This window comes from Hydractinia symbiolongicarpus, chromosome 14 (assembly GCF_029227915.1).
Source record: "Hydractinia symbiolongicarpus strain clone_291-10 chromosome 14, HSymV2.1, whole genome shotgun sequence".
Lineage (NCBI taxonomy): Eukaryota > Metazoa > Cnidaria > Hydrozoa > Anthoathecata > Hydractiniidae > Hydractinia > Hydractinia symbiolongicarpus.
The window spans coordinates 14981826-15053914 of NC_079888.1; the positions used below are offsets into that span (position 1 = coordinate 14981826).

General features: G+C 36.4%; 3 protein-coding genes across 3 annotated transcripts; all 3 read right to left on the reverse strand.

Moving 5' to 3' along the window:
• Positions 1–1776: 1776 nt before the first annotated feature.
• On the reverse strand, positions 1777–2838 carry LOC130625317 (uncharacterized). The gene is made up of 2 exons (XM_057440376.1): positions 2468–2838; positions 1777–2341 (listed from the first exon to the last, which is right to left on the reverse strand). The coding sequence occupies exons 1-2, from the start codon at positions 2804–2806 to the stop codon at positions 2132–2134; spliced, it is 549 nt and encodes a 182-aa protein (XP_057296359.1). The 5' UTR covers positions 2807–2838; the 3' UTR covers positions 1777–2131.
• Positions 2839–29772: 26934 nt separating this feature from the next.
• Positions 29773–31007, reverse strand: LOC130625217 (uncharacterized). Its single transcript, XM_057440277.1, has one exon. It carries the CDS (start codon positions 31005–31007, stop codon positions 30411–30413), a length of 597 nt encoding a protein of 198 aa, XP_057296260.1. The 3' UTR covers positions 29773–30410.
• Positions 31008–39309: 8302 nt separating this feature from the next.
• On the reverse strand, positions 39310–39968 carry LOC130626022 (uncharacterized). The gene has a single exon (XM_057441134.1). The coding sequence runs from the start codon at positions 39749–39751 to the stop codon at positions 39485–39487; it is 267 nt and encodes an 88-aa protein (XP_057297117.1). The 5' UTR covers positions 39752–39968; the 3' UTR covers positions 39310–39484.
• Between the last annotated feature and the right edge of the window lie 32121 nt (positions 39969–72089).

Below are 72089 nucleotides of genomic sequence, written 5' to 3' on the forward strand. Positions count from 1 at the left end.
TGTTACATTATTCTGGATTATTTTTAGCAGGTAAAATGTTTTTTAAAACTTTTTGTTAGAGAGATAAATAAAAATTTGTATTTAATTCCCTATCCGCTAATTAGAGAGTACTCCAAGGAGAGAAGTTTATTATATGAAATAAGAAGCCATTCGCTGATAGGAGTGTATTCTGCTTAACTAAATTCTTTTATATTTGGTGGTGCGTTAACTTTTCCGTTAACTAGAGGTGTGCCGTTTTAGAGTGCCCGTTAACTAAAGCGTTGACTGTATAAATACACGCCGAAATGTGATATACAATCGAAGTAAAAATTAGCACAGTGCATACTTCATGTTTGTTTCATTTTTTTAAAAGTAGATTAACTTTTCACCTAGCACTTCAAATGCTAAAAAAAGCTTGGTAGAAAAGTTTGTCAAAGGTTTATTAAGAGAAAGTAGAAAACCTTTCCAAAATTAATAAAGATGAAGATCCAACAACCGTGTGCGTAGACGGAATTGTTAGATCTAATGTCAAACTTGTACCTAACTATGCAGACTAAATATATATTTGGGTCAGTCAAGTAGAGGGATAGCTCCAAACAGTGTGACAGTGTGAATGCCTATCTTGGAGAACACAAAGAAGATACATAATGTTAAAATCAATGTATGCGTAATAATGCCTTTTTTAAAACGGATTTTCAAAATAAGTTTGCTACTTGTATCCAATTTTGTGTAAACGTCTTTATAATTTTTGCTAATTTTAGTAGAGTTCTTATAAAATACAAATAAGTGATTACAATTCACATTTCTCTGTGATGATTTTGATTGGTGTTATCATTCCTAATTAAATATATATGGATGAGTCATGATAACATTGATTTGTTTTCCATATCTGAAATAATTAATGTAAGAGATGTATGCATTTAGTGTTCTTATTTACTCCTTAAGAGCCATTTTCTGTAACAGTCAGGCACTCAGAGGAAGTAAGGTTTCCAAAATTACTAGATTTTTACTTATGTTAAAGTTACTATGGTTTTAGATATTTTTTGAAAATTTTGTTCGATTTCGGTTATCGGTTAAGATTTTATGGCCCATTAAATATTTGCTATTTTTGGGCCTTTTTGGGCCATTTTTAAGGAATTTCTGGGTTCTTTGTTTGAAATTATATAAATTATAAAATTAGTTAGCAGTCACTTTGATTTCATATGGATTCTGTTGTAGTCCATAAGTTCTATGGATCGTGTACCAGTTTTGCAGAATTTTTTTCACATTTAGCTAAAAATTATAGCTCAAAACCACCTCTCGGACCTTTTTTCCTAAAAATTGACCAATTTTCCCTGCTTTTGAGGCCCAAATTTGGTTACACCTTATACAGCAATGTGGGAATCTGAATGGCATTGGGTAAAGTGCTTACTTTTGTACAAAGAAAACATTAAACTAAGCATTGAAATCGTATGTGGTTTCCATCAATGACCTTCAAACTTTCGAAAAAACAGTTTAGGTAACTAGTTCCAGTCCTTTTTTCCAGAATGGGCAACATTTTCAAACTACACAATATTTGAAAATGTTTAATCCAAGGTGAGTACTTCACAAAAAAAGAAAAAAATCCATGTGATCTATAGTCATGCTAGCTAGATATTATTGCTCAAAACAACCTTAAAATTACAAAAAAATGTTACGAAAATGTCATAATTTTGGCATATAGAGCCTTACAAGAAATGCCATATCTTTATTTATAGTTGTTACTAGGAAATGTGTAGCCCCTCTTTTTTTGCAGAAAGAAAAAAACCATCGTATATAAAGGTGGGATAAAGACTATTGCTCAAAACTACCCTAAGTTTACAAAGGAATTGTTACAGACAAGCTCTAACTTTTCCTTCAAGAGCTTTAAAAGAAATCTCCATTCATAGCAAAAGTGTGTAACCTAAGATAAAGTAGAAATAACTTTTTGCATTCAATGATCTATACCTAGGCTATAAGCTATTTCTTTACACTCCTTAAAAACAGTTAGTAAGCTTCAGGTGTTATCACTGCAATAATAACCAAGTCAATACAATATAATTGTTTACTTACAAATTATATTATATTTTGTAAACCATCAAAAAACAACATAAATTTGAAACAACAAAAAAGTAATAAGATAGTGTAAGATAAACTAATTAATAAATCCTGTGCTAGCGTTTTTGAAATCTTCAGAGGTTAACCAAAAATATCTATTATTCTTTGGAGTTGGTGCTGAAATTTTGCAAATAATATCATCAAGATCGTAGAACCCTTGATCTTTTGGATTTGGAAAAATAAATGCATTGTTTCCATCGCCCATGGCATAATGCATACAACTTGCTACAATACCCTCATCATCTGCCTAAAATTAAATCAAAGGTACAATAGGAAAGGTAAAAAAGAAAAGGTAAAAAAAAATTAAAAAAATCATGGTGAATCATTGGATTTTAATCAATGGGCAATTAGCTTATCATCAAAACCACGGTACCTCTACAACTTGAGCCGGAAACCAAGTATTCCCAAAGCGCAAAGCTATCCATTCATCAACTTGATATGTATTTTCAAGTTTAAGAAGTACTTCTTTTGATGTTTGCTGGATGACCTGATTCTGAGCTGTAGCAAGCATTTCATCATCAAAGCCGTTGTCAGTACCTTCAGTCACTGAACTAACATATTCCAAACTTCCATCTCTATATTGCCTGGGCCACCTTGAAAATAACGACTTTACTTGTTGTGGTGTTACATATTCAGTAACAGACAACTTCTTTCTTACTTCTATGGCAGCATCTTCTGGACTGACCTTGTGTCCAGATTCTTCTCCAGCCATGAATAATTTCAAAAGAATATCCTTTTGAGAATCTGTAAATCGAGCAGCGAAATTAAGCTTTAACAGTTTCTTAGATCTTTTATATTTTTGTTTAATTTTTTTCTTGGTACTGGTAGTGAGAGTTGACACAAATTTTCTTTTTATTTGGAATTTTAATGGGCTGCCATGTAAGGCATCCATTGCCGTAACATACAAATTATCAATTGGGCAGGTTGACTCAGCCATAATCATCACATCTGGAGAATATTCTGGATCCTCTATTTCACTGATGTCGTAGTGATCTGTGTCCTCTCCAGAATTTTCTGTTTTGTTTGACGATGCTGTAAGTTAAGAGTTACACTGTAGTTATTGAAATATATATATTATAAATAACTAATCAAAACTAACTTTAATATACAAAGAAATGATAACATACATGTACAGTATTTGTAATGAGATTCACATAGTTTTGAGCCAATTGGTAAGTGAATGCCATCTTCCTCAAGTTTTGCAATCAAGTTTGCTGGTGCAGTCCTTGCAGCTCTAGGTCTTTTGTTACTGTGACCAGGATGTTGACAAACCAATGATGGTCTCCAATGAATACCATATGTTTCTCTATGTTTTTGACATATTTGATTGTCATCTGATAATTCTCTTTTAGATCTGTTTTCTATGAGATGTTTTTCCTTCCAATATTGCAGTTTAATGTTGTCCCAACTAATTTTTAACTTTTTAAAGTGTTGCTCTATATCACTGTCTAACTCTGAAACTTTAACCAATCCACTCTCACCATATCTCCCTTTTCCACAACTACTAATGTCACTAAATACACACTCTTTTTCCTTTCTAGATTCAGTTTCTGTACTCATAATTTGCTCTAATCTAGCTAAATAAAAATAATACTTCATCAGAAAATAACTTAGCCAGCAGCAAACTGAAACATGGGTTGATGCTATTAAACTTCTATATAATGTATCACAATTGCATAAAGCTTCTAATTATACATACATTCAATTATACTATCCATTAAAACACATGCACATCTTTTTTCTGTAAATTCTATTTGCATTCTATTAGACATTCTATTATTATTATCACCAATGCAATGATTTCACATTATCAACAATGCAATGGCTTCGCAGATACTTCAAAATACTTTTTTCTAAAATAGGTAATTTAATTGTTCTCCAAGCTTTATGATCTAAATCTTTTACTGCTAAATCCTTGTTATTAATTGTTTGATTTCGAAGCATCCTATATTTCCTCAGCAGAAGTTCTTTCAAGCAATAGCCTATAGCCTAGGTATAGATCATTAAATGCAAAAAGTTCTTTCTATTTAGGTTACACACTTCTTGTCAACATCTATGAATAAAAATACAACCTTTCTTTTGAAGCTCTAGAAGGAAAAATTAGAGTTTGTCTGTAACAATTCATTTGTAAACTTAGGGTAGTTTTGAGCAATAGCCTTTATCCTACCTTTATATACGATGGTTTTTTCTTTCTGCAAATCAATATAGAAAGAGTTGCGGAGAGGTTGCCAAGGCAAAGGCATTAAGCACGGCAAGGAAAGGGCAAAGGCAGGCAAGGAAACAGGTAGAGGAATCAGGAAGGCAGGGGTGGGTAAGGCATGGTAGGCACAGGCATGGGAGGCACAGGCAAGGACATAGTAGGCAGGCACCAGAAAAGGCATAGGAAGGGTAGGCAAAGAACGGCACGGTCAGTGCTGGCAAGGAAATGGAACGGCAAGGCAGGGGTGCATGACTTTAATAGAAAATATCCACCTTACAACTCAAAGATTGTGTATACTGAATATATCTAAGATAAGTATCATATTAGTCCAGGAGTATAGAAAGTATTGAGGTGCAAATATTTCAAATTCAATATCTCAAAAAAAGTCTCAAATTTATCTCAGGTCAATATACAGTGAATCATGTTAGCAGAATTATGTGCCATTACAAGTATTTAAACAATCGGTCATAACGCCATATGATTTTTTGATAAATCTGAGATTAACTTGATTCCAATGACAACAACATTAAAAAGTCAAGATATGGAAATAATCAGAGAAGTCCACGAGAAAGGCAAAAAAAATTTAAAAAACGCCTTTTTTAGTTTCTTGTGCCTACCAGGTATGTCAACACAAAACTTTTTACCATAAAGTGATAGATCTATTACAAAAAACAAAGCACTTTTGGGCTCTATAAATGAAAGTGATAAATGTATGCAACTCCCCCCCCTCTACAACTCAAAGATTACCTATTATATGAAAGCCTGGTTGTTGTAGGTGCAAGATAATTATGTTTTTCCTAGCCCTGTCCAGGATTCGAACCTGGATTTCTCATTTGCATGAGTGTCATAGCCATTAGACCAGCAGGGCATAAATATATATATATATATATATATATATATATATATATACAAAACTTTACAGGTGAACATTATATACACTTAGGAATTTACAGCACACAGCCTAGTTAATTAACCTTTTGAGAAATGCTGGTTAAGCCACAAGTAACTGTGTTACCTGGCGTGAAACGCTTGGTGGAACAGTTAATACAAATTGAAAACTGTACCACACATTCAGGTGGAGCGCCTTAGTACAGATGTGCAGTATATCGTAAATCGAGTGAAACACACAACATTTAAGGTGTTTCGGGTGTAATTATATTTATCCTTTAGCTTGAATAAAAACACAATTTACATATTGTGCCATGTCATAGCGAAAACAGTCAGCAAACCTTTTTTATTTTTCACAAAATGTTCCCAGTAAAACTTAAAATATATGTACTTTAATCTGTGGTGCGCCATTAGTATAGGTAAAAAAAACCCTTTCAAAAAAACTTTAGCACAACTTCTGTTAAATAGAAACACAGGTAATAGCTTGTCGTTAACACTAGGCTGAGTGATTAGTACAGATATACTGTGGCGCACATATACGTTTCGACATAATATCCCTTTCTGAAAAATATCCTAACTTTGGTTCAAATAAACAGACAGTAAACACCCTGTTGTTATCCTACACAGCTAAAACAGTCATTCAGCAATTTTATTTTGCAGAGAAGTTTTTGTAACATTTAAAAATAAAAACACAGTTTAACACCTGTTATTACACTCCTAAAGCAAAAAAAATCCTGCAATAGTTTATGGGAAAAGTTCTTGTGCAAGATCAAACATTAATCGTGAAATCGGATAGGCGTAATACATTTTTCCAAAAAACTTTACTGCAACTTCGGTTACCCTGCATGACAATAAAAAATTCTTATTTCCAACTGAGCAGAAACTTTAAAATAATAGCAATTAATTAGACTATTGAGAAATTAAATAAGAAATACATGTTTCAATACATGTTGATGATTGCACGAGAACAGCTTGTCAGAATTTAAAAAGCCTCTTAACAGAAAACGTAGACGTTGATGTTAAAGTTAGAATTTAAAACGCCTGGGTAATAACAAATGCAGATGTTGAAAAATTAAATAATAAAACAGGTATGTTGCACATCCATATAGGTTTAATACCATTTCAAACCAGACATAAGCAACATTCAATGTGGCACAGTTTACAAAACGTATAAATCGCGCCAGGTGTTATAGTTACTTGTGACTAAACCAGATTAGCTTAAACTTCTGTTAAATAGAAACACAGGTAACAGCTTGTTGTTAACACAGGGCTGCTGAGTGATTTGTACAGGTAGCTATACTGTTTCGCACATACGTTTCGGCACAATACCCATTTCTAAAAAACTATCCTAACTTCAGTTCAAACAAACAGACAGTTAACAACCTGTTCTTATCCTACGCAGCTAAAACAATTTTATATACTTTGTGGAAAATTTTGTAACATTTAAAAATAAAAATACAGTTTATAACCTGTTTTTACCTTCTCTAAGCAAAAAACCCCCACAATATTTATTGGAAAAAGTTTCTGTTAAAGATTAAAAATTAAACACGGCACTATGATTGAGTGTATTATCTCACTCACTGTGTAGTATATGTAGAGCTATCAATTCAAGTAGCTCTAGCTAGCTATTTAAGTTCTATTATTATTCCAGCTCAGTCAGTAGTTTTATGCTAGCTAGCCTTAGGTGTGAGTGAGAATAAGAAAGGGTTTATTACATACCCTTTCTTTCTTCGCTTTCTTGAACATAACAAGCCCTTCCGTCAGTTGCGATATGGCTTAGATTGAGTTTGAGGCGCTATGTGTCCGAGAAAATGTCATGTGATGTTAGTAAAAGTGATTTATGTATCACGTGGCTAAAAGGTGTAGGCAGATTTAACCTAAACTGGAAACGGCACCATTTACGCTTGGTAGCATATTTAAAAAACAACAAAAACTCCATCGCCGTGCTGAAAACATGTTGTCTCGCTCACTAGAAAAATGTACTTAAGAATGACCATATGAAATCGCTGGGAAACTGGGCCCCAAAACGACGGATTTTTTATATTTTTGATGTATAGGGGGACAGAGCGCGGAAATCGTATAGAAATCCTATATACTCTCCACCGTGCTTACTTTTTCTTTTATATTTGGCTTATTTAATGAGGAAATGGGCTCCGCTACGCTCCGGGCGCTGACGCGCCCTCCGCTACTCTCCGCAAAAAAGAGGGGCTACACATTTCCTAGTAACAACTATAAATAAAGATATGGCATTTCTTGTAAGGCTCTATATGCCAAAATTATGACATTTTCGTAACATTTTTTTGTAATTTTAAGGTTGTTTTGAGCAATGATATCTAGCTGGCATGACTAGATCACATGGATTTTTTTTTTTTTTTTGTGAACCTTTTTGTCACCTTTTTGTCACCTTGGATTAAACATTTTCAAATATTGTGTAGTTTGAAAATGTTGCCCATTCTGGAAAAAAGGACTGGAACTAGTTACCTAAACTGTTTTTTTCGGAAGTTTGAAGGTCATTGATGGAAACCACATACGATTTCAATGCTTAGTTTAATGTTTTCTTTGTACAAAAGTAAGCACTTTACCCAATGCCATTCAGATTCCCACATTGCTGTATAAGGTGTAACCAAATTTGGGCTTCAAAAGCAGGGAAAATTGGTCAATTTTTAGGAAAAAAGGTCCGAGAGGTGGTTTTGAGCTATAATTTTTAGCTAAATGTGAAAAAAATTCTGCAAAACTGGTACACGATCCATAGAACTTATGGACTACAACAGAATCCATATGAAATCAAAGTGACTGCTAACTAATTTTATAATTTATATAATTTCAAACATGGAACCCAGAAATTCCTTAAAAATGGCCCAAAAAGGCCCAGAAATAGCAAATATTTAATGGGCCATAAAATCTTAACCGATAACCGAAATCGAACAAAATTTTCAAAAAATTCCTAAAACCATAGTATCTTTAACATAAGTAAAAATCTAGTAATTTTGGAAACCTCACTTCCTTTCCTTATTGAGTATTGCCTGATTCTTACAGAAAATGGCTCTTAATGTAAATATTTGTAAGGAGAAGGTAAAAAAGTTAATTATGACGTTAATTTCGTTTTTTGTAAAATCTCTGACCTTCATTTTTATTAAAAAGGGAATTTGCAGAGGTTCATTAACACAAAATAAAACGAAAATCTGTTTGTTTTTAGCACATACAGTATAACAATATCAAGCGCTTCTCAATAGTTGGCAGGTAATTATATTATTAGTAGCTTATTGAGTAAATTATTTCTACCATGGAGATGCTTTCTGTTTCTAATAGTTGCAACATGCATTGGAATTTTATTAAAGACAATACAGTGGACGGATGTGATTATCCATGGTGAAATCAGATTTTCACTTAAATTTGTTTAACCGCAGTTAGACACAAAAAATCTAGATAAAAAAGTTGGGAATCCAGAACTTTTTATACTAGAAGAAATGAAATGTATGCTCTTTTTTAATTCGTGTGTATCTTTCTGTAGCTGAGGATATGAAAAATAAAGGGACAAGTCTCTCCAATTTAAAGTGTTCCCGCTATAATAATATTGTGTTACTACTAGCAAGAAATACGCAGGTGGTTTGATATCTTCTTAAATTTTTTAATCAAGGGTAAAAATAACGATGCTCACATAGTGAACAGCGATAAGGACTTTTGATGACCCATGGAAAAGTCCCCGTCGTAATTTTTTACTGAGGGCTTTTTCAAAGGTCATCAAAAATCTACAACATAAATGTTATTACTATTATTACTACTAACTTATTAGATTTTAAAAGTATTTATGATTCAATTATCTTCAATTTAATTGTAACACGTGGCGTAAAACGCCCACAAAATGTAAATTTCACTTTTACAATCAATGCTTTATTGTCGAACTTGGGAATACTTAACGTAGTGAGTCTAATGAGCATATTAAAGTAAAACCGACATGATAACAATTTTTAGAAATGAAAAAAAAAATAAACGAGAAATGAAAGTTAGAAGACGATAAGTGCATAAATACACGGACCAAAAGTAACAATAATAATGTTTAGCAGGCCGTTATTGAATATTAATGGCCATTAAGATCGCAACAATGTGTTCTTGCCAGCCCTTTTAATTAGTAATAATTGAAAATAAATACACGTTAAAAAAATTAGTGACCACTTTTCTTCGGACATCGTTTAAACCAGCAAGCAAGTGAATATATGGATGTATATCGACAATAATACCCCTGACGCTCTGCTTCTTTCAATTACTTCAGGGCAAAAGGCGATTAATGATCCACATAATACGATGCAGGAGATTCATGCGACGCGGGCAAAATTCTACAGATTTTTCCAATGAGCTAAAGTCGAATAGCTACTTTGCACTAAGAATTAATAGAACAAATATTCCCGAGATATGTACAATGATGAATGAAATTTATACAAAAGACGAAACTTTGCACTAAGAATTAATAGAACAAATATTCCCGAGATATGTACAATGATGAATGAAATTTATACAAAAGACGAAACCGTGTATTTATTAATGGACTACTGGCTAGGCCATACTTTAATGATCACAAGCCATGATGGTAGCAGCAAGTAACGATGATGGAGATTTCTTGGAATTTTCTAAAGGGTGAATTCGCGTGGATAATTTTACGGGCTTGCGATTAGTATTTCAGCATGTAATTTCTTATGTTACGGAAATTCTTATTTTTAAGTTGAATCGAAATGCATCCGAAAAAGCTTTAGTTAAATGTAGATTTGTGTGTTTTTCGTGTGTTACTCCTTCAGGTCAGACTAGTAATGTTTACAAACATTGTCCTGCCGACCAGAATGCACTTTATTAGACAGTCACAGGATCATGTCTAATGACAGAGTGGGATTGACGAATGAAATATAAGAAAATACATGTATATACTATCAAATGCTTGTGTATTGCAGGTTGAATGAAAAAAATGGAGAAGCAAGTTTCGGTTGCTTGACATACCTTGGTCAACACTCTATGTACGTAGTTGCGTAAACAAACTACCAAATTTCTACAATGAACGCATAATGAAATTTTGGGTACGAGTTATCAACGAACTCCAAATATTTTTTAAAACGAAGCTGGACACGCACTTTAAATAGTAAGTGTGAATGCATTAAGTGAAAAAAGTAAGGAAAAAATGTTGTAAAAATACCGGATTTTTAAATTTCCCACTTGTGCGAACGACCATAGTATTTGCTGGAGTAAGGTTGTCAGTATAATTTTCTTTGTTTTTTAGCTACAAAACTAACTGCTATAGCAAAAAAATAAATTTTCTTATAGAAAAATCAAATGTGAAGAAACAAATACGTAGGGTGCTGAAATAAGCCTTTAAACACACACAGAAACCATTTTTGTACAAAAAGGACCCTATTCTCATAACAATTATTACTTCCAGTGATCACATCGTGTTACAAATGTCCCCATTGAGGAATAGGTAATTTTATACACGACCTGTTAAGGAAGCAGATTCTGCTTTGTATTCGTTTGTTCGACCTTTAAAACAAATATACTTATTCTAAAATTATAAGAGCATTTTAAAAGAAGAAGTCGTTAAACCGTAGACAATTCAACGGGCACCAGTCCTATGTATCACGGTCTTTAGATTATAACCCGTCTTTATATCCCAAGATATTTTGAGCATAATCTGGAAATGCAAAGAGGTGTAAGAAGGTGGGTGAATATTTTAAAATTAAATTTCCTCAGAATATCATAGATGTAGGGGAGAGGTTAAAAGCTTCGTAAGAAATATATATACAGAACAAGATGACCCTGTATGCTAAACCAAGCAAAGTTTTTTCTACGCTATATTTTACCATACGTAAACGTTGTCAGTGCGAAAATCATTTTTTGTATTAAGACGGAACCTAAGAAGTACTGGAAAGAAGATACTTTGTTTAAAAATGTACTAAACTCCAAGAGCGAAATTTCACAAAATATCCGCCTCTTGTGAATGTACCGTAATGCTTAAAATGAAAAATCCTTTTATTAGAAGCCCTTCGATTTAATGTACCTATAGAAATAAATGTTGAATATCACCAATAAGGATCTTTCTAAAAATTTTCTCGAAATATCGAGAAAAGACAAATAGTCGATACTGTACCAGTTTTGTAATACTTGAAGATGATGTCATCAACCTTTAAAAAATTCCACGTGAATTTGAACATCATAAAATACCGCCCTTACGCAAATTTACTTTTTTTAACTCACGGAGAAATGCACCCGTCACAACAATGAATAAAAACATATTGCATTTGCTGTTTTGTGTGTCCGTATCATGAGGTTTTTTCTGGCACTCTCCACACACAGACAAAATACATATATTAATAATATAGACATTGATGATAGGTAATAAAAGTCTAATCAACGCACACACTTTTAATCACTGCCTCCAATAAAGTCACAAAATGTAAGGGACGTTTAGATAATTTTTATATCTCTAATAGCCGCCAAATTTTTTAACAACGTGTTCACAACTGCTGCGCACAGCTTTTTTAAAATTCTCTAGAGTATTTTATCATTGTTATTTTCATATATGACTCTGTTTACTAAAACTGCTAGTATGATATATATGCTTATAATGTTACACAACTTACAATTGTAAAAAGGCACATAATCTCCTTAATTTTTTGCGTTAATACCCCATTCTATTTAAAAAATATTTCCTGTCTCGTTTGATCAGAAACAGGATATATATACTTTGCACACGAGCGAAACGTCCCAACCTTTAAACTCGAACAATACGTCTTACGTTCTTTGTACAGTTTCTATGCCACATCGATGTATGTGTTGACATTATAAGCGTTTTATCGCTACATTTATAATTGTATTAGCATATAAGTAAATTAAATACCATTTTTCTATAGAAATGTTAATTGAAATCTTTGGAAAGCAATGTTAATTAACTAAATCTGCTATCAATATTATCGAAGGAAAGTTATTTCAACAATGTTTTAAAAAATTGTTACGTCATCTTCTTGTTTACATGTCATAGACAACTTTCCGGTAGCATTTTCTATGGGTGCCCATTTACTGCAAAATGTGTTGGGTTGGGTTGGGTTATTTCTTTTTTTCTGATACTATTTCCTTCCTGCTCTGTGCCTTTTCCTCTTCCATTCAAGAAAGGGAAATACAAAATAGCATTAGAAGAAAGTTGGGGAATTTTATTTCATTTTGCGAATCATATAAAACAAACGAAAAAAACATGATTTACAAGGAAACTTTTAAAGAGGGCAAAGCTCCTAAGAAGTACCAAGTGGGACTAACCAGCGCAAATTTTTAATTATGTTGTGTTTAAGAACTTCTGTTATCGTCTTGGTATTTTGGATGTTAGCACAGGTATGAAATTTAATATTAATCAAAAATCCCTAATGTTGAATTATGTTTCCGTTACTATATGTATAACTTCTTCTCGATTTATATGTGCATATTACCTAATTATAGGAATCCTATCAAACAAAGTTGTGCTGGGCTAGCAACAAACTGCCTCGGTACATTGCAGCTAGTTGCACGACGACCAACGAAATTGACGTTACAATAAAGCCACGATGGAAAAATAATCTTCTAAAGCTGGTGGGAAAGTTTGAAATCAAACTGGAAATCGTAAGGCAAAGTTCTACCGATGGTTTCTCATTAACATTTCCATTTATTTTCACCAAATCGAATGCTAAAAAAATTAAGGCATCATTACAGAGATATATCACTTGTCTGAAGGGTCAATCAATTGGCGATGCCAATTGTTCTCAGCCAATTGTTAAAAACCGAGCAGGGGATGACAAACAAGGCAAAGTTCTGATCGTTTTGAAAAAATATAAAGCAAGATATAGGTTTGATGTTGACCGTCTTGTTGTAAGCTTTGAGAAAAGAGAAAAGCAAGTGCGAATAAAACGATCAGCGACTTCACCAAACAACTATGGTAATGTTACGAAAACTGGAACTGGTAAGAATGGAACAGAAGAAGTGAGCCTTTATAAACAATGCAAAACTGGCACCTCGGCATTTCGCTGCACAGGTATAAAGGCAATCAAATCCGAAGGAAGGGAATCACAAGAAAAAGCAAGAACCAAACGGGTAGCATTTATGCGCGTTAAGATATACGGTGTACAAAAGGAACAGCAAAGACGTTCACTGGATTATTGGAGCGTTCTAAAGGTTGTTAATCTTGTCATCAATGGTTTGGCAACAATATTGTAATGGTGTACTTGTTCATAAAAAGCTTTCTTTTGAGCAACCGACAAAATATATTAAACGTTAATTAACTTTGGATAGGTTTTAGCTTCTTTTATATAGGACTTATTAGGATCATATAGAAGTAATATTGAGTTTACATTGTTAATCAATATAATCTTATGTACTATAATCTTGAGGCACATTTAGTAAGGAGACATGAAAGTTAAGGAAAAGTCCCTTCATAGTCAAGGTAGATTTTCTCGTGAATATTTCACTCTTCTATTCTTTTGTTCTATACAAAGACCACGACTTAATCTTGATTTATAGGCAATAAGAATAAGAGTTTATTAGAGAAGTCCAGGTATTATCTTCATATCAGTTTTTTTTTATTATTAATCGTCACCGTTTTTAATATTGTATTCTTCATTATGAATCACGCTGGTAAAAATGTTACCATTGTGAATATAGTTTAAGACATGTTCTTTTAATTCTATCCATTATTCAAAAGCATTCTTGATTCGCAATCTTCAATCGTGTACAAAAGGCATGGGTCTTGCTTCTACCCACTCCCGTCATTCAATTTTGAAAGGTGAACTTTGTGGCTGACTGAGGTAGCGAAATTGCTGCAGTGATAACTGTTGTACCAACACTAAAAATTAGTGTAGACGGGTGTATTATCTGCAGAAGTTTTATGTTTTTTGTTGATTTTGCTATTTTTTTCGAGTAAGGTTGTCAGACTTGACATAATTCGCGAACGATTGTTGTGTCCATGCTGTCAAAGAGCTATTGGACTGCAAGATTGGTAATAGAAGATCTCCGTCATTGATGGTATTCTTTATTCTTGCACAATAAAAATAATAAACAGATACTCATAAGGACAGTCATAAACAAACTATTCAAAAAGTGAGATTTAAGAAGTTATTCGCACTTATAGACAACCTGTTCATGAATATTTGCTTTTTGATAATGATATTTTTTCTTTTTTGCCACTGCTTTCAAACAAAAGAGACAAAATGGAGTAGCGGTAGCGCATTCTGCTCGTACTCACATAGTATTAGATCCTCACTCCGGCGCACAATTAATGCAGTCTTGTCAGTCATCAACTAAAGGCCAATTTGTGTGTTAAGCAAGCAAGAAAGCAAGTAAGTCAGAGCAATGTTAGACATATGTCTGGCGATAAAGTTAGATTGTTACAGTAAAAGTGGAGGAAGAGCCTGCCATTTGAATGGAACATGCAAAAACCTTTGTACTTAGTTACTTTAGAGTTTGACAGTATTCGTTTTAGTGGTACAAAAAGTTACAATCTGCAAAATGTATCAAAACTATAAAAAAACAGTTTCTTTTAACGAAAAATTAAGAACAACAAGAGGAGCTGTACTTGGTAAAGAATACTATATTGATAGCTTTAGTAAGGCTATTAATAGCTTTATACGATTTTAAAGTCATTGTCGTTGCCTTTTAACAGCTTTGTCCGAGTTCAACATTTGATTACTGATTTCGCATATGCAGTAGTGTGACAACGAGTAGAACAACTGGTAAAAATGAGTAAAATAGCACCACATTGGACGCAGCCAATACATAAAGAAATTTAAAGTGCGATATCATTTTCTCTTTGTTTTATTTTTACAATAAAATGTATACATGACAAAGGTATGATCTTCTTAAAGTTAAAGGCGAGCAAACGCAACATTATATACGCAACGAAATAACGAAATGCATGGATCGTTAGGTTTATAGTTTGCGCACATTTGCTGATCAATTCTCTACACATACCATCAGCTTAATCAGAATCAAACTTTTTACATGCGTAGTGAACATTGATAACGCTCAATAAAATACAAGTTAATGGTTAATTAATTTTCCTTTTTAAGCATATTCCGAGGAAGACTATACGCCCAATCATAAAAAGGTGTGTTTGTAGTAACACTTGATAAAATAAGAAGCAAACCGAAAAAGGTGATCAATTAGGACAATTACGAGGTATTTAGAATTTAAATCTTCATGTTGTTTTTGACTTACTGCACATTTACTGCACACCAGATCATTCTCAGATTTATAAACAAGTTCTTATGTCTAATATAATTATCCTGTTGCTATAAGGTCCAATATATGGGGTACGGTAAAGAAGAGATAAGTACAAATTTTCGATCAACTTTTAACTTCGACTTGAGTTCAAAGCTAAAATAATAACAAAAACGTATAAAATAAGCGTACAAAATAAACGTACAAAATAAACGTACAAAATGGATAAATGTATCAATTCACTGTTGTATCGCGTACAAGTACTGACGCTGGATTCCTCTTGTATTTACCTTTGTTTACAGACTTTGATTTGGCGGACTTCGAATTATAGAATGACTTTGATTTTGAGCGGGCTTGACTTAAAGATAGACTTCGACCTTTTACTATGCCTTCTTTGTTTCAACTAAAGAAAGCACCGCGCGAAGTTTCTAATTACAATCATTCGTATAAAATGCCATACAGGCAAAGTAGACATAAAGCACGGCATTTCCACTCCATTCCTCTACACCCAGAGAGAGCGAATATTCGAATGAATTTAATCAGCAGACTCTTCCAACAAACACAATCGTGCCACTATTCGTTTTCATCTACACCGAACGTATAATTCCGTCGTCACCTGAATGCACATAGGTAATTCGGGCTAGGGGCCAATGTGATTGAGGAACGTTGACAGTTTGAACAATTACTAAGTCTGCAACACGAAAGTTTCGACTGTTTTGTAGCCATTTCTTTCTCCACGTTAATAACGGCAATACTCACGTACCCATCTGCTCCTAAACATGTTTTTTGCGGCTAGCACTGATCGCCACTTTTTGTGGCGAAAGAGAAACAGTAGGATACAGATTACACCAATGATATCGTCCTTTTATTTTTCTTTATTGGATTATAATCGTAGGATCTAACAACATGCAACTTTATTCACGCCATTTGTTTTGGAAAAGCAAAAGTATCTTTTTTCTTAAAAAATAGGTTGGTGTGGACATCTCCTGATATGAAAGTATATAAAAGTATCATATATATAAAGATGGCGCTGCGGTGTACGGACGTGTTCCGCCACCTCTTATTACTTGTTGTTATATTTTCTGTGAAAAGGCCTACTTTTACATCAGCTGGACCTGCAATTTATGATATTTTGGATACAAATACTGGTTTTACTATGGAATCGTTTGATTTCGTGCAAGACTGTTATTACAGTTCATCTTTATGGGTTTATAAACAGAATCATATTTATAAACTTAATCTTGATCTCAGAGAAACGACTTGGTTACTTTTAATACTTGCCGGGGACGTTGAAATCTGTCCGGGTCCTAATTGTGGCGCTTGCTTGAATAATATAAAGCATAACAAACAAAAGGTAACATGTATTGGATGTACTCAATTTTTTCACAACATTTATTTGCACTCAATGCAGACTCAACCACGACGGGGGTCGAACTGAAAATGACACTATTAACTTCTTTTCAGAAAAGCGTGGTTTCAAACTTCTTTATCTGAACGCCAATGGCTTGTTTGGAAAAATTGACCAAATCGGGGACATGTTATTCAGTACTAGAAAAAACATTCACATATTTGGAATAACTGAATCTCATCTAACTGAAATAATTCCGGATTCACTAGTTTCAATTGAAGGATACCGTACTGTAAGGAAAGATCGAAAAACAGGAATTGGTGGTGGTGTTATTGTTTGGCAACGTAGATTTGACTTGAAGAGTGATATCGAATTCATAGTTGTAGAAATCTTTGTAGAAAAGTCCAAATCTTTTATCCTTTGTGTCATGTACCGACCCCCGGATAGTTCATTACATGGTACAAAAAAATTTCGAAACTTGTCTTAACCACTTTTTGACAATTAGCTCAACGGAAGATGAAGAAACTTTACTACTGGGAGATCTTAATATAGATTATAATAAACGCAATGATCATAAACAATTAAAAGACCTATTTGTTATTGTGGATCTTAAGCAACTCATCAAACAGTTCACTAGAGAAACGGAAAGTTCAAAAACGATAATTGATGTAATTTTTACCTCGCATCAAAACAATGTCAAAGAAACAATAGTTCTACCATTAAGGATCAGTGATCATGACTTAATTGGTGTAAACAGAAAAATAAATGTCAATCGCTATGTACCTCGTAGAAATAAAATTCGAGATTATAAAAATTACAACGCAACTCGTTTTAAGGATGATATGAAAAACTCTGATTGGGATTCTATTATCTTTAAAGATACCATGAATGAAAGCTGGGATGCATTTAAATCAAGAATCCTCGAAATCATTAATATTCATGTTCCACTCAAAGAAATATCTATTCGAGGAAAGTCGTGTCCGTGGCTCTCTGGTGAAATTAAAACAAAAATGAGAGAAAGGGATCATATTTTGAAAAAAAGCAAGGAAATATAACAACAGTTTTGACTGGGAAAGCTGTAAAAGAATCCGTAATAAAGTCACCACTCTTATACGTCAAAGTAAAAAGAAATATCACCAAAACATTTTTACTGAAAACGTCAATGATTCTAAAACATTTTGGAATGAGATTAAAAAGGTTTACCCGGTTAAACCAAAAAAAGGTGTTAGTAATGTTATCGATGTTGATGGATGCTTAATAAGTAATAAATCGAGGATAGCTGGTTGTTTCTGTAAATTTTTCTCAAGTATCGGTTCCAAACTTGCGAATACTATTACTTCCATTGGTGATCGGAGATGAATGTCTTATGAGTCGAGCAAGCTTTCCCTTAACAAGAATATGTCAGTGTTCAAATTTAATGCAGTTACTCCTGATTTACTTAAAAAACGACTAAAGAAACTGAAAGTGTCAAAAGATGCCGGTCCGGATGGAATACCGCCTCGTCTCATAAAGGATTGCGCCGATGAAATTGTACTTCCACTATGCTACCTAATTAACTTGAGTCTTCGGTCTCATACGTTTCCATCGGCTGAAAAAGTAGCACGTGTGACTCTAGTATACAAATCGGAAAATTTCCGCACTAAATGTATTCTCGAAGATTATCGAACAAATTGTACATCACCAACTGTGCAATTATCTAGAAGAAAACAACCTTCTTCAGTGCCAACAATTCGGATTTCGTAAACAGCGATCTACGCAACAAGCGGTGTCATTGTTTGTCGAAACTATTCGCAAAAATGCAGATAAAGGAGAATGCACTGGGGCGATTTATCTCGACTTGCGAAAAGCCTTCGACACTGTGAACCACTCGCGGCTTTTACACAAACTCCAACTTCATGGCATCCATGATATCGAGTTGCAGTGGTTCGAAGATTATTTATTCAATCGTACCCAATATGTCACATACGATAACATAAATTCATCACCTTAACAGATTACTTGTGGTGTACCCCAGGGTTCAACCTTGGGTCCATTACTATTCCTTCTACTCGTTAACGACTTACACCAACTACTAAGTTAACTGAAAGTACTTTTGTATGCCGATGACACTGTTGTATTTTACTCATCAAAATCGAGCAAAGAAGTTGAATCAGTTCTTAATAACGAAGTCCAACGTATTGCAGACTGGATGAATGAAAACTGTTTAATAATAAATCTTAAAAAGGGAAAGACTGAGTTTGTTATGTATGGAGCTCATCAAAACCTACGTAAACAGGAAGCATGTACCATCAAGATAAATGCTACGTCCATTAACAAAGAAGATAATTATATCCATCTGGGGGTTAATCTGGACAACCATCTGACACTACAGGAACATCTCAACACAACGTACAAAAAGGCATCTGGAAAGCTCAAATTACTCAAAAGTATTCGATATCTTTTGACAGCTGACATGGTAAAATCGGTTTATAACAATGTTATCCTGCCGAATTTACTTTATTGTTATCCAATAATGCTGTTTTTATCGAGAACCCAGGAAGACAAGTTACAATGTTTACACAATCGAGCGTTTAAAGTTTGTGGTGGTACCCATCAATGTGATTCTATTGCAACGATCAAGAAACAAAGAGCTGCGGTTGAAGTTTTCAAAAGCATCAATGGCATCACTGAAAACCACTTCAATTTCGAGCAAATCAACCACACAATGAATACTCGAAGAAATCAATCAAACATCAAACTTGGCCATCTTAGGACTGAATTCGCAAGAAAATCTTTCGGTCATCAAGGTGGCATGATTTTTAACGAATTACCAACTGTACTGCAGAAAGAATCATCATTGTTTTTATTTAAAAGAAGCATTAGGGTTATTAAATTTTAAATTTTACTTTTGTTCCCACACAGCGTCGCGTCTAATTACCTCTGCGCACTTGGATTTCCTTTCCATCAGTTTTGTTTTTCCTCTTCGTGTCTTTTCCAGTGTGGTATCGGGACTGTCTGTCTCAGCGCATTCGCCTGTTCTGCTATTTTGTATATTTCATTTTTGTCTTCTAAATAATACATTTTTTTATCATTTTTAAAATTTTTAACATTATTTATTATATACTTGTATATACAGGAACCTTATTGATACCAGGATTGTCTTTATGAACCCTGATTAGGACACCTGCAAATAAATATGAATAATAATAATAATAATAATAATAATAATAATAATAATAATAATAATAATAATAATAATAATAATAATAATAATAATAATAATAATAATAATAATAATAATAATAATAATAATAATAATAATAATAATAATAATAATAATAATAATAATAATAATAATAATAATAATAATAATAATAATAATAATAATAATAATAATAATAATAATAATAATAATAATAATAATAATAATAATAATAATAATAATAATAATAATAATAATAATAATAATAATAAGATTAATTTCGTTCTCACAGAAAATTCCAGGGATGAATAATCGGCCTTTGACAATGACCTTTACCGCACGTTTGACTGATTTTATGATCGATTCCCATGTATCTTCCATCCATGGGTTAGCTGCAGGGTAAAGTTTCCATTCAATTTTATAATCGATTAACATCTTTGTCACCTTCGATTGATCTAACTGGGATAGCGGTTCTTTTAGCTCGCGTTCCGCTCCAATAAAATTCGTACCGTTGTCACTTCTGATAATCTAGATATTTCCTCTTCGACTATAGAACCTTCTTAGTGACATTTTGAAGCAATCTGTGGATAGGTCGCCGGCTAATTAGTGCTGCTATGGGATGTTTTGGGTACAAGATAAATTGATGCTTCACATTCTCTGAAAGTTCAGCTCTACTGAGACGTCCACCGACTCGGATTAATTGCTGATTGAAGCAAAACTGAAGTGGCAAGATCCAGCTACTTTTGGACATAACGTTGTTCGTCTTCAAGGATTGATATTCATTAGGGTACGATTCTATCTGAGAGATACGACAAACTTCTAATTCGGTATCTGAGATATTGGATGCTGTTAAGGTTGTAAACGATTCTCTTTATGAACAGTCTCGTTTCCACTTTAACCAATTCGACTTACGTTTGATAATCCATGCTGTATGTGGAATCAATTTTCTCCATGATGAGTAGTGATTCCATTTAGTCACTGGGAAAATTTTGTTGTTAACCAATTGTGTCGTAGCAATGTTAACGGTGTTTTCGGCGATTTCAGGTTTCACTGGACAATCCTTTCGCACTTTTCAAAGGAACTCTAAGCCTTTTATCCAGCGGCATTCTGTAGACAATATTCCAAAGTTGATGTTTCTGGTGCTATCGAAAGCAACGTTCAGCACACCAGGTATGAAGTACCAACTGTTAATTTGTGTATTTTCACGTATTTCGTTGACTCTGTGTGCATAATATACTAACTAAAACAAGAACTTTCATTACGTATATAGCTTAATTCACTTTAAGAATCACTCCAAAGAAAAACGTTATCGACCCTAAAGCTGATTTCGCTCGTTATCACACATTTTATCCTTGAATTTATAACTGCTGCTTGTAATTCCAACCTTGGTATCGTTAAAGAAATTTTCTTTCATTGGCGCGAGACGAGATTTTTCCTTAACGAAACAGCAATTAATTTTATTTTCGTTTTCAGCTCTGAAATACGCTACGATGTGCAGTTCCATGTTGGGATTTTCTGTTCTGTGAAATTTGTACCATCTTGGAATCTGAATGCTATTCATTTGTTTGACATTGGTTTTCCACTTGTTCCATCGTATTAGAAAGTCGTTGGGCAAATCTTCATCCCAATCAATTTTATGTTTCCAAGGATCTTGCACGATCAACTTCTATTCCAGGACGGCAGGAACTACTATTCTGAGGGAATCGAATATTGAGCTCACGAAGCTAAAGAGTCCTCTTGTGGTAGAAGGCAACTCCTTTAAGACCAATTTGATTTGTAGAACGTCAATTTCTGTGTCCCATAGTACACCCAGGGCTCTTTCGAAAGGCAGATTACTCTAATTGAGGTTGACGATTTTCTTTGGTAATTTCAATGGCGGTAAAGCTTTCATGATTTCTCGATTATTTGATAGCCATTTCGTAAGTCGAAAACTTCCTGTTTTAAGTAGCTTAGTGATTTGAGTGGCTATGAAGATCGCTTTTGCAGTAGTCGGTTGAGAATTCAGAAAGTCATCCATGTAAAAATCTTGTTTGAGTGCCTTGATGACTTCGTTTTCAAAGTTGTTCTTTTCGTAGATTGCTATTTTCTTTAACGCCCAGTTGGTACAACAGAGCGAATCTGCCTTCCCAAAAAGGTTGAAATTTTGTAATCTTCTATTTTGTCGATTTTCTTATTCCTCTAAACAAACCTATGAGCGTCTCGATCTGCTGGTCGTACCTGCACTTTGTGAAACATCTGCTCGATGTCCGCTATTAATGCATATTCCGAGGAAGACTATATAGAGGACATCCAAGATCTATATGATCCGCCGGGGAGAGATTTTACGCCTCAGTAACATAAGCATGCTCTCCACAAGACATTTCGAAGTTTTAGAATTCCCGGTATAGGAGGAGCCGATGTCGACATGTATATAGGGATGGTGCGACCAAACGTGAAAACCTTGATTGAGGACCAGGTAAAAGATATGCGATCGGGGAGGTACAATTGTCCCTGTGGAAAACAAACTCGGAGGAGGCCAACGATGAGAATATTGAGATAAAAAAAGTCTTCAAAAGTAATATGGCCTCAGTCTTCCAGGGTAGCAACGTGGACGACGTGCTGGATAGAATGTTTGCTCAGATTAAAACACATGTAGAACATCCAGCACTACCCCAAAGCGGATTCACCATCAGTCAAATCATACACCGCGATGTAGAGGTTCGTCATATATAGCGCTACCCAAGTGGATACCTTCGAAAAAGGCTATCATTAACCCGGTAAATGAAGACGAGAATTGTTTCAAGTGGTATATCAGAGCTTCATTACATCATGAGGAAATTGGGAGGAACCCGAATCGAATATCTCATATACAAGCACCAAGAGTATATAAAAGTTTGAGGACAATAACAAGGACATTGCGGTAAACATCCTATATATAATGGGGAAGAAGACCAACATCCTACGTCGATAGGTGCACAACAGACGTACTAAGTTGGTGACTCTTCCGCTTATCACCGATGATAAAAAGACCCACTACACGGTTGTTAAGAGTCTTTCACGACTCTTAGGCAGTGAGACATCAAAAAACACAAAATCGATGCATTTTTGCCTGAACTGCCTACATGGCTTCAAGACGGTTGAATCGAGGAACAAGCACTAAAGATATTGCAAGGACCACGAGGCCGTTAAAATAACAATGCTAACAAAGGCTAAAAAATGGCTATTCTATAGAGATGGTCAGATGCAGATCAAGGTACCCTTTGCTATATATGCAGATTTCGATAGCTTATTGATATGGGTACATTCTAGAAGTTGATATCGATTACCCCGAGAGGCTACACGACAGGCATAACGGGTTGCCGTTCCTACCCGAACGCAGGACGGTCCACAGGGTAGAGAAACTAGTACCAAATTTAGAGAACAAACCAAAGTACGTGGTATATATCAGAGGCCTTTACGAGGCCTTAAAACCTGTGCTTAAATTGAAGAGAGTACGCGGGGTCATCCAATTCAACCAAAAGCCATGGCTTAGGGGCTATATAGACACAACACAAGCCTGAGAACGGCTGCCAAAAACAAGTTCGAGAAGGACTTCTACAACCTGATGAATTTGAGCGTGTTTGACAAGACGATGGAGAGTATTAGAAATCACCGCAACATTCAGCTGGTCACCAATGAGGACAAGTACATGAAGCTCGTGATGAAGCCTAATTTCAAGAGTGGAAGTCGGTTTAGCAAGCACCGTTGAAAAGGGCAAGACGGAGGTCAAGATGAACAAGCCGTATACATTGGTCAGGCGATACTAGATATGTCAAAAATGGTGATGTATGAGTTTCACTATGATTTCATACAACCCAAATACGGTAGCAAATTGCAACTGTGCTACATGGACACAGACAGCTTTGTATTCCACATACGAAGAGAAGACTTTTACCGTGACATTGCCCAAGACGTCAAGACACACTTCAATACGAGTGCCTATAGTGCGGAAGATAAAAGACTTCTTCCCGTAGGGAAAAAACAAGAAGGTCGTAGGCCTCATGAAGGACGTTAAATGGGAAGATCATGACAGAATTCATCACTCTTAGGGCCAAACTATATGCCTACAAGAGCCTTAAAAAAGAGATCAGTGATCTCAAAACGAAGGGCATGAAGAGATGCGTAACCAAAAAATCCATCACCTTTGATGACTATCGGCGATATCTGGAAGAGGGCGTTGACGTCTACAAGAGCTAGGTGTTGATTCAAAACAAAAACCACCAAATCTACACCCAAAAGGTCAACAAATTAGCCCTTAACAGGGAGGATGATAAAAGGCTTGTACAACACATTCAAATTACGACACTTTCCCGTAGCCGTTACCGCCTGATGTCTACGCGGAAATAAAGGGAGGTGTGTTTGCATATCGCTATACTTTTACCGCATGCACTGATCGCGTTTTGCTTCTTTCGATATAGACGTATAACAAAGAGAATGTCTGATATTGCACGAGTATTTGACAATGGCTCTGCAGAATACGAACAGATAGAGAAACCTATGGATAGACGCCAAGTCCTGAAGGAAGCCCTACGGAAGGGCAAGGGCCATCTCCTACCTGAAAAATGCACAGAAGGGTTTGTCAACAAGGCTCCAGATGAGGCCATCGACAAAGTCCATACCGAGTATGTACAACGTGAGCTTCAAGAGAAAAGGGAGAATACCACAAGGGCGTTGACTACCCATGTTATCAGCCTGTATGCAAATTTGAATGGGAACTTCGTCGACATCGACATTGTAGATGAATTACGTCGAGATATCGAAGAATACCCTATAATCCGACACTCTATGACAGATCTTGGTATCCTGGTGTACTGCACCATTGGAAGGTGTCTTGCCCCAGTCCTGGTGGCAGGACACACGGCGAGACATATGTCTAAGAAAAAGGAGGATGCAGAGACTAACGAGGAAGAGTCTCGGATGGTGGTATAATAAAAGGAGTGGGGAGGGACAAAAACAAGAAGAGAGAGTCATTACAAAACCACCAAAGCATCCGGGACGTGTGGCCCAAGGACACAAGTTGGCTGCACTGATGAAGAAGAGGAAGGAAGAAATAAAGCAACAAGAGGATACTGTAGAGCCTGCAGTCAAAGCCTCTTCTGGGACAAGTTCCGTGCAGTCGGTTCACATCTATGGGGCCGGTACGCTGGCCGTTCTTGTCATAGGTGTCGGGATATGGTGGTATAGGTCCGGAAACAAATCTCAAAACATCACACCTGAGCCCCAGCAGGGAAAACAGGATAAACCCCAGCCAAATATCGAAATACTTAAGATGCATTGGATTTTTTCAAAAAATGACACTAAATAAATGGCAGCAAGCAACGTAAGCCCTAAAGAGAAGGAGATTCTGGACATGTTGTACGAAATAGTCGTAGACCTTAGTTTCACCCTTGCCTATGCCATGGCAGGTAAGGAATGTTTGGGTATAACAAGGTCATCTGCAAGAATGGATACAAATGACGTTCTTAAAATGGTGTTGTATTTTTCTGCAGGTCGGGCGAGCCGTGAGATGGCTGTGAAGAAGGGATGGCTCCCCGCGAGTATCGTGCCAAAACCTAAATAAGCGTCTAGTAAAATTTCTATTTCCCATGGAGGAGATAGAAATCAATATGGAAGGAACCAAGTGCCCAAGACAATTTTAAGGTCAAGGTAAATGGTCAAACTACAAAAACATGAACATGGTGCCTAACTGGAAAGAAAATGTCAAGGGGCAGCACATACGCACCGGCTTCCACCCTCTATATGAGCTCATGACTATCTGTAGAGGTTATATTGAAGCCAGTTTTCCGAGGTTCGTACCTAGGTGCTCTAAAAGCATTTGCGCGTTCACCATAAGATACCGTTTCAGTATGTGGAAACTGGAGGGCAGCCCACGCTCGCCGAGGTTGCCAAGGCAATACACAAGGCTACTACCTGAATAGTAAATAGAGATCAGGGCATGTTCAAAATGCAAACACATTCTAGCCCCCGACAAGTTTATGATTAGGGGCAGTAGTCGAACAAAGAGTTGTATAAATTGCCTAGATAAAGCCAAGGGAAAACGGCGGCGTATCAAATGCAAGGACCATGTTATCGAACCCTAGGTAGACGCTCTTGCAATTGACAAAGAGATTAGAGGGCTTCAACAGGATCAGAATTGTCTACTTCTATATACACTGTTGACATATGACATTATACCTGGTACATTGAACTCATCGGAGAGAGCCAGGAGAAGGCACTACTAATCCAAAGGTACCGCAAGGTACTGCGATGCCTACAGGGAAAATTATCCTATTCTACTCTAGCCATCAAATATAGGACCCCAAATACCAAACTCTGCCCTGCCTGTCGAGAGTCCTTGGGTAATAATCACGGTGGCGTTTTAATATGTTCCTAACGTTCACAACAGAAAATGGAGCAACTACTAAATAAATGGATGTTGTGAAGGAGTCGCATACTTCAATTTTTACTGACCCGACAAGTTGTGGCAAGACACAACGTGTTTTGAATCTACTCAGGAATGAGTATAGGAAGCACTTCCGCAATATAGTGATACTTTGCCCTACCCTGCGATGGAATACCACCTCTTTGTAGAGGGACTCGCTTTGGAAGGACTCTTACGTGTTCCTGATAGACCCCGAAAATTAACGTTTTGAATGGATCCAAAAATTGTCCTCATTTTTGGCGTCCGAGGGCACGTTACTTGTGATTGACGACGTCATACCTGATGAAAACCTCGACAAGCATCGGCAATCCCTACTTAAATTGGCTATTTCGGGAAGGCATCGCAAACATAACTTTTGGCTGTTAACCCAATCGTATACTGCATTACATAAAAATTTGAGACGTCAAAAGAAACAGATTTTTGCCTGGTACCCATCTGAGAGGAGTGACATGAAAATGATAGACGAGGAAACCAACCTTATTTCAGATTGGGATGATATCAGAGCCGAATTGAAAAAATCCAACCATGCATGCCTATACGTAAGGCTTGAACACCCCGGGACCTGGAAGATTGGAGTGACCCAAGTGAAATCTTCTGGCTTACGTTGATATATTAGAAAGATGTCATCGCAAGTTATGTTCAACACAGGAACCATAAGGACCCTGGTCAACAACCAGGATCAACCTATGTTTAAACGCGCTGATTTCGGACGTTTCTTGGTCATCGAAAAGAGTCTTATGGAGATATTCCCACCCTTCCACGCCGTGAGATAGGGTTGGTTACAAACCAACCACTAAAAGGAGATTAAAATAGGTATGACTCTTTTGTGACGTTAGACGACGCATTAAAGATTGTGTGTAGGTAAAAAAATCCTAGGGCGGTGGGCCTAATCAAATGGTTAACCCGGGCAGGTATGAAAAAACTACAAGACCAACTTGAGAAGCAGCGCCAGGCCCTTAAGGACAGAGATATTGCCGTCGTTATGATCTTGACGGCAGAGATAGTCAGCTCATGGTACTCGAGGACGAACTTGAGGTACGGACTAAGGAAAACGCAGGACTTAAAAAAAGATATGTTCCGCACAGATATCAATATGATACTGTGCTATGTGTGGTTGATAAAAACGATTCTCACGAGCATAGAAAAAAGGTATACATAAGCACTATATGATCCGATGCCAGCGTAGCAACTCGGTGCAAGAATAAACACGTTAAAAGCAATGTACCCTAATATGACTGCGAGGAAACCGGAATGCGATGATCTGAATGCTGTACATGCCTGGTGGCGATTCAGGGACCATACCCTAGGCATTGAGAGCTTTTACCTCAACCATTTTACGTTACCCAACGATGATACGCGGGATCTATTCGAGGGAATGTTTGACATTGATATGTCGTAAGCAGGCGCAAATTTCTCTTGTGGGTAGTAAAAATTACCGCATCAAAGGCAGGCTTTTAAAGCCCTTCCCTATTAACCCTTTCAGCTGTATGTTAAAAGGTAGTGAAATATCAAAAAGTTGGAAGCTTATCTACAAAGGAATCAATTTACAGTCAGCTATAATATTCAGGTACAGGGTCAATGAGGGTAGTCGATACGTTTTGGGCCCCTGATGTGCCGTAAGAGCTGTTCACTCAGACAATGAGTAACCTTTTTTATGAGAGACCGCTCTCCTTTGCGAGCAACTTGATGGCTTTGCTCCCGGTCCAGAGAGGTTCCGGGGTGTAGTAGATATTGCTTAGCTTTTCAGCCTCCTCATCGGTAACAATATGTGGTAATTTTTCTGACATTAAATGTCAGAAAAACGTTCCTACAAATTCTTATAGGCAACAAACCCTAGTAGAGATAGGGAGCCAACAAGGAAGGCCAAATTTCCATCCTGTTGTTGCTTTAAGGATACGTAGAAATCTTTCAATTGCGGACATTCTTGTCTGAAGCAATGCAATAGCTGTACATGTCGTCATCCAATTCACGCAGGCTTTTACCGGCCTTTATTTGCAGTTCCCGCTGTTCGTTGAACCAGTCTAATTTGGCTTGTCTATCTTGTATCCGCTTTGCTTGGGCGGCTTGTAGTTGTTCCATCACCCTATCATGCCTTTTCCTCTCCGCCACACCGTGTCCTGCAAGTTTAAAAAATAAGAAGTTTGTACCGCTGAATGCAAATGCATTTATCGCAGCACCTGCTACGATAACAGCTATTGTCTCCATGCTCTATTTTGAGACAAACGATTGCCTTTTGAAATGTTCTCACTCATCCACATAGGTCGCGTGTTGGTGTAGTGCAGTCTTTTCGCTACCTCGACAAGCGATGGAGCATCCTCGTTTTCCTTATATTAAATTGGAACCTTGTGATCGATATGCCACTCCCCGTAATTGTCCCAATTCATATCCTCGGAAAGCTGTTTGTCAATATGGGCCTACAGGGTAGCGATATCGCAACCTAAGTACGCCTGGGAACTGAGCTCCTTGTTTTCCCTCAGGGCGTGGTAGGTTTGGCTTCTTACAACACCAACGATTTGTCCGACAGGGTCGCAAATTTGACAGGTGGATCTCCTTTTTTCATGCTTGCAAAATTGACTTTCTTTACGGAGATGTTTTTTTGCGTGGCAAATTTTCTCGGTTGCAAAATTATGGAAAATCATATAAATGAACATTTCTGGAGCTGTGATAGTCTTTTTGCTACAAAATCTATGTTGCAGATGTATTTTCATAGCATGATTTGAGATAGTTATTCTTCAGAATATGAGCATGATTGGAGTGAATTGTCACTTTACGAGTGCTCATTAATGCTAAAATTCTTAAATTAGTGATTTGGACTCGTAAAATAAGAGTTACTGATGGGAAAATTTGAAAGAGGAGCAAGTTTGAACAAATTTTAGAGTAGATATTGAGTAAAGTAGTTTTCGTAATAATATTCATGTTTTACCTAACAATTAATCCGATACATACAATTTATTAACATTTTAAATAGTGTGAACTGTAATATAACACTTAATATGAGAAAATAGACTAAAATAAGAGCAATTTTGCAGCAAATAGTCATTAATGATAATACGCTTTATGCTTTTGCACAAATTAACATTTACACATCGGATTATAGATATTCAAATACCCGAAAAATGCACAGCTTGAAGAATAGTTTAACATAAAATAAAGGAACACTTCGGGATTTTTGTAATATACCATTCTATTACAGTTAGTCGCTAAATTTATTGCTAGGGACTATTAGCTCCAAACTTGCTCTTTTTTTCATATATTTCTTTGTAATCGAAAGCAGTAATACCTAATAAACCTATATCAATAAAAAATATTTAGAAAAATTGGGATTAAAATGGAAAAAATGTAAGGATTTTTTACCTCAAATCTTATGAAAGACTTTTTTGCTCCAGTCTTGCTCCGGAAAAGAATGACTTAATACTCCGAAACATAACATTGTTTTAAAAAGGGAAAAAACAGGACATAATTTCAATCTTTTTCTAATTGTGTCCATATTTTGAAAAAGTTGTACGCTGCAAGTTATATTTCTCAAGCCACGTCAAACTTAGTTATCCAAAATCTTGCTTTTTTTGCCACGCAAAAACGTGTCCTTACACTCTTTGCAATAGGACCTCACTTTTTTATCCTTGCAGATGCTTCCACCCCCTCAGGCTTTGCACCGGGATCTTCGCCTGCCATGTTCACCCACCCGCACACTCTTTACACTGATATCTTATCCTACCATGTTCACTGCACATCTGACTTTACCCACAGTCCTTACACGTTGTTCTTATCCCTTCATGTTTGCAGATTTCACTTCCCTTTCAGTCCTTTCAACGAGATCTCTGCCTTTAATAGGGGCATTTTTTACGTTCACGTGACGCCTTCCTTTTATACAGGAAAGCTATGCGCATTTTTGTTAGTTGACCATTCCCCTTGATCCTAAAATTGTCCAAAAAAAGATAGTGCTTACATTGCGTGCAGCTCTTAGTCTCATCCATATTGATTGGTTTTTGCCCCAGAGGACAAACACGCGTTGTGGTCACTCATATTTCACAGAATAAAGCCGTATTTATTCCAGCTGTTTGCCCTTCCTACAGTCCTTACAGCAAGCCCTATGTCTCTCATGCTCACAAATCTGACCGCCCTTACAGTCTTTACAATAGGCCTTCCTCTTTTCATGCTGGTATATATCTCTACCGCCGCATTCCTTACATTGAGACCTCCGCCTACCATGGGGGCATCTGTTACGTTCCCTTGACGCCTTCTTTTTATCCTGGCAACATATACAAATTATTGCCGTCTTTCCATTTCTCAGCACTCTAAATTCATCTAGGCCCAACACTTTTTTACACTTCGGGCAGCTCCTGGTTCCCTCTAATTGTTTATCCTTCTTGCATTCCTTGCAGCGATACCTTAATTTCTCATGAGGGCAAATCTGACTATCCTTGCATTCTTTACAGCATGCTCTCCTCCTTTCAGTCTTGCAGATTTCACTACCCTTGCATTCTTTACAGCAAGCTCTCCTCCTTTTATGCTGACAGATTTGACTACTCTTGCATTCTTTACACCGAGATCTCATCCTTTCATGAGGACAAACTGACTGCCCTTGCAGTTTTTGCAGATGGATCTCTGCCTTTGATGGGGACAAATCTGACTGCCCCCGCATTCTTTACAATAGGCCCTCATTCTTGATGGTGGCATATTTAACACCCTGCACAGTCTTTACACTCTGATCTTTACCTATCATGAGGGCATTTGTTACGTTCCCGTTACGCCTTCTTCTTATGCAGGCATTTGATGCATGTCTTTGTAGTTTGATCATTTCCCAACACCCTAAATGCATCTAGCAAAAGATCCCTGTTACATTTTGAACAGCTCTTGTTTTCCATATTGACTCATTTTTGCCCTTGGAGGACAAACACGAGTTGTGGTCATTAGTATTCCACGCTATGAAACCTGCCATATAAGAGATTCAGTTGAGCATCCTGCAGATGGTAAACGTAGCACCTAAAATCCCCAACTCCGTCGGCTTTCTTGGTCATATGCAATGTGATGCCATCACTCAGGCGTTGTAGGGGTCTTCCGAAACCATGTAGATTATCGTTGGGAAAGGCTCGGAAATCCTTGAAGAGCGCATATCTCTCGTTGAAGAATTGGCCAATTGCTATTGTGGGCACCGAAAATGTTCACGATCTGTTCGAGATGATCTTTGGGAAGCATGGCATGCGAATAGAGTTCATTGGGTTCTCCCTCAACGGTGACGCTAATCTTCTCAATTTTCGGATTATTAAAGACTTCACTAACGCCAGAGATTGGGAAATGTATGTTATAGCGCAGTCGCGTACGCGCACGCAGTGACGTCACAGCAAATCCAGTACCATCCAATACCATGTAGTGCTTAGCCATGGAATTCAAGGGGTTATTCTGTATCATACAGTACATAGTAAGGGTATATCCCTAGTAAGTGATGACGTTATATAATGCAGCAAATGAGTCTAAAATTCTAGCGCAGGGGGAATTAAATCAATGCATGTGCAGTAGCTGCTCAGCAATCTTCGGGCTTTGTTACATATATACATATAAATGAGTCAGTTCAAGAGGCAAGACACGTGCAACGAGGCTGTTGAGAGTATGCCCTGGGTGCTCATGGATGTCCCTGATGGGTTCAAGACGCAAGACATGTGCAGCAAGGCCGTTGAAAAATATCCCTACCTATTTAAGTATGTCCCAAAAAGGTTCAGGACGCGAGAAATGTACCTCAACATATGTCCAATATGTAGCTTCGGACCCTATCGGAATGATATATACTGGTGCTAAACGTTATCTTACAACCTTGTTGCAAGATACTAGTATAATAAATGTGCATCAGCTCTCATTCAAAATTTGATATCTTCGGAACTGCAGCATTGATGACCTTTATGGCCGGTATTGGCATCTCCCTAACCCTTGTGGCCCTGGCATTAGTACAAGAATCGGAGAGGGAGAAGGAGAATGAACGGAAGATTTAAGCCCTAGATGATCGTCTAGAATAAATGGAACACTGTAAAAATTGCTGATCAAACTGTACTCGTAGTCACTAATCACACCGTCTTCCATTGGCTTTGAAATGAGATCAATGATGGAGTTCAGTTTCGATTCGGCCAATAGCCTGATCCCCTCATGCTTTTTACTCTTAACCCCAAGACTTTTCAAAGCATTCCGGAGACCGGTTTGGCCTATTTCAGCTGCAATCGGGAGTCCCCTCATGGCAACGGCTAGGGGAACCACCATACCCGATGCTATAGCCCCAATACCAAGTCCCGACGTAATCACGCCTATACCAAGCAGACCGTTGTCGCAGAAGCGTACCCACGTATTATGCATTTTAAACTTCTTGGCAAACCTGTTCCGCTTTTTGATTTCATTTCGTAGATATTGCTCTATTCTATCTATATTCAATCTTTTTAAGCCTAAAGACTTGTCATTCAACCTGCATATCGGCGCTTTGCGCAGGTGCACTCGGAAAACTGGGATACAGTTTGCTGATATCGCTCATCTTTATTCTATGAGAATGCACATGGTTAGGCCGGTGAATGAAACATTCTTTTGATGATGATATTCGTCTGTTAACATGAACTCTAGACGGTCTGTGGAGCCCTTCAGTGGAAGGTACATTGGGATATCAAAACTCCAAGTAAGCATATCCCCCAAGCGTTTAGCTCCTTGGTAGGAAGCAAAGCCATAATTTTAGACTATTTACCGCCAAATAGGCAGTCGTCCTCATCCAACTGGGGAAAAGCAGGGCGTAGTCGAATATAGACATCAGTTCTGTAGACTACATCATAATCACCCTTCATATAGAACTTCTTCGCAGGATCGTAGGGTAGGCCCAGGAGTTCTTGCAGGGGTCTGTTAATCACCACCGAGTACCCATCACTGACACGGAGCCTACAGAGTCCATTTCTCAGGACAAACAGTTTGATCTAGTCCTCTGTCTGACTGTTCACAATAGCAGCCAAATCTTCAATCCTGTAGAGACCGTTCATGATCTCAATTCGAGTCACCCTCTGATCGGGCCCTATTTTACGTATGGTAAACTCGTTGTCGCTTTAGAGGTTCAGCCATGCGGGCCTAATACTTATCGATTTCAGGGACATTCTACTATCCTGTCCTAGGTAGTCCTCAAATATAGTAGTTTTCTATATAGGTAATATAGAGTTGCTTCATCTTTGTTTTAAAACAAAGATGAGCATATACTCATACAACCCCAAGGCAAAGTGTAAAAGTAACAGGGGAGAGTGGCCACTTCGTATAACAAATCTTGAACATCAGAGCTTGTACGTGTTTACAGACTCGCACATTGAGGTGGCATTCCCCGAGTTTACAAAATATGCGATTTCCATTCCCACCAATCTGCTAAATGATCCTGTAAGGGTGGGTTGTACAGGATAGGCCTTGGACTCCTGGAATATCCAGGTAAGTTTCGCTACCCATTGCGCAAGCATCGCATTAGGCATATCCGCTAAACATCTGACGGGTTCCCTACCCGTTGTCAACTCATCTTTAAATTCCATGTCTATTACCACATGCGTTGTATTCTTGCAAGAATGAAGGTACGCATGCCTTGTGATGATGGGTTTGAAAAGTATAAAAACCCGTACTCAACCTCCGGATATGTACAAGTCTGTCGCGAATACGGTGCAGATGCCAATGCCTTGTACAAGTTCAAGACCGTCATGACCTCTTGACAAATGGTAGATGGTGGCCCCACGTTGATGATGATTGGGCCAAATGTATCATTCCGATAAGTCAGGTTCTGACGTTGGAGGGCCTGACCAAGCTGAGCGAAAGTATCAGGGTTTACGTTGTCTTGTTGCTGGGGTCTCAAGCAGGGGCCAAGGCATCCCTGATCGGCTACACAACAAGGCAAATTCTATTGCAAAAGTTTGAGGCCATGGTACAGCGTCAAGAGAATGTGGGGCACGACATCACGGATGTGCTGCAATATGCCCGAACTCCGGTGAATTTTGCTGTCACGCCCGGCGTATGCATGCTGCTTTCTGACATGAACCAGAGGATAGGCAAAATTGTAGAGTATAACAACAATATCCTCATTGCACCTGCCAATGTAAATGGGGGTACAGGTCGATCTAAATAATAGGCCTATTGTAAGGCAAACTACACCCTTGGGCATACTATCAAACCACCCATACATACTACACCGGCCAAACATACTATCAAACCACCCATACATACTACACCTCCCATACATTCGAAGCATGCCACACCTATTACATCTCCCATACATACTCCCGATCATACCATACAAGCTATACCATCTATACCTCTCAAACATGCTAACCTCCTATACTCGATCAACCACCACAAAACCAGCATAAGAATACCAAGACCGTGCTGATAACGATAGGGGTAGGTATCATCGTTGCCTATATATGGCTTAAATAGATCAAGGTTTCCTCACATATAGCACGACAAAACCAGAGGCTGCCACGATGGATATGTACATGTGCTTAGCTGCATACTCGACGATCGTTGAAGCTGCTCTCAGAAAGAACGAGACTACTGTACCTATGATGGCAGGTACTGCAGCACCTGTCTTGCCTGCCAAATATCTAAGGAACCTTCCGACCCTTTCGAGTTGCTTCTCCACCAAGCCTTTTCCTGCACCTCCCGAGGCACTTCCCCCCGTAACGGCAAGTACAATGGCGGAAACAAGTAGGCCGATAGCGGAGACGATACTCGCTATAGTCAGACCCTGCTCCTTGAAGAGTATTTTAAGCTTTTCAAGCAGGGGTGCGTTATCTTCGGAGATTTTCAACAGCGTATATTTGATATGTCTTAGCTGGCTATAAATATCACGCTTGAGTTCTTTCACCTTTTCCTGTAAGGCATTCCTTTCATCGTTCATACCTTTATTTTTTTTCTCAAGCTGTTCTATTATGCTTTTATCAGTTTTAGAAGTCACACCATTATATGCCCCATCTTCCTGATCCTTTCGTTCTTTTAGCCTCTGTTCAAGCGTGCTGATCTCGCTGTCATACGAAATTATCTTACTTGCTAGACTTTTAATGTTGCCTTGATTTGAAGTTTAAGGTTAAGTCCATTTAATTCGCATTCGGTGAATTTAGGGAATGAAGTTTCTTGTGTAAGGGTTTCTGTATCGTGTACAACCCTCCTGATAATATATATAGTTTTCATCTGAGTGATCTATTATTATTATTATTATTATTATTATTATTATTATTATTATTATTATTATTATTATTATTATTATTATTATTATTATTATTATTATTATTATTATTATTATTATTATTATTATTATTATTATTATTATTATTATTATTATTATTATTATTATTATTATTATTATTATTATTATTATTATTATTATTATTATTATTATTATTATTATTATTATTATTATTATTATTATTATTATTATTATTATTATTATTATTATTATTATTATTATTATTATTATTATTATTATTATTATTATTATTATTATTATTATTATTATTATTATTATTATTATTATTATTATTATTATTATTATTATTATTATTATTATTATTATTATTATTATTATTATTATTATTATTATTATTATTATTATTATTATTATTATTATTATTATTATTATTATTATTATTATTATTATTATTATTATTATTATTATTATTATTCATTCATTTATAGTTGACTAAGTGTAAATACATATATAGCTAATAAAAGCTAGTTAATTTCAACTTGAAAAGAAAGATTTTAAAATATACAGTATAAATATAAGGCATAAAATATTTTTAGATATATACAATTTTTTAACATTTGTGGTTGTATAAATTAAGTGAGTGTATAAGCAAATATGAAATTAGCGAGAGTACATCCGCGAGTCATATAAAACCAATTTGTGGGATGTATTTTTACATAGTCTGCAGGAGCAGTTTGGTACCCACTTTCTAATTTGGGATTTAAAGGATTGCAAGGATGACATTTCTTTGATTCTTACCGGAATTTGTTGTCAGATTGTGTAACCGATGAAGGATAAAGTTTCTGTACCATAGTAAACTGATTTAGCATTACGGCCAGTAAATTCTCGATTATTTCTTAGATTGTATTTTGGATAATAAACAGGAAAAATATCTTGCATTATTTCTGGAGCCATGTCGTTTTTTATTTTGTACATCTCAGTTGCAAGAGATTGTAGGTTTCGGTAACAGAGCTGTCCTTATGAAGGAGGTCTGCGAAGGAAGAAGAACTGTCGCTATAGACTATCCGCTGTGCTTTTTCATGTATTCAATTAATACGATTGTTTAGAGCTCTGTTGTGAAACATCCAAACTAGAGGGCAGTAATTGAATTGCGAAATTACGAAGGAATTCATTAATAGTTTCTTCTTATTAAAGTTCATAAAAGATGTCATCCTTGTAAGCGCATTTAGTTTCTGACTCGCTTTTGCACAGAGTTTAGACACATGCAGATCAAATTTAAGTTTGTTATCGATAATGACTCCAAGTAGGCGTCTATGAGTGCTGCCTTTTATTACTGAGTTGCCTATCTGTGTACTTAATATTTCATTATCGCTTAAAAGCAAATGACACTTGTCATCATTTGCTTTCATTGCATTATTGTCAAACCATGTAAACACTTTTTCAGACATGTTTTGAAGTTTAGTAACGACTTCCTTTGAGTCATTACCGATAACATATGATGTTGTGTCGTCTGCATAGCTCGCAAATTCAATGTCATTAAAATTAAATTCAACTGAGAAAAGATCGCAGATAAATATGTTAAAAAGTAACGGGCCTAGAATAGATCCTTGCGGAACGCCAAACAATATTTCAAGCCATGAGCTATACGAATTTTTTATCTTTACTCTTCGAAATCTTCCACTCACATAACTCATAATTAGGCGTAGGGAATACATGTCAAATCCATATGCATGAAGTTTTGCGATCAGTAAATCATGTAGGAGACAGTCAAATGCTTTAGATAAATCAGTCAGAAGGGCTCCACATGCTTTACCTTCATCAACAGCCTTTTCCCATTTTTCAAGCATAACAGTGAGACAGTGCTGAGCACTGTAGCCTTTCCTAAATCCACACTGAAACTTACTTAAGTATCGGTTAAAACAATCTTCAATCTGACGATACAGACATCTCTCAAAGATTTTTGAAAGGTTACTAAGAATGCTTATAGGTCTGTAATTTGATTTGTCAGATCTGTCTTTTTCTTTAAAAAGTGGTGTCACATCTGCCCTTTTCAAAAATTCTGGGTATTTACACAGATCAATTGCAGAGTTAACAGAGAAATGTAAAATTTCTAAATACTGATCTTCGTTTTCCTTAATTATTTTTGTTGGTACATCGGTTTCTTGGCATGCCTTATAAATATTCAAATTTCGTATCTCTCTCCTGATTTCAGCTTTTTCTACATGATTGAAGGAAAAACCAGGATTGTAATCACCAATGTTTTTTTTATATTCAGTATATTTGGATGGTTTTCGTATCGTTTAATAGCCTTCAAAACAGGGTCATCTACGTTTGAGCAAATTACAAGGATTGTGTTAGATATTGTAAGATCCAAATTTTTTACAATATTCGTGAAGAAAGTGTTGAAAATGTTTGCAACCTTTTCATCATCCGATATGATTTCTTCTTCTTCTTTCAGTGTTATAATTTGGGTCGATGGTCCTTTATCAGACGAGAAAGGTTTTATAGTTTTCCAAAATGTCTCATTATCGGTAATTTTTTTAACATTTAGATTGTTGTAATAATCATATTTTTCTTTTCGAAATAGTGTGACACAAATATTTCTTTGTTGATTAAAAGCTAATCTATTTTCTTCTGTTCTATTTTTTAAGTATTTATTTCTAAGCCTAGCTACTTCTTTTCATAACAGCCTTATGCAGGGTCCTATTCATGAACGGTGATTGGTTTGCTCTTACGTATTTTTTTTTTAATGGCGCAATTTTGTTAAGGACTGATTTTGCACATTCATGAAAGTTTTCTAACTCATCATCTATTCTTTTTTTCGATTTTTCTATATTTTGAAGTCGACATGTTAGCTCATAACAAAAACGTTCATTTGAAAAGTTTTTGTAATTCCTATATTTGATGATATGAGATTTTTGTTTCTGAAAATATATTTTCATTACAGTGATGGCCATTTTATGGAAATCGGAGAGACCTGTTTCCAATGTGCTAGTGTTTTGGAAATAGTTATATCGATTTGTGAGAAAAAGATCAATACACGATGGGTTATCAGGGTTTTTAAAGCATGTGGGGTCCTTCACGAGGCACTTAAGGTTGTAGAGTTCAGCAAATTCTGTCATGCTATTTTCGTTAATTTTCGCATCAAAATCTCCTAATAGTAATATATTGTCATAATTTGCGGACAAAACATCAAGACCGTTACCAATATTTTTTAGATGTTCAGATATAGCATTTTTGTGGTGGTTGTATGATCAACAGAGCAGCCATTTTTTTTTTTGCAGGTTTAGTTCGACAAAAAATCCTTCAAGATTGTCCGTACTAGTACTAGTTGGATTCAACTGTTTTGATGGAATATCTTGACGTACATATAAGAGAATACCTCCACCTTTACTATTACGATCCAGACGAAAAGGCTTTGTGTAACCGTCAATTTTAAATTGAGCGGTAGGAAAAGAGCTATCAATTTTAGTTTCAGAGATTAAAAGAACATCAAGGTTTCCATCAATTGCATCAACTAGACTGTCGAATTTATTTCGTACGGAATTAATGTTAATTTGTCCAAGAATAATCCTATTTAAGTTTTGTAGACGTAAGTTTTTTAAGCAGGAAGAGAACGATATATTATTTTCTATCGTTTCTAGAGTTTTATTTATATTGAATGGTGCAATTGCATTAGGAAGAGTTGCTTCTTTTTTGTTAGATATTTTTGCAGGGATACTATTGCTCATACAAACACTAAGTCAATCCTTAGAAATAAAATTTAAAAAAGAATTAGCCAGTGTTACCGATCCATATTGGTTCAAATGTAGTTTACTTCTGTTAAGGTGACGATTCCGATCCATCTGCTGATAGTGATTTATGAATGCGATATTTCGTTCAGCACATCCTTTATATAGGTGGTCATTGAGTTCGTCACATCTAATACCTTAATCGTCATTTCTTGGAGTCAGACCAGATACGGATACGTTCATATTCGAGTGAATCAATGATGTTGCTAAATTAATTATATCGTTAGCTATAACCTCTGGTGCTACGTTTCTAGAAAGATCATTTGTGCCAACATGAAGGATGATGTTATCTGGCTTTTTCTTCATGGTTGGTTTGACGTATTCATACATGTCTTCTGTCGTAGCTCCAGGAAAGGATTTTAGTATAACTCTCTTGTTTTGGTTGTAGTCAAGGGATTTGGTCATCTTGTAACCGTTGATGCCTTTTATTATACTGTCTCCTAGTATACATGTAATTTTTTTAGCATTATTAAGTGATTATTATTTTTTAGCGTTATTAAGTGATTGCCTTTTTGTTGGAGTGTTTTCTTTATTATTATGTACAATTAGTTCCTCATTATTATGTACAATTAGTTCCTCATTATTATGTATAAAGTTATTATTATTATAAGTATCACCTCTAAAACTTTCTGTTATTTTAGAGTGATCATTATTCTCATTATACAGATGTTCAAATCGATTTTGATGAACAAAGCTTTGGTTGTTATGGCGACTAACAGCTTCATTGTTGTTGCTAATGATTGTGCTTCTATTTTTATTTTTTTTATTAACTGTTTGAAATGAATTAAAATTTTCTTGCTGTAGCGATTTTGTAGAATAGTTATGCTCGACTGAGTTTTCAACTAAACTTTTTATGATTTCGTTTTTACTTTGTATTTCTTGTCGCAAAAACTGAATTTCTTTTAATAAATTTGATTCCAGTTTATCCGTTTGGTCATCCTTATGAGCAACTGAACAATTATTGACAAGTTTTGAAATTTGATTTGAGATAAGAGTGTTTATCTCACCTTTTACGTCTTCAAGGATAGAATCTCTCAGTGCGCTGTATCTAGTTTTTTCATAGTGCTTATCGATAAAATCTTCCGCATTTAAAGTTGTATTGAGCTCTTTATATACACCTTTTTTAACAGTTACATTATTATGTTCAATATTAATAATAATATCTCTTTATTAATATCCTCAAGCATTTTGTTAAAAATATTTTCCTCGTCCGTTTTCACGTCCGTCGCCGCCATTATTACGTAAATCACTTCACTAAATCACCGAATCACCAAATCACTAAATCACTTGATCTCACCCGGTCCCTTATTATTAACCATATCATCAACCTCTAGCGCGAGGTTCTGTACGGCTTCCATTTTGTTAGGCGTAGCGACATAGTTGGTAAAGCCCATATGTCGAACATCTTGAGCCGTAAGGCCATATATTTTTTATGTACTTAATGCTAGGAACCCAGTCCCATACTCTTTTGTAACCATTATATTTTTGAAAAAAAACTGTTACTCTTCACGCTCAAATTTAACATTAGTTACGTTTTTATCTATCTGGATTTCATCCAGGGGTCCCAGGTTCCAATTATTATTAATAAGATGCCTGTAAAAATCACTTACTCTTTTTTTAGTTTAGTTTACATCATTCTATCAAGTGCACCTCCCTGCCGTTGTTTTCCTGACGTGGAAGTCCCCGGTGTTCCAGCGAGTTACTGCGTACCATCATCTGCTTTATCATCTCCCCACCACCCTTATCCTCCTCCTCCCCAATATCATTTCATGTGTAAACACTGGGTTCATCGGCATCTCTTTATTTAGAAGATATCCACTTTATATAATAAACATGAGTACATTCGGTACTATCCTAGACCCGTATGCAGAAACGAAGCAGCTTTTTGGTATCAAGGGCAGGAAACAACGAGTACATTTTAGCCACATCCCCTTAACCATCAATCAGAATGAAAACTTGTTCGTAGATATCCCAAACATGTCCTAGAATGATGTCATCTTTTTGGGTAGCCTCAGGTTCTTATTTGAACTGACGCTGACGGGGACTAATAGAAATTGTATCATTGTCAGCAACATTGGCAAAACCCTGGTGAAGAACCTACGCATTACGTTGAATGGCAAAGAATTACAGAATATATCGGATTATAACATCCCGGCAGTGTACCGGGACCTCTGGCTGCCGAGATTTGATAGGGACAACAACCTCATTCTAGACGGCATCAATCCTAATGACGGGAACATGAGGGCCTTACAGGTCAAGGCTAGCGGTCACGTTGGTACTGATGAGGAGGAAGCTATTGTTGAGGTGTATGGTAACACCTTTTGCATGCACCTAGGCATGATGTTTGAACTGGCCCGAGATTTACCCTTGTATCCTGCGGGATTATACGACAGGTTACAGTTTGTGCTGCATTTCATGTCAAAGTATGCAAGATTGGCCCTACCCTATAAACGGACACTCATAGGAAGGTCGTTACCATGAAAAAGGCAGATACCTCATATAACCTCCAAATCGACACTCCTGCCAACTCCGTGAAGGGCGTCTTGCTATTGTTCATAGACCCCGGGAAAGTGAAGCCCTATGCTGGTTTCACTAATGTTTTCTACAGCCCGAAATTTGGGAGTATTAGTATCACTGTCGAGGGGGGACCTCTACTCCCATGCCATGCTTCCCAAAGATCATTTGAAACAGATTGTCAGCATTTTCGGTGCACACGATAGTAACGTCACCATTGGCCAATTCTTCAATGAAAGGTATGCGTTGTTTGTAGATTTCCGCGCCTCTCTTGACGATATCCTATATGATAGCGAAAGACCCCTACAATGCTTAAGTAATGGGATAACGTTGCATATGACCAAAAAGGCTGATGGAACCGGTGAATTTATTTGTTATATATACCTCCTGCAGGACGCTCAATTAAACAACTTAGATGGTAAATTTCATAACGTTGAGTATTAAATTACCACAACTGGTGTTTGTCCCTAAGGTCAAAAACGAGTCAATATAGATGGAAAATGTAGGTGTGCAAAATGTCAACACTTTTTATCTTTGGACAATTTTAGAATCAAAGTAAACGGTCAACTAACAAAAATGTGCATCAAATGCCTCAATGATAGCAATCAATGATAGCGTCCATAAGAAATTAAAGTATCAATGCAAGGACTGTAAAGGAGGTGGGATTTGCTATCATGAAAGGAAAAGATTTCGTTGTAAGGAGTGTGAGGGTGGTTATATTTATCGTCATGAAAGGCGAAGATCTCTTTGTAAAAAATGCGGTTGTGGAAGCATCTGCCACCATCAAACAGAAAGGCGGCAATACCCTATATGCAATCCTGCTGGGCATCTGCCTGTTGGTGTAAGAAGCCGAACCTTACAGGCATTGAAGCGAAACAAGGAGTATCTTGGGTGCGATATGGCTACGCTGCGGGCTCATATTGAAGCTCAGTTTTCTGACGGTAATGCTTGGGACAATTATGGTAAGGGGTGGCACATCAATCACAAAATTCCGCTCCGGTATTGAGAAAATGGCGATGAGCCGACGCTTGTTGAGGTTGGTAGGAGATTGCACTACACCAACACTCAACCCATGTGGGCAAGTGAAAACATGTCAAAGGGCAATCGTTTCGCCTCAGAATAAAGAGACATGACGACAATAGCTGTTATTGTTGCAGGTGCGGCGATCAATGCTTTAGCGTTCAGTGGGTCAAATTATCTATTTAGCAAGCTCTTGTGGCACGGTGAGGGCGAACGAAGGCGTCATGAGGAAGCTGTTAAAAATCTCAATACAGCCCAGCCGGTGTGGATACGTAAAAGGCAGGCTAAATTGTATTGGTTCGCCGAAGAGCGGGAGATTCAGCTAAAGGCCAGTAAAAGCCTTGGTGAACTTGATGATGACATGTATCAGTATTACATTGCTTCGGACAAAAAGGTCCCGCAATTGAAGGATTTCTACACCCTCTTAAAGGAGCAACAGCGTGGGAAATTGGCGTTCATTGTTGGCTCCCTGTCCCTACTGGGCTTTGTTGCCTACAAGTATTTGTAAGAATGTTTTTGACATATAATAAAGACATGTCAGAAACGGACGTTGTTACCGAGGAGGACGCAGAGAAATTAAACCAAGTTTACTGTACTCCAGAAAATCTCTGGACCAGCCGCAAGGCTAATAAATTACTCGCGAAGGAAAGCAGTCTCCCAAAAAAGCTAGTAACCCACTGGCTGAGTAGGCAACTGTTGTGGTTGAGACACATCAAGGATCCGAAGCGTATACACTACCCCCATTTTACCGTTACGAGGCATAACGAAATGCACCAGTTTGATCTACTATACACGCCCTATGATCGGTTGTATAGCAATATGTACAAGTATATCCTGACGGGCATTGATGTAGCCTCAAGATACAAGGTTGCAAGACATCTGCGTACTAAAAAGGCCGGCGAGGTCGCGGATATGTTGAAGGACATCTCCAAGGCAGGGCCTTTACACTACCCCAAAACCTTCCAATGTGATAACGGCTCCGAATTCAAATCAGATGTAACCAAGCTACTAGAGGGTAAAGGTGTGGAAATCAAGCGTGCCACCACCAAATACCACCATACATTTGCAGCCTTTTTAGAGAGCCACAACAAGGTACTTACCGAAAGACTATTCAAACCCCAGGATACGCAGGAATTAGCCTCCGACGAGACTAGCACCATTTGGGTCAAGTATCTGTATACCATCGTGAAGGGTCTTAACAATACCAACACTACCATGATCGATATGAATATCCCGAAGAGAAACCTCTATCTGAGGATGGATTATACTTACACCTCCTGCAGCCCGGAGAGGAGCATGGAGATTCGTGAAGACGCGCCACTGATGCTTTCTGGAGTAGGAAAATGTATAGGTTGGACCGTATAGTAGCAGGTAGCCGTGTTTTAAACTACTTAAAGAATGGTCCTGAAAGGAGCTTTGTGTTGAAAGAGTTGATGCTGATCCCATAGGATGTTCAGGTACCTCCAGAACATGTGAAGGATTGGTAGTAGTTCTCCGGTTTTACCAAGGGGGCACCGTGGAGATGCCCCCTTGAACGCGGAACAATGAAGGCATCATACTTATTTTGGTCTCCCTTTAGCAGTTGGTTAGTAACCAATATATGATTTGAGGATAACAATCCTACCCACAAGAGTAGTATAATTAGCGTCCGGCCAGGCGTTGTGAGTACACCTTAGGTACCACCTATTCCACGAGTTCCAAAGACGTTCGTGCGTAAATTGCTCACCGAGCCTAAAATGCCTAACGCGTTTCGTGCTTACCTCGATGCATTCACGTTCTCAAAGGCAGTTGTAATGGACGATAGCATTTGTTGTCTCTGCCAGTACCACAATCTTAAACTTTGGGTAGTCAACAAGCTTATTCTGTATATTTTAGGCTACGTAGCCCTGTTGACCACAAATCGCAAGGTATTGGAAGGGATCATCGATGTTCTTCTGGATAATCACCATACTGTTATCCTTTCCAGGATCGTCCAGGTGGGGCACAGCACGTTGCTGTAGCTCCTCAATTTCATCCCCCAATGCCATGAGCTGACTATCCCTGTCCTCAATTTTATCATTGAGAAGAGCCAGAACATTATCCTTTTCTTCGGTAGTCTCCTGTAATTTTTCCACCCCCTTCCCGGCCAACCACTTTGTCAAGGCTACGGCCTTAGGCTTTCTTGACCTGACGGTAATTTCGAGGGCCCCGTCCAACGTGACAAACACATCATGAGGATTTTTCCCTTCTCCTAGCATACCCGACCGGCTGCACCTGCCGGATACAATTCCCGGTCTACCATCTATTTCTACCCTTGATATTGTCATATGACGATCAAGGCCATACTTCCTGGCATTTGAAATGCATAGGAATTTCTCGAGATCAGAATGTTTAAACAAAGGCTGACATTGCCTTTCGAACAAGGTCTCCATCAATCCTGCAGGTATTGCATTGAAAAAGGCGAATTGTGAAGACATTTTCTATGTACCAATACCTAGCCAGAGGATTTCACTGTAGTCCTTCGAGAATTTTCCAAGTCCTGGGATGTTCCAATCTCACATACAGGCATACATGTTTGGACATTTTTAGATCGGTCTTGATATCCGACCAGTTCATCGATCATTTTCATATCTGATCGTTTGTTCGGATACCACAAAAACAGGGCCTTCTTCTGCCTTCTTAGATGCTTAGTGAGAGCAGAATACGACTGTGTGAGTAGCTAAAAACTGTGCTTGCGGTGCCTATCCGAAATAGTGATTACAAGTAGGGACTGCCGACGCTTATCGAGGTCTTCGTCAGCTATGACGCCGTCCACGACAAACAACGTGTACTCTTCTGCCAACAATGATGATAGTTTTTGGATCCATTTAAACAACTCATTTTCGGGTTCTATAAGGAACACGTAATTATCCCTCCATAATGAGGCCCTCGATGTAGGTACTGTTCCACCACAAGGTAGGGCATAATATTACAATATTGTGGAAGTACTTCTTATACTCATTTTCGAGGAGGTTCAGTACACGCTGTGTTTTCCCGCAAGAAGTAGGGTCTGTGAAAATTACCGTACACGGTTCCTTCACAATGTCTATTTACTAATATTTCCTCCATTTCCTGTCGTGAATCTTGGGCTATACCGCGACATATACCTAGCAAATCCATACACCGCCATGGTTATTTACCAAAGACTCCCGTCAGGCAGGGCAGAGCTTGGTATTTTGGGTCGTATATTCAAGGGGTAGCAGAGTATACATTAATTTTCCCTGCAGGAATCGAAACGCATTGTGGTTCCTTTTGACAAGCAGTGCCTTCTCCGATCTCTCCCCGAGTTCAGCGTACTGGGGTATAATGTTGTATGTGAGCAGGGTATACAAAACCAGGTAATCTTCATCCTGTTTAAGCCCTCTAATTTCCCTGTCAATAGCAAGGGGGTCTACCTTGTGTTCAATAACATGGTCCTAGCATTTGGTATAACGCCTAGCTTTCGATTTTTCCAGGCAGCTTATAAATGTCTTCGTCCTACCATTCCCCCTAATCTTGAACTTGTCCGGGCTTAGAACGTGCTTGAAATGCCCTGGCAACATCAGCAAGCGTTGGGGACCGATAAGTCTCCTGGTATCTGAAGGGTGTCTTGTGATGAATATACAATTCAAAGTTTTCCAAAGTATAGCCTTTTGAAAACTGGGTTTTAACATGGTCCTGAAATATAATTATGACCTTGTGCAGGGGTTGTATAGGGGTGCGGCGCTTGACCTTTGACAGTTTCTTTTTATCGAGGCATGGGATGCATGTACTCGTTGGCTGACCGCGCGTTTGATTTTGAACTGGTTTAAGGTAAGGGATTTTGAAACCTTGGAACACTGTCTATTTTGGGGGTATCAACGTCTTTTTCTACCACCCTTGTTTTATGGTGTAATCGTCGAATAAGATCGCTGCCGTCATATAGCCGGAAAATTTATGGCCGTCCTCCAGGTCCATCTTCGCCCCAGGTCTAGAAACTCCCAGGGCCTTCTTTGCTCCCATGGCTATGAGGATAGTGTACGAGACCAACCTGACAGACTCCCAGAGGGAATCAATAACCATCGTTTCCTTCGGGTCCATATTGCTATCATCCAGATGCTTGCTTGTCATTTATTAGGTGTCATTTTTTGAGAAAGTCATTGCATCTTGAAAATATCGATATTATGTTGCGTTTTGTCATGTTGCTGAGGCTCCGGATGGGACGCCGGCTTGTTAGGTTCATTCCAACCCCTGCCAAATTTATACCAGACGCCTACACCTATCGCCAATATGGCCAAAGTCCCTACTCCATATATGTAGACATCCGCTTACTTGTTAGAACCTGTCGCAGAAGAGGTTCTAACTGCAGGCTCTATAGTAGCCTTTTGTTGCTTTATTTCTTGCTTCCTCTTCTTCATCAGTGCCGCCAAATTGTGTCCCTGTGCAACCCTTCCTGGATGCTTTGGTGGTTTTGTAATGACCCTCTTTTCTTGTTTTTGCTCTTCATCACTCATTTACCTTATAGCACTTGAGAAGTATAAGATAAATCACTTCTTTTTTACCACAACATGGATAGATAGACCTTGATCTTCAAGGATCTCCAAAGTCTCCTTTATCCCTTTGAGTATAGCTTCGTGGGTGTTTAAATCCCTCTCGAAGTATCTCAGGAACTCCCCGTCATGAGTTCTTCCTTTTGGAGCTTTTAAAGCCGGTTCCATTCGGCAAGTCTCTTGCCAGCAGCATCTCTTCCCGGATGCTTTTTGGTTACTTCAACCATTTTTTCCATGGTCTCGGGTTGCTTTTGATTGATGATAATGCTACACGCGCTGCTCATCTTTGTTATCTTTGGTCTCCTCCGTGTTTTCTTTCCTCTTGCTCATATGCCGAGCTGTATGGCCCACCACCAAGAGGGGGGCTAAACACCTCCCAATAGTACAGTATACAAGAATCCCAAGATCTGTCATAGAGTCCGGAATTATAGGATCTTCTTCAATATCCCTGCGCAGTTCCCCGACACTGTCGGTATCCACAAGGTTCTCAATCATGTTAGCATACAGATTGACCACGTGGTTAGACAGTGCCCTAGCCGTTTTCTCTCCCTTCTCCTGAAGGTCACGTTGTACGTACTCGGTATGTACCTTTTCTACCGCCTCATCGGGGGCCTTTTTAATGAAGCCCATTTGTGCATTTTTTGGGTAGTAGGTGACCCTTGCCTTTGCGTAGGGCTTCTTTAAGGAATCAACGTTTATCGATAGGTTTCTCTACTTGTTCATATTCTGCAGAGGCATCGTCAAAGACTCTTGCGACATCTGACACTTTTATTAGTAGTCGTTTATAACGAAAAAATACGTAGGCGATCATGGTATAGGGTAGGAGTATAGCGATATACAAAAACGTCTCCATTTTATTCCCGGGCAGACGCTAGGCGGCATTGGCCACGGCAAGTGTCGTAATTTGGTCGGGTTGTACAAGCCGTTTGTCATCTGCCCTTTTAAGTGCTAGCTTGTTCACCTCTTGCGTGTATACCTCATGGCTTTTGTTTTGGATCAATACCTGGCTCTTGTAGACATCAACGCCCTCTCACTGATAGTCGTCGAAGGTGATGGATTTTTTGGTTACACATCCTCATTGGTGACCAGTTGAATGTTGCGATGATTTCTAATGTTTTCCATTGTCTTGCCGAACACCGAGAGGTTCATCAGCTTGTAGAAGTCCTTCTCAAACTTGTTTTTGACAGCCGTTATCAGCCTTGTGTTGTGATCTATATATCCTTTAAGCCAGGGTTTCTGGTTAAACTGAATCACCCTGCGTATCCTCTTCAATTCAAGCCAATGCTTTAAGGCCTCGTGGAGGGCTCTGATTTGTACCACATACCTCCGCTTGTTTTCCAAATTTTGTAACAGTTTCTCGACCTTGTGGACCGTCGTGCGTTCGGCTAGGAACGGCAACTCATTATGGGTATCGTGTAGTCTCTCCAGGTGGTCGATGTCAACCTCTAAAATGAACCCATGCTTATTCTTTTCAACGAGCTTCCCAATTCGCTTTTCTGTAAATGCGTCGACGTTTGACACCCACTTGACGCATAGTCCAGCCGTACAGGTTATTGCTATCGAGATATTGGAGGTATGAGGATTCAACCTCTGGATTGTACTGGTCTCCAATGTACTTGTTGTTTGCCTTGGCATACCAGTGTACAGCCTGGGTTATACCTCCTCGAATACCTTTTTCAAACATCTGGAGCATGTCGGGGTCTGTTAGGAGCTCTCATCTAATTTCGGTATACTTGAGTGCCGCTTTCCAGGCCAAGCCGGGTGCACTGTAAAAGTGTGCACAATCAAGCACACTTCCCGGAACGTTTCAAACACGTCGGCTAATAGCAGGACGTACGTGGTGAAATATATATCGTGATAGTTGCTCATGGTAACGTTATCACCCTCTGGGGTAATACAATTCCATTCGTTTTTTAGCATAGGCATAGACATTATTGCTGATCCCCTTCATATTCAGATTGTTGTAAAAGGCCCCCCTGAGGGGGCAGCCCCAACTCTTCAAATCGTTGCCATCCGTCCATGTATTCGTACGGATAGACACCTTAGTCGGAATACGTCGCCCTTATCGATGAACTTTGGCATGGATGGTACGTTTGCCTTTACCTGGTCCTGATTAAGTTGCCTCGTGGTACTTGAGTTGCAATTTTTACACCAGAATTTTTCCATGTATTCGGCGTCTATACTCTGGAATTCAAGACAGGTATCTGCACACTGGTTGCATTTTATACCAGCGGCGTTTGTTCCTATGAGTTTGCTTGCCAATTTGTCTAGGTTTGAGGGCATTATCTACAACTATCGATATACCTAAAATCTATGGTCTTATACGTTTCTCCATCGGCATACCCCATACCTGACAATGGTACCTTGATTTTAACGTTGAGACTGATATATTTCTCGGTATTCTCTGCGATGCACCCGATGTCCTGGGTGTCGTATTTTCACCCAGTTCTCGGATAAACAGGTGTGCGTCGAATCCACTTTAATAGTGGAATATCACAGGTATATGGCTAGGTATCTTGTACTTCAAATTACAGATGTTATGGGCTGCGCCACTATACAGCCCTGTATAGTGACAATAGTCTCGAACTTTGCGGTTATTTTCGCAGTCGTCAAACGGCTTTAGGGATATATGGCATCGCGTGGCCCTGTTATGTTTCCTTTTTAACACCTCTGTTAGAGGCAGCATGGGTTGTTGTGGGTAGTTATTATATAGACGCTTTACCTCGTCGTCCAGATGGTCCACGAATCGCTTGACACATTCCTCACCCATGTATACTGTTAGTCATCCCCATAGGCGAATGTACTGTTTGTGCACCAGCCAGATGGTACAGGCTTACTCAACCTTCTCGTTTTTATACCCCTTGTATCTTCTACTAGTATCAATAAGCTTTCAAAGCCTGCATACGTAGCAAAGGGTACCTTGAATTGCTGTTGGCCATCCCTATAAAATAGTCATTTTTCAGACTCTGTTGACATCGTGATTTTAACAGCCTCATGGTCCTTGCACTAGATATGGTGTTTTTCCATTGATTAAACGAAACTCTATGCCCTCCCAATTGTAGTGGTTTACGTAGGGTCTAAGATATTCGATTCGTGTTCCTCCCAATTTCTTCATGATGTAATGATGCTATGATACTCCACTTGAAACACTCCTCGTCTCATTCACCGGATTAATGACGGCCTTTTTAGAGGTTATCCATTTGGGTAGCTCTATGTACGAGGAACCCCTTGCTAGCCGCAATTTATGGAAGTCTACATCAAGGTATAGGACTAATCGAAAAGCCACCTTGGGGTAGTGCTGAATGCTCCACATGTGTTTTGATTTGAGCAAACATCCTATCCAACACGTCGTCTACGTCGCTTCCCTGGAAGATTGAGGCCAAATTACTACTGAAGGCCTTCTTCAATGTATTTGTCATTAGCCTCCTCCGAGTTTGTTTTCTTCTTCCACATGATCCATCGGGACAACTTCTACCTGCTTTCCAACAAATTTTTTCACGTTAGTTTGCACCATCCCTATATACCCGTCTACATCGGCTCCACTACACCCGGAATGCGGAAACTTTGAAAGGTTTTGTGGAGCGCATGCTTATGTTCCTGAGGTGTATAGTCATGCTCCAGTTGATCATATAAATTTTGGATGTCTTCGAGGTAGTCTTTCGAAGCCTCTTTTTCTACCTCGTCATGAAGCGTAGGTTTCGCATTAGCTGTCCTATTATAGAGATTCGTAATATTACGTTTAAAGGCCGCATAGGTTTTCTTGACTCCCTCTTTTATAGGCTTTGGAACAGCGTCAACCAGCCAATTATACCACCCTTTCATCTTATCTTCGACAACCGAACGATTTTTTGCCACTTTCTGTCTCTCGAAGATGTCCATCTCAGATGGGGGTAATACCCAGTTGTGCCATTCCCGGATTTTACCCCCTATGGTTGGGCTGGTCTTTGCCAGTTCCTGTTTCTAAAAGAGGTCCATATCCTCTGATGTTATAGGTCTGACTGGTTTCTGTGGTACATTCTCCAATAAAGAAATCAATTCAGCCTTGCGTAGCCTGTAATACCCGGTTAAACCACGACCCTTTGCAATATCTCATAATTGTTTCACAGTGTATATAGGAGATATAGGAGACATAAAATAGACGAATCGACGCTACCCCTGAAAATAGTTGTCCCTATTAAAAATATTCTTTCCTTATATTTGTCTATTATTTGTATATAAAAATTAAGTAAAATAGTTTTAGTTGTGTTGCAAATTTTATGTAGAATTTCAGTGTATTTCTTTTGTAACTGTAGGAAAAATTTCTTTAAGCACAAACTTAGTCACTACTCCAGTGTCATGGTAGAGGGTGCAAAGTGGCACATATTCTTCGACTTCTGCGGAAAACAGTGTTGCTAACTTTTTTTTTCTCTTTGAACATTTAAATCATGCTAACTGATACATTTATCATATCTGAAAAATAGTATTTCAATTAACAGCTCTTTGAATGACGGGTAAATAAGGTTCAATATTATAAAACTGCATTGTCTTCTACGTACCCCCACCATTTTATGCTATGTAGCTGATACGTATATACCACTGTAGGAATTTATGCTTGTACTTACGTGTATGTAAAACTTCTTTCTGTAATTTGAAATAGTTGTATGCTTTTTAAATAGAAAAATCATTGATGAGGTCATTTAATCATATACTCGTAAACTGTTTCCTTCCTGTAATCCAGCGATTTTTTTACAAGCCATTCAACTAGCACTATAAAGTATATATTTTAATGGAAATGTTTTAATGCAATTGTATGTCTCACGGAATATACTTCCCTTGTCATGATTAAGTGCCCTGGTAAAGTAGAAGTTAATGAAGACTTTTACGAACGGCAGGTCGAATTTGAAGAAGGAGGTTTTGGCATCTGCAACTTCGGAACAACTGCTTTATTTTAGAATAACACTCATCGCAGAATAATTAGGATGGTGGCTTTATTTTTTAGTCGCATGGTAAATGTTCTCGTCATCAAAATTTCTTAGGATTTCTAATACGTTCGTTGTGATTAGTATATTTTTAAAAAGCTTTAAATTTCCAACCTATGTCAAATTACTGCAATAAACAGTGAATAATGAGATTTTAAGACTTTTCTTAAGCTTCTTGTAGCTTCAAGGGACTATGGAATGAGCATGGTTTTCCATTTTAAATTATAATACTGCTTTACATCGATTTTGGGTAAAGAACAAGAATATTTTTGAAAAATGTATACCTGGACACTCAAACATAAAAATATACACCGTGGAAATTTAATAACGCAAGTATGTAGGTGTATTATACGCCCTCGGGGTGGGGTATAATTTAAAATTTAACATGTTTGGGCGTGAAAAGGGCGTAAAAGGACGCATTTTGAACAGAACAATGTTTACAGATAATATAGTTGTCAATAAGCTAGTTTGCGTCAATTGTCAATTTTAAAAATTAAGTTTTATAAATTCCAGAACAACTTTATAAAGGATGTTTTATAGCCGTCGTTGTAGAAAACCTTAGACAGTAAAATCGTCTTTGCTTGTTACAAGCACACACACGCCATAAGGGTATTAACACATATGACCAGTCGTTAGCTTCTGAAAATATCCATCGGAAATTTCCCGCCACAGCTAATTCGATAAAAATAATTTAATTTAAAGATTTTGAAGAACCACTTACAAATAATGAAAATAAGCAGGTCATAGGAATAAAATTAGTATTCAGAACAAGTAGGTTCTGTAATCGTTGGTTTCATATTGTTAAGAAATTAAACCTGAAATGTCAAGAAAAACGCGTAGCAATTCAAATTCATAAAGAATCAATCTATTTAACACGATTCATACTAAATAGAGTTTTGCTGTCAATGGACATAAAATTTTCTCCATAGGGTGCAAATAACGCTATCATTAAAATGTCTAATTAAATCATAGAATTAAATATTTATTATACTTGAAATATTAATCATACATTTGTGTTTTGATCATAAATTTTCTCCATAGGGTGCAAATAACGCTATCATTAAAATGTCTAATTAAATCATAGAATTAAATATTTATTATACTTGAAATATTAATTATACATTTGTGTTTTGATCATAATCTGAGTTTTCTGTAAAAAGGAAGGGTACCTACAAAGCTGTGAAGGTTAAAATTAATAAGCAAAGCATTAAAGTTAGTAGACAGTATTTTAAATTAAAGTGGGTATCAAAGATCCACTGATTTTAGTGCTCATTCTCGTTTCAGAAAAATGAAACTAACATCCGCTTGTTTTTCTACAGGTTGCTTGTTACCATGGTTCATAAACCACATTCTCAGTTGTGTCTTCTTTTTTATCTCACTTGCAATTATTTTTGTTTTCATATCACTCTGGTAACCTTTGGTAAATAGCGCCTAAGAACCTATGATTATTTTAGGATTGAAATCCATTTGTTGAAATAGTTCCAAAACAAAAAAAGTTTTTCCTAGCCAGGAGAATTTTAATTCATATCAGTCGCCAACGTGAATTTCCTCCAATGTTTATATATACGTGCTGTATTTCTGGCAATTTCATTGGCCGGAAAAATTATTTCTGGGAAAATTCTAAAAAGGTTGAAGGTTTTCAACTTTCGGAATTCCGTCCAGTCCATAAAAAATTTCCGATAGTGCTGTAAACTTATTATATAAAACTTGCCTATGTTAGATGTTTCTCTTGTCCGTAAACTATTTCAACAAACGGAGATCAGCCTTTACAAGAATATTATCTACTAATTTTAGCTTCAAAAACTCGTTATTTTCGATCTCAAGTGTAGGTAACTTTTAATCACCGAAATTTTTCTTAGATCTAAATTATCTCTTAAATTATCGAAAATGTCAAGGAGATACCAGGCATGTATATAGACATCGTACGTACGTATATTGCTGTATTTGGTCTCCCACGAAGCGTGGATAATTACAATGCCCAATTAGAGATCAAAATTCATCATAACAAATCAGCCTAATCTAATCAACGTTATAATAAAGAATATAATTTGATTTGCACCACCATCAGGTGACGAACATTGCTTTTGTTGTTGCAGCAATAAAACGTAGGAATACAACATTTATCATTTTCTTGATAAGAGTGTGACAATCCTGGCTATGTTATCATTTCTTGTCTATCTTTTTTTATTTGGCTTCTTTGTGAGCCCTCATTTGAGGCTCAATCATACAGTATATACAGTATGTAGAATATACCCATAGAAATTTTTTTGTCTTGCTTCTTCCCTTCGCGGGGCAAAGAACAGTCCATTTAATGTTGGTGAAATCGGGTGTATGAAAAATTAACGCCTTTTTGGATTGTGTCGGATCATAATTAATTTTACATTCCAAATGTTTTTATTCAAAAGGTCTGTTCTACATAACGGGTTTATCCTGTTGCTTTTGTATTTCAAAGTTATCATTGAAATACTAACCCTAACTTTAACCCTAACCCTATGAGAACATACTCACAAGAAATACGTATAGTTTGCCCACAAAGGTGGCTTTGACCCTATTTGGTCCGGCAGTGGTGAGGATCCCTCCCCCTGAAATTTTTTGAATAACTTATTTATGCTATGTTGCATGGCTATGATACTTACTGAGTTATATTATTTATCTATTAGAAATTCTTAGACATTATCCCAGTTTATTCGAATTTTACCCGTAAATCAGGAGAACCAAATTTTCGGGCAATATTTTTCAACATCAAACTAAGTAAAATCCGGAATATATGTTAAATAACTTTTATTTGGCTTTTAGAAACTTTAAACAGAATTTGAAAAATCACTCTAGAACTAAAGTAATTGAATTTTAAGTAGATAGCGGTACTTTAATCAAATCTCAAGCTTTTGATGACGTCATAGAAAAGTGCTGACATAAGCAGAACTTTATTGATGCCATTGCGTATTTTATGTGATGTATTATGCGCAAGTGTGCCAATTTTAATTCAATTTGGACAAGCCTATAAAAACTTAGTGCGGGCGGATTTATTTTATGTGAACTTAGTCACAAACAAATCACGGAGCTATCGGCTGCAGTACTGGAAACACACAATGCGTACTGCAAACTGCTCTATTTATGAATGTAGATCATCGAGACTTAATCCAGATATTGCTGCATTTGGTCTCCCACTAATTGAGGGTAATTACAATTTGATCAAAACTTATCAAAAGAAAGAGGGAGTTATCACTACGTATTGAGACAACAAATTAAGAGGAAAAACCTTCACGTTTGTGAGCTACATTTTGAAAATAGCAAAGTAGGAAATCCCAAGCCTATTGCAACTAATATTTTGACCTTCAATAATGGCTAGGGATATGTACCGATCCTGAAATGAGGAGCGCCATGCCAGTGTTGATTTTAAAGACCAGACTGATTGGCTTTGTTTGGTCCATAAAAAGTCCTCATTATTATTATGCAATTTAATATCTACCAGTTATCATGATTAGAAAGAAATCCTGAACAAAGACTGAAAATGTTTTTATATTGAAAATATTCGTAGAGCAATAAAATTTTGATGTTTTTCGCATAAATAAACAATTTTCACCTGAAAACATTGTCTAGTAAACTATCCTCATCGTTTTCATCTTTCAATATTTTTGATAAGAGAAGGAAAAAAAGAGATTTTAGAAAAAGCACCTTGACAGTTGATTTGTAAATTGACTGATTTCAAAATCAAAAATATTAGCCGCTTAAATTTCAAGGTATTGTTTTTAAATATTCGCATAATTATTATGGAAGTCACTTTAAAACATGGCGAAAGTAGCTTAAAGTAGCTTAGATAGATAGATGTGCATATTTTACATGGCTAGCCTCACTAATATCGAGGGATATACCCTGTTAATTATTTCCAGGAGTTTTGAGCTACGTAGACCCAATAAGGGCCCGCGCTCTGCTAGACAACTCCCGGCAACATCCAACGGCCCACACATGAAGCCATCTCCCCAATTTCCCTCACGTGGCTTGGGTTAACCCGGGGCTGTGGTAACATTCACTCGCCCATGTTGAATCGCCGTCAAGAAGAATCGAACCGCGGTCTCCCGCACAGAGTACGAGAGCTACAACCACTAATCTACGGCGCCACAGCTTAGCTACAGCTAAGTCTTAAAAGACAAAAAAATCTAGCTTTAAACCAATAAAATAGCCAAAGATGGCTTAAGTACCTAGAAAAACAATGTAGTTACCGCTTCATAATTTTTTAACTAAACTAAATTGTGCGAAATGACTTTCAAAACATTCGAAACAGTCACCATGTTCAATAAACTAATTTAAATGCATAATTTTAATGCTTAGTCTCACGATAATATAATTATAAGGGTGTGGCTTTCTTGATTAGTTTAGTTGATACGGCCGCGGATCAACAAAAATGTTGCGCAACTGCCATGCAAAAAATAACCAACCACAACGTAGCAGTTGCATTCCTACGATAGGTTATTCTTGTCTCTCTTTTCTTCTACAGCAAGCTAAAAAAGCAGAGTTATAAAAGCAGGACAGACATCGAAGCGTGAGAGTAGAAAAGAGAGACATGTATCCTGTCTACTGAAAACTTTGCAAAATGACAACACATTAGAGCCAAAAGATAAAACATCTGTGTGGTGGTCGAGGGCTGCCACCATAAAAAAATAACTTCAAATATTCACAATAAGTTTATTTTAAATTTAAGTTTAAAATAACAACTTTTAATTAAACTGAATTTAAAATTCAAAATAAATTTGATCTAAAATTATATTCAACGCTACTTCAACGCTAATTAATATCGAATTTGTTTTTTAATTAAAATAAACTTAAAGTTTCGCTATGGCTGAGAGCTCCTAATGTTTTGGTGGTAAGTGCATGCCCTTAAGTCTTATTCATATTGCAATTTTAAAATGTTGTAGCACATGGGAACTTAACGATAGTTTGTGCAGAGATTTAGAAAATTATGTACTGCAAGGCATTCAAAGAAAAGAAATTTGGGAATTTATGTATGGTGACTAATCCATAGTATGTATGGAGCATCCGTACTTTAGACAGAAGGTTACGAAAATTTGAGATATATTATATTGACATGGTAAGTACGAGTGTGGAAGATGTCCGAAGCGTGGTAAAAAAAGAATTGGGGTACAGAGCGTTACTGCAAAATATCCCTCAGAAATACGCAGTGCACATATTAAGAGATGCAATGCACAACATTATGTACGAAATAGAACCGGAAATGCTTAACGAAAGACAGCCAGGTACCAAGAAGAAAAATAAACGAAAGAAATTTAACAGCAATGGACCGAACTTTGTATTATCGTTGGATGGCCATGACAAGCTAATGGGATACCAATATTGGACATTTTCCTTAGATATTTATGGCTGTATGGATACAGCTAGCAGAAAACTTTTATGGTTTCGCATATGGGGACAATTTTAAACCTGATCTCATTGATAGGTGGTACGTTGAACACTTATATGAATTCAGAATCGACAAACGCCCCGAGACAGGAGTTATGGCTTAACCACGGCGACTTAGACGACTCAACAGACAGTGTTATATATGGACCTTCTACATCTAACCAAGTAAGGACTTTCTTTTATTCTTTGGCTTAATTTGTGAAAATCTGTGTTGTTTCTAATAGATCGAACGATGGTGGCAAGAATTGCATGTAACTAATCTGCAATGTTAAAATACAAATCAATAAATAAAAATAAAAATTTTACATATCTATATGAAGTATTCCAAAAAAACAGTTAAAACTTTAACTGCATATCTTTAAAACTGATCACGAAATTTCTAAACGTTTCAGAATATAAATCTTGTTATGTATAAACTTGACGATTCCAATATAAAACTTCTGAACGAGCTCAGTTTGAATGATAAAGTATTTCATTGTTTATTAATTCAGCAATAAATACATATTAGCATTTGAATATTTCAGTATTGAGGCCTTTAAAATTTACTCTCTTGTTGAAAACATCTTGAAAATGCTGATGGTGCATGGTTTGATAACAGGTGATCTGAAAAAGAAAGTACGTTTTAAAAAATAAGAAACAAGAATACAATTTTACCATAAACTGCATGAAAACCAGGTTGTTTAATCATTGCCTCTTTAACCTCTCTTTGCCTCTTTGATTTGAAAAGGAAATTTATTAACAATATAAAACTCAATGTGATGCACAAGATATATTATATATATAAAATATATGTATATACATTTAATTAAAGGTTACCTCCTGCGAAAAATAAGGTTAATTTGGACTAAGAAGATTCACTAATTATGCACGATGTCATGAGTGTGCTCTGAAAGGGGGTTAATTTAACATTTTTGACAAGCCATATAGAGTTAAATGTGTTTTCTCGTCGTTCACTTTGACACGTTTTGGACATTTTACATCAATTTTAATATATAGTTATCATAATTATTCTCAATCCAGGGGTGGATTTACACTTTGGCCACTTCGGCACTCGCCTAAGGAGAAATTTCGCCAATGAGAAAATCGTGTGCATCTAAAAATAGTAATTGATTTAAAACAAGGCATATTTCTTATTATAAGAGTTCAGTAAGGTTCCTTTTCGCCCAGGATCCGGCTTAATAATTTAACCTCCTTTGTTTGGTGCCGTAAAAACAGTCGACTTCGGCGGCCTCCGAAGTGTGGACTTTTGGACCCTCCCAAACAAAAGAAAAACAAAAGAATTATGACGCCAAGAAGAATCTCGCCAAAGTTTGGACTTTTGGACTCTCTTACAAAAAAGAACTTGTGAGGTCAAGAAAAATCTCGCCGAAGTCGTCGAAATTTACGGTAAAAGAGAGACTGATATTGGTGGATCATGGTGAAAGATTGATATTGGTGGATTAATTTACTCTTCCTATTATTATTGTTTCGTGGTAGCCGGTCTGTTTGATAGGTTCAGCCAACTTCGGCGAGCTGCAATTCCTAAATTTGGACTACGCTACCTCAATGACTACGCTAACTCAAGGACTACTCATTAACTCAATGTCTACGCTTTCAGGTACATCTGTTTACTTTTAATTCCATTTATCTTAGAGTAAGATCCACAATTGTTTTTTATTGCTGTGTTAGCAAGTGTGAACATGAAACTGTTTTAGTTTCACTTTCAAGAAAAAGCTTTGTGTCATATTCAAAAGAGCTTTGTGTTATTTTGGGTTTCTTTTTCTTTTAAGAACAAGACATTTTATAACAACACAATAAATTTTTGTAGCTGGTAAAGGTGTAATGTATAACAATTTGTTTACTTCATAACAAGTTTGTATGTTTACTTTTGTAAATTCAAATATTCTGGCAATAGACACTTTCCAAACGATTTTTTAACATGTCACAAGGCCAAGGAAGAGAACAATAGGTTTGGGAGGAGAACTTTGACAAGACTTTATGATGTTATAGTTTAAAATCTTAAGCCTGGTATCGAAAAAATTCCTGGAAATGGTGCTAATTATATATATACAATTCGAATAAGAAAATAGCATGGTTTTATTTAATGGGTGAAATGACCAAAGTTTTTCACACTTTCACTAAAGAAGTTGTCATGCTGCTCAACATTAGCCAAAAGCTATTATATTCATAACTTGCAAAAACGAGCCTGCAAATATTTTTCTGAATGTGGAGAAAAGAAAAAGTTTTGCTAGCTAGCTAATCTTAGCCTTAATTCTCCTGAAACCATTATTTGGCTTTCATTTAAGAACTTTATTATTGTTTTTTTTCAAATAACATGTAAGAAATGCACTTGTGAAGATCCTGTCTGTTGCATTTTGGAGTGCTGAAATAGGTAAATAAGCTAACTAACTTGGGGGCTTACAGCGCCCCCCCAAGACCCCCATCTGATTTAACACGTGCAATTTTTTGCTACGCAAAAATGTAGCGTTGGCTTCGCTTTGCTTTGCAAATCCGCCTCAGGAGAAAAAATCCTGTATCCGCATTATACATTATGCATACTCATGACGTCATAGTTTCGCATAGTTAGGGCAACTTTTGAGACAAATATCTCTAGATATCTAAAGAACTTTCAAAGATCTTTCATATGAGGTTAACTTAATTTTTCGCCGGAGCTAACCTTTAAACTGGCTTTTGATATCTTTTTTAAACAAGTAACATATTAGGCACGTGTGAGGATATGTAAATTATATATTTGCTTAACATATCTATGGCCTGGTCTATAGTATAGAGTGGCATGAGGCACATGCTACATCTCTGTGGTATAGACTAGGATAGAGGCCACATATGCTTCTTCTGCAGGGCTAGGTCTGCCATGTTTGTTTACCTCTGAGCTTGGAGTCTGGACCTATCCTTCCCCCAGTGCATTTTACTGTTGGCACCACCCCTTTTTGCAAGATGGCTACCTTGATGGCAATTAGTTGACAAATGACTCAGGAGAAAGACAACCTATTTGTTGGTTCATATATATTGATAAACAAAACACAGAAGCTGTCTTTTTATTGAACAAACACGCTTACACAGGTGATACATGATTTTGAAACCTGTGGACAATACAGAATTTATTTTGTTGAAATTGATTTATTGAACTCAACAAATTTTATTGTTTTCTTTCGAGGAGTCGGATTAGTTGCAGTTTTTATTTTGAGGAAACTGATTGGCCATTGTTTTGTTTGACAAATCCAAACTGAAAAATTGAATTCACCAAGTTGAAACAAGAAAGGGTATGCACTCAATCAATAAATTTGCAGATTTAATAAATTAATGTTCCTTTTTTCAAGTCGTTTCTAAAAAATATTAGAAAAATATTTTGTAATACTTTGGGTGAGCAAATTAGGGACTCAAGGAGAACTGATAATTTGGCAGTAAGCGTATAGTTAGGCGTTTTCATTGGCACGGTAGCTTAGTGGTTACAACTCTGGCATTTTGTGCAGGACAACGGGATTCAATTCCCTTGACGCAATTTCTCTCACATGGCTTGGGTTAATCAAATTCATGTGAGGAAAATTGGGGAGAAGGCACACTGTGTGGGATGTTGGATGTTGCAGGGGATTGTCTTTTTGAGTCCGAATCTTAATTGTGACGGTTTTTAGGAAAACGGTAACAACCTCTAATATCGGTAGTATATACTGTATTAATACTACCCATAAAATTACCTATACAATGTATTGATAACTGTGTATTTTACTGATACCTGTTACATTAGTATCGATACCTTATTTTCATTTACCGATATTACCAATACATTTTCATCACCATTACCGATACTTTTGTACGAATAACAACTACATACCAATTATCGATACATTTTCACCGATAAATACCACCTATAACTTTTAATAGCAGGCTTAGTATAAATTGGTATCGGTTATATAGGAACTAATTACCGATGGTATTGGTAATATCAATACAATCATAAGAGAAGTATCGATAACATTATTAGCACTACCGATACTTGCTAAAATGTAACGATTCTTGAAATCTTTGATTACCAATATTACCGTTGTTTCTTTTGTTATAGTATATATCAATACTACCGATATTATAAAGCGTGTACAGCATAATTAGCTGCTCATACAACTACTTATACAATATATTTTTTATCACTTACATTTTTCACGCTTTTCTTCCTTATTAATATTTCTATGGCCATCTCTATTAATAAAGATCCACATAAAGTTGTGCTTCAATTAGAACCGAAAAAAGAAACAAAAAACAATTGTGCAAAAAAACTATTAATTTTACTGTAGCCAGCAGTATGTCGTTTTATTAAACAACGCCACTATTCTCATTTCAAGAAAAACCATGGAAAAGACACAGTTAGCTGTAAACGAGACAAAGAAGCTTTTAACGCCTAATTATACTAAGCATAATGTTCAATTATCATGCATCTGCTCACTATATATTTTGTTGCAGGCTAATCATCAGTTCACCCTGACTGTTCGGTGCAAGCAGAAATAAACTTTGTCACGTTTAGATAAATTTTCTGCAAAAAAGGACAGGTCTTTTGTTTTTTTTTATATATAAAATAATTCTTACCTGATAAAATACACGAAATTAAAGAATAGTGTTTAGCTTCCCAGCTACGTCAATAAAGATACAACGTACAACCAACCATACCAACAAGGAACGAGCAACAAAATTTGCTTCTGGCTACACCAAGAGGACACAAACTCTGTTCAGATTGGTCATCAATTTGGCAAAGATTAAAATGAAGCATCTTTATTGGTTTTCGTAAAAATAGAAATTTTCTCGAGATTTTAGCCTGTCTCTATTTATCTGTCTCTCTATCTCCCCAGGCGATTTTAAAGATTCCGTCTTCGCCGGCGGAAATCGAAAATATACATAATATATAAATAAAATCTGTTTTTCTCAAATAAATACTAACATTAGAAAAAGTGAACAATGTTAAAATCAAGGTACTATACTTTTTTAAAAAAATCTCTTGAAATTTATCATGATACCCTTAATGCAGCAAAAGTTGGATGAATTCAAAGACACTCTCTAGAATTTGCACCGCATTCGCAAACAAAGAGATCAATTATTGCCTAATGACGTACCGGCTCATATCTTTTCCTTTCCAGAAAGATATTGTTTGACCAACTGTGGTATGTACAAAAATGTACAAAAATATATATAATAAATTACATGTTTAAAAACATTAAATATCTTTCTATGTTTAAAATATGAAAAACAAAATTTTAGGTTTTCAGTTGTTAGAAGAGGAACTAGAAAATGTTGCAGGTTTGTCTGGATTCCTTCAAAATGAACACAACTACATATCTGACAGCTTAGTAAAAAAATATAAGGCAATTGTAAAGCACCCTTTTGATGCTTAAGAATATGTAAAAAATTATCTTTTAATAAAGAACAATATATATGACAAGTAAAAAAGTCGTAATAATATACTTTGTCTGAGTTAAATATTTGTTTTAAACTTCTACAAAATCAAAGATTTCAATATCCCTTTGAAAACACCTACACTTAAAATGCATTGAAAATGTCTACACTAAAAATCTTATCTAACAATTAAAGGTTATGAGGTGGCAATTCAGCCAATAAAGAGTATTTGTTGCATGTGTGTTGTTTCTTTGGCCACGGTTGGCAAATTTTCAGAACAAAACAATAGTTTTTTGCTTTCGTTGAAAGAGTCTGCAGTTCTTGCAACTTCTGGATCGCACAATTTAAATTAATGTTCCATTGAATAACAAAAGAAAAATGGACTAAACATTCTGCCCTGATTTGTGCTTCACCATCACGATTTAGGCAAATAGTACTATCGTTGTTGACATGACATACATAACAAAATCCCCATCAATAAATTCCTCGATTGTTACAGTTTCATTATTTAGGGTTCCATATGAATTCCTTACTCTAAAGTAATATTTTTAACTGGGATACAAAATTTTGTGCTAGGGAATGCATCTGGGCCGACTTTTCGGCGAGCTCTTCTGGTTTATCACCAACTAGCTCTAATTCATCAAGTTTTTTCCGAATACTTTTTTTAAAACAAAACTGTTGCAACCTCTAATCTGTGACGTTTTGCTTTGTATGCTTCACTAATGGACTTTCATCAATATAATAGCTTATGTCGCTACCTTTTCCCCATTCCATGTCGCCTAATTTAAAATCAGTAACATGGATAATTTGAGCTTGCTTATCAACAGCTTTTACATGTTTGCCTTGTTTCAAGATTTTGGACGCTGCTAAACTTTTCGGAAATTGTGAAAGCTTCAAGTTAGAATTTAATAAAGATGAGGAGTAATCAATTTTAATGATGGTAAATGGTGCATTTTGGAACATGAAAGGCCACGATCACTGCTCAATACATCTCAAGTCATCCCAATCGGTAATCGTGATGCAACGTGTTTATTGCATGCAACTTTGATGTTCTCGATCGTTACCACATCATATTCCAAAGACACAAATTCTTGATGACCAGTGCGTTTATATTTTCATATGCTCTCCTTCAAGTGGTTTCTTTTAGGTAACTTTTGAATGCGTTTTAATTTTGCCTTTTCTCCGCTATATTATTTGATAAATCTTTTGTCGCATGGCGTTCTAAAAGCCATAGCTTTAATAATCAAAATATTGGCAGCTCTCGGCCATTCAGAAATTTTTATTCAATTTTAGTTTGAAAATGTGGATATTTTTAAACATAATTTGTTTTGAAAACTAAATTTTAGCAAGAATAAAATTTTTTTAAAATTAAGAGGCGATTTAAATTTTTTTCTCAAGTAAAGAAATATTACGTGGCAGATCTTGACCACCATACATCTGTTATGAATACCAGTTTTGTATAAATCTTTGTGAGTGCCAAATTATTATATACTTGTCGTTATCCCGTGGAAAAATCCACGGGTTCGCCCGTCCTTCAAATTCACCTGTCGCAACAAAGTGGATAAAAATATATCGCATTTGATATTCGTGTTTCCGTAACATCATTTTCTAACTTGGCTGGGGGTCCGCGCAGAGACAGACAGACGACGGCTATTATTATAGAGATTTTGACTGTTGTGGTTAATATTGTAGTATATCGTAGAACTCGCAGAAACAAATTATATTAACTTCACTGGCTGTTGAGGGTAAGATATGACCACATTGTTTTGGGTTGCTCTAAGACATTTGTATCAGAAAACTGAATTTTGATATCCTTGAAAAGCTTAGTAAACCAGACTTTACTGTAAATTTCTGGGTAAAATAATGTATGCATTCATGCCTTGTTGGTCTAACGGCTATGACACTCTTGCAAAAGAGAGATTCAGGTTCGAACCTAGACAGGACTGGGAAAAACATAATTATCTTGCACCTATATCTATGTAGTAGTTAAATTGTGGACAATAGTGAATCTTTGAAAAAAGGGAAGAATTGCATACAGCTTTATCATTGGAAAATTTAATGTCATAATAAACAAAAGTATTTTAGTTCATTACAAGAAAAATTAACTAATATGTATTTAACCACAATCTGCATTATTCCGTCTGGAAAAGGTTTTCGCCTGCGAACCTAGTGCATTCTGTCCTCTGCTCCGCAATCCTTTCTATATTGATTATAAAAAAGTACTAAGGAAATGTAAAAGGACCCACGAAAGAGGTTCGAGATAATGAAAGTTCGAATGATCTAGTATCCGATTTACCGGAAGTCAAGTGTAATAGGTACATGACGCGTCTCACTCTTTTGAATGGCAGGAGAGGTGGTGAAGTAGGTCGGTTGCTATTAGACGAGCGGAAAGATGGAGAAGACCAACAACATTTAAGAAAACTTGCCCCTTCAGATCAACTGCTTGTAGAACAAATGAAATTGATTTATCTTTCAGGAAAGGGTAATCGGCATTTGGTGATTGTTCTTAAAATAAAAAATAAAAGTTCTTGCCGATCCTAAAATTCGAGCAACTGTTGGTATTACTAAAAGCAATAATTTTTTTGTAAGTTAGCACAGATTGATAATCGTAAGTTTAATCTAACTAACTCGACTAAAAAAATTCTAAAAGCTGTTTTGACCAATGTTTATAAAACAGGTAAACTACTATGTCGTCTGTCTGTTGGTGCGTCAAAAGCGACTTGTGTTAAGCACGCACAAAATACTAGCCCGCTAGCGCGGGGACGAAAACCCGTCGGGCCCCCGCTGGCACAGGGACGGGTTCCCGCTGGTCCAATCAGGAGCGGAGTTTTATATAAATGGCCAATCAGAAACTAAAGCTTTTTATATTTCTTAGCAACGGTTTTTACGTTATCAGTCCGAAATTTGGCAAGCAGATTGAACCAACTCAGTGCTGGAGAAAGAAAACTTTCTGAACTGTTTGCTTTATTTTTTCTTTCTGATACTTCTATTTGTATTCTAACAAGATTGCAGTTTCTTTTAAAACTACTTTCAGGTATCTTTTTATTTGTTTACATGTTTATTCACCTATACTTTATAGTTATCTAGCTAGCTAAGCTACCTATTATTCAGCCACCTAAAGCTTTGTATTAGTTTTATTTGCCTCTTACTGTCACGTTCTCTAGCCATATATTAATCTTAAACAAAACCAATTTTAAGATTCTCGCTACCAACGTAGATGTTAGCGATCATTTCTGATTTTTGTGTTATCTTCACCAATCTGATTTTTACTTGGTTGTGACTGGGGTTAGCTAAAATGTAAAAGTATAACCAAAAACAGTTGGCTGCAGCAAAATTTTTAAGTAATCTTTTTCATACTAAATGCAATTAAGTAGTTAGCTACCAGTTTACTGCAATATAAACTTTAGCAAAAGTCAAAAGTTTATTAATGAGACATGGAGTACCTATGCTATGTGCCTATTCCGTGTTGTTAAACGACGGTCTGTTTCCTGTGTTTTTATTTAAACTGAAGTATTTTGGAAAAGCTTATAGGCACGTGCGCCACATTTTATTTGTGCTAAGCGCTAAGCTCAATTATAAAAAAGGACTGTTTTTTTGGAAAAGGCTGTTACGCCTAGGCGCATGTGTGCGATGTGGTTTGCCTGTACTAAAAGGGGTTACGCCTAGGCGAATGTGTGTCGTGGTTTAACTGTACTAAGGGGTCAGCCCACTGTGACATTAAATTTTCAAACTTTCTCCGGAATCATGCCTGTATGGATGTGCAACACTGTTTACCTGGTCTAACCGCTCAGCCCTGTCTTAGCAAAGGACTTATTCTTGTGTTTTTATTTAAACACAGTTTGTAATAAACTATTTTTTAAAATGGCATTATCTCTATACGCCTGTGCAACACCGTTTAACTGTACTAAGCGTTCAGCTCAGTGTCAATTTTTTTTTGAACTTTCACTGGAAACATTTTTCGAAAAACTTGTTCTCAGTTTTTATTTAAACCGTTGCGATACAGTTTTTTTGGAAAATGGTTTCATACAGCTATTAATTCATGTGTGACACGGTTTAGCCGTACTAAGCGCCTAGTGTCACAATTAATTTCTTTAGCTTTTGTTGAGGGACAGTTATTTTTTATAAAAATATGTTCAGTCGCAACACTACAATGGTGTATGCGCTTCACTTGATTTACGACAAACGTGTACCAAACCTGTACCAAAGCCCTCCACATGATCGTGTGACACAGTTTACGGCTTTTATTAAGTGCTCCACAGAGCATTCAATGCCGGGTCACACTCTGATTTGTGGCTTACCCCGGCGTTTCGACGCCGGGTTTCCCGGCTAGTATATTCATAATGGCACGTCAGCCACACAGGCAATAATGTGCTTTCACAGTGCTCTGCAAAATTTTCTTGACCAATATCTAGTAAGAAAAAAAAGATTCGAGATTCTTATCAAGTCGGTCTTCAAAAGAAATAGTATCTCCGTGTCAAATTTTGCGAAGAATCGACATTGTATTATAGTTTTTAATTTGAGGATTAAAAACCGCAGGTGGCTTACGTTTGAAACTAAAAGATTTTGAGAAAAAAATAAACATGCAATTTAGTATTTAAAATATCCGAACTAACCTTAATCCTTAATGTTTTCTTTTACGTTTCTTACTTACGGAGAAGGTCATTTGGTAAATAATCTGAAAAAAAATGATTGTAGTAGGTTTTTACTGTTATCTAAGAATATCATCATTGTATGATAATGATTTTTCATTAGCACGGAAAATATCTTCCGTCTGACTGGTTAACAGAAGAGACGTAAATACAATCTATTTAACAACCGCATGCTGTTCAATATATTAGCCGATAATCACGTCAGGCAACAGATGCACGCAATAACCTTTGCTTAGGCCAGCTAATGTGGATTTTAACTAGCTAGCGACTAGTATGTTTGTAATTTTTACACTTCTTCGTTAGACTTTTTTTTTTTGGAAGAATGGGGTGCTCTTTCGTAAGTGTTGGTACGCAGAGGAGTTTTTCTCGCCAAAAGAAATTGATTATTTTTCCATATCTATAATATTTATTACTCGACAGCGTTTTGCTGACAGGTGCGTAATAACGAAACTTAACTATTTTTGACCTCTACTCTACAACATATTTAAAAAGAAAATGTTTTTCAGCACAAAGCCGAAGGAAGAAAAATAAAAAATTGTTATTACTTAAGGTTATACTCCCATTTACACATAAATATGCAGCTACTGATTTCATTAAAACAGGTTTTGTATGAACTTTTATACATAAATGGTATGAATTTGGTTTTGTAAAATAAATTTTAACCACCTTTCCCGCTTTCATTCTAAAAAAGACTAAATTATCGTTTACTGTTAAATGATTTTATCATTTGTCTAACTTTAGTTAGCAATTCAAGACTCTGTCTATTTCGATGCATGTTTCTTATATTCATACATGTGTAATTCTTTTTTAGGTAAGATTGATATCAATGAGCACCAAAAGAAGACACCAAAACATCTTAGGAACAACATGGTTAGTTCACCAATGTGTTTTTTGGAGGTTTTTGACCTAGTTTGAGCTACCAAAGAGTTAAAAGTTAAGCTATAATTGGTGTTTGTTTGAAATAAACTGGTGCTGTTGACTAAGTTAGACTTATGTTATGCGATCGAGGTGAAATTACGCGAAAGTTTTTTTTCGTCAATTTATTTCTCGTGTAATAGACTGGTCTGGTGATTAAAGATTACATTCGAAAACATGCTGCCACGGGGTAGTAATATTATAGGAACTAGTAAAGGAATAAAAAAAATGAGACACAAACGAAAAAGATTTTAACTTTTAGACGATAAAAATTCTTCGGACGTGCATATGTCCGATTCGATGATAGTCATATTGCGGACAAATCATGTAAACTTAAAACTCATTTCCTAGTTGGACGAAAATGCATTTTTCATATGTTGGTTAATTCGTTTTGATATACACACATTTTATTAATAAATATCCCATTAATAAGAAACTAGGTGCTGAAGCAATAAAATAATTCAGAAATTTGCAGTACTGAACTTTCTTCAGTACTGAACTTTTTTTAGCTTCAAAAAATTAAGAACTGATACCATTACTGATGTTATTAAAATTAAAAAAAAACACTTTTGCTGTTATTTGAGCCCGATTTAAGTCAAAAGTCAAAAATAGATAGTTTTAAAAAAGAAAGTAGAACAAAATTGTGGAAGTAAATTAGAAAATTTTTAGTAAATTTGTTTATTTAAAGTCGATAATATAACAATAGTGCTCATTTTGAGGGCAATATTTTAACTTATCGCCTGCGGAGTGACATTTTCAGCTCGACAGTATCATTTACGCCCTGTGCAAAACAGAGGGTGTAAATGAGTGTGGAGGGCTGAAAGTTTCACTCAAAGGCCGAAGTAAATAAAAATATTGACGAAAGAATTAATGCTATTACTATTATAACTTATTTCAATATCTTCAAATAAATATCTTTTTTCTTGTACTGATCTTGTGTCATTTTGCTGCTAATGTTTTTTTTTCGTTTTCCTTTTCGTTTCTGAGAAACAAAAAATCGATGTTCGATGGAATAAAACAGAATACATTCTATTGAAGTTTGCGGGCCGATAACAACATTGCAACCCTGGAAGCGGGCTGTAAATGCTTTTTCGGCCCGCATTTTTTAAACTCAACAACTGATAATTTAAATTGACGCCCAAAGCTGTTATATTATTCAAAGAACGCCTGCTAAATGAGTTATAATGTAAAATAATAAGCTGTGTGAGCTTAACAAAGTACATAGTCTGTTTAAAGCCGAATAATTCTTGAATTTTAATCATAACTGTTAATCGTACGATGTCAAAATGAACTTCTTTATTTGTGCAAATATTAGAAATGTAAGGAAAGTTAAAGGATCCGCTTGCGTGTTTATAAAAATAACTATTCTTTTTTCTCGAACATCATGTTATTGAAGAATTTTTGTGCGCCCATAAAGCCACATTCAGGGTCAATGTCGTTCGGACAACGATGGGAATCGAAACAAACGAACTATTTTCAATGCCAGTAATCAGAACCAAATGCATTTTATGCAAAGCAAAAAACAATTTCGCAGAAGGAATTAAAATTCAATGGAACAGCTGTAGTCTGATTAAGCATTTCATTTGCCTACTCATTAAAAGGTTTTCTTGAAGTAAATATTTTGTAGTATTCACTTTCTCTACCTCATGACACTTGGTCAACGAAAGAGCAAAGCCAAATAGGTCATCAATTTTGATACTGATGATGTATTTAGACATTTTCTCTACATATCATTTTTGGCTCCCTGCATAGGATTCATAACGTATCACTTATGTTACGGATGATTAATAGATGCATTAACCTTTCCCTGGGTTTTATTGCTCCAATGCCTATTATATATGCCGGTGCCGCTGTGGCGCTATGGACTAGCGCGTTGGACTTTGTTTTTTTGTTTTGTTTTGTAAATTTATTTATAGTCGGTACATTATACAAAAAGTTTTGTGAAAAAGAAGAATTATATACATAGCTCTATAAAGTAGTGCTAATCAAAACTGACTGAAATTAAAGTGCAAATAGAAATATTATTAAATAATATGAATGAGACAAAATATTTTTAAATTTTTATATGTACAAAAAGAGTAAAGTTTAACTAAAAGCGTGTTTGGGACAATTCACCAACCTCACAAAAACATTTACTTCCAATCCAACTTTTGATCGCATTTTTAAAAATACTAAGAGATTGGGTAATATATTCTATATTTTGGCCCTAGGGAAAAGAGACTTTTTTCCAAAACTAACAGTATTTATATTATATTTGGGACTGTTAAGTTATTAACATTTTGTGATATAACCGGTCTACCACTCACTTGATATTTAAAGATATATTTAATGTATGTCGGATTGAGTTCGCGCAAAGTCTTATATATTTCTGTACATAATGTTTTAAGTCTATAGACGCTCATTTGGTATTTTCCTGCTTTCAGAAGGAGTTCGTCGTAAGTACTATCATTATCATTTAATAAGAAACGCAAAGCTCTCTTCTGAATTTGTTCAATTCTAAACAAAGATTTATATGAAGAGAAATGCCATACTAAAGGACAATAATTAAAGTTATGGTATATAAACTTTGTACCAGCGCTAATTTGGCTTTGTGAGATAAAAACGTGCTAAGTGTAAACAGTGCATTCAATTGTGCTGATGATTTTTTGATAAGTTTAGAAATGTGAAAGTCGAAATTCAAGCCATTATCAATGGTGACTGTTAGTAATTTAACTTTGCTTTCTGTTTTAATTAACTTGTCACCAATTTGTACCACTAAATCACAATTGTTACATTTATCTCTGATGACAATGATTGATTGAAATTTTTTTGGATTCGCCATCATTTTGTTATTTTTTTAACCGCACTAGTGCTATATTAGATGCACATTCTAAAAGTTTAGTTAAGTTAGAAATTGAGTTTGAGAAAGCAGAAAGGGAATTGTCATCAGCCTAATTGTGTACACTAGCTTTTTTAATAAAATAAATAAAGCCATTAATAAAAATGTTAAATAAAATAGGTCCTAAAATTGATCCTTGGGGTACTCCAAATAGAATTAATTGGAAAAGACTATGCTGATTATATATGCGGGTAGATTGCTCTCTGTCAGAAAGGTACGATAAAATTAGAAGTAGGGCATCCTGGCTAAAGCCATAGGCATTTAATTTAGCAATAAGTAAATCATGAGGCACGCAATCAAAAGCTTTAGATAGATCCATTAAAACTGCACCAACTACGTAATGTTTATCTAATTTTTGTTTCCATTCTTCCAATAATCTTATAATGACATGTTGTGTGCCATATGATTTCCTATAGGCTGATAAAAATTCTGAAAGTTTTTTATCAATATAATCAACAATTTGAGATTTAATTATTCTCTCATAAATTTTTG

Bases quoted from the DNA above. Each gene is read 5' to 3' on its own strand.
- LOC130625317 (XM_057440376.1), bottom strand. From the start codon at position 2,806: ATGGCTGGAGAAGAATCTGGACACAAGGTCAGTCCAGAAGATGCTGCC. The intron at 2,342-2,467 runs GTACCGTGGTTT...ATTTAATTTTAG, and splicing joins TTCCGGCTCAAGTTGTAGAG to GCAGATGATGAGGGTATTGT.
- LOC130625217 (XM_057440277.1), bottom strand. From the start codon at position 31,007: ATGCGGGGGCAGTCAGATTTGTCCCCATCAAAGGCAGAGATCCATCTG.
- LOC130626022 (XM_057441134.1), bottom strand. From the start codon at position 39,751: ATGACCAAATCCCTTGACTACAACCAAAACAAGAGAGTTATACTAAAA.